General features: G+C 38.5%; 1 protein-coding gene across 1 annotated transcript; it reads right to left on the bottom strand.

Annotated features, from left to right (window-relative positions):
- Positions 1-3035: 3035 nt before the first annotated feature.
- Positions 3036-40484, bottom strand: mRpS5 (mitochondrial ribosomal protein S5). The gene is made up of 10 exons (XM_067138872.2): positions 40277-40484; positions 40068-40187; positions 25863-25988; positions 21476-21703; positions 21345-21379; positions 21062-21257; positions 11090-11289; positions 10159-10308; positions 3392-3508; positions 3036-3264 (listed from the first exon to the last, which is right to left on the bottom strand). The coding sequence occupies exons 1-10, from the start codon at positions 40332-40334 to the stop codon at positions 3151-3153; spliced, it is 1344 nt and encodes a 447-aa protein (XP_066994973.2). The 5' UTR covers positions 40335-40484; the 3' UTR covers positions 3036-3150.
- Positions 40485-63068: the final 22584 nt, after the last annotated feature.

Raw genomic sequence — 63068 nt, 5'->3', positions numbered from 1 at the left:
ATTAAAATCAGAGAAGAGCTAAATTTAGAACCGTTAGTACAGAACATGCAAGACTGAGATGATTTGGACATGTAAAAAGAATGGGAAAGGAACGGGTAGCAAGAAGGGAATTGGAAAGAGTAGTTAAGAGCAAGAGACCTGTTGGAAGACCAAGAAGAAGGTGGATGGATCAGATCTGGAAGGACATTAGAGAAGCTGGATTGGATGTGGCAGAAGTAATGGAGCAGGAAAAGTGGAAGGACAGAAAGGAGTGGAGGAGGCTTGTTAACCACACCCACGCGACTGGAGTAGGACATTTGTTAAATATCATTTTATACTGAAAATGAGATTTTGACAACAGGAACAGAACTTCATGCTTCATGATGATGATGATGATGATGATGATGATGATGAGATTTGTAGAGCATGAAGTTCTGTTCCTGTTGTCAAAATCTCATTTTCAGTATAAAATGTTATTTAACAAAAATGAAATTCCCAGAATAAATCCCTAATTTTACTTCACCAATTGCAAATGTTAAAAATGTCAAGGTTTAAAGGTCTATTCACACATATCCGTGACGTGTCAGTGCCGTGACGTATCAGTTCCGTGACATACGTGACGTCTCAATGATGGCTATCCACACCTATCAGTATTGTTTCAGTTTCAGTTCAGTGATTGCCGAGATGTCAAAGTTTATGGATGTGGAATTGGTGGCTATTGATATATTTCTAGGCGAAGAGGAACAGAGTCAGTTTTAAAAAAGGAAGTGGGTACATGAGGCATGGCAGAATAGAGAAAGTGATGGCAAATTCGCTACCCTGTATAACAAGGGTTTCCAAATGGCGGCCCGCGAAGCCATTTTTGCGGCCCGCGAGAGCACTGTAAGAAATAATGTGAAAAAAGTCACTAACATTTTTATTAGCTCGTATTAATTTTTATACACCTTATAGACCCGAGTCAGAACTAATTATTATTTAATACTAGTTCCTCTTTTCAAGTATTCACTTGTTCTCAACAGATTATTTTAGATTTTAAAACACTTAAAATCCAAATTTCAAGTAATAATGCTGTTATTTTTGCGTCCCACTGACTTACTTTTGATGGTTTTCGGAGACACCGAGGTGTCAAAATTTTGTCCCACAGGAGTTCTTTTACGTGCTGGTAAATCCACCGACACGAGGCTGTCATATCTGAGCACCTTCAAATACTACCGGACTGAGTCAGGATCGAACCTGCCAAGCTGGTGTCAGAAGGCAAGCCTCAACCGTCTCAGCCACTCAGCCCGGCTCCAAATTTCACTCTTTTATGCAATTTGAAAATAATGTTTTAAGCAATGAAAATGATCAAACCCTCATTTCAATTGAACTATGCATATTATTTCATAATGGTGCTTCTGTACTATTTGCAGAATTTTACGAAAATTGGCCTATTCAACTGCGGCCCGCGAACATGACTAAGGTTTCTAAAATGGCCCTCGAGCTCTTATAAATTGGAAACCCCTGCTGTATAAGGAACTAATTGATGATCAAACTAGATATTTTGAATATTTCAGAATGTCTGAAATTTTTTTTAACATATTGCTGAGTAAACTGGAAGTTCATTTAAAATGACAAGACACCCGCTAGAGAAAGGCGATAATACCGAGAGAACGGTTAGCAGTTTGTCTGAGGTAAGTGAATAATACAGTACAAATACAATGAAATAAATATTTACTTAACCACACACATTGAACTTACGTCGCTCATTTTATATTCACTAGCGCGTACAAACTTCACAGCAGAACACGTCCATGAAACAGCAAAAATATCGTTGACGACAATACTCAATATCACGGAATGGATACTGCACTGATACTGACGCAGAAAATACGGCACTGCGCCGGACAAGTGTGGACACGACAGTCAGATTCAAAGGAACTATATGAATCATCACTGACACCGAGGCAATTTCATGGAACTGACACGTCACGGCAATGTGTGAATAGTTATTACATGTAACTTATCTCATGATTAGACCCGTATTGAAATTTGCTATAAATGCTTACAATATAGTGATTATTTTATTTTATTTTACAATATAGTGATTATTTTATTTTATTATTTATTTATTATTATTTATTTTGTATTGAATAGGTGGATTAAAATAATCACTATATTGTAAGCATTTAATGTGTGAATAGACCTTTAGGCTTTTTCAATCATGATATTACCAGTGTTCTTAACATTTGCAATCAATAAAAATTAAATGATTCCTTCTGGGAACTTAATTTTTGATATAGAAGTGGAGGCACATACTTCCTTTAGTTTACTTTCACTGCATTGTCCTACATAGGAGGCTTGTAGTAGTGTCTCAATGGTGACTAGCCACCAGCTTCTTGGAAAGGTGTAGCAATCCAACTGATGAGCCCACTGCTACACTGGAATGAAATACTGGCAATTTCACGATTGGAAAGGCCTGAGAGCTTGAATGTTTTTAACTTTTGAAATCAATGAAGTAAAATTAGGGATTCCTTCAAGAAACTTCATTTTTTATATAAAAGCCACAGGCAAGCATTTCCCCTTGTGCATCATTACCGCATTGCCTTATGCAGACGGTTTGCTACACTGGCGCAAAATGCATAATGTTTTATGCAACTTTAAAATAGATCTATCCAGTTATTTTTCAAACAATTAATTATAATGGTACTGTTGATTTTATGGCAAAATGATTACTCACTTAATTTAAGATGTTAATTGATCACTGGAGGGCACAATTAGTTCAGTGGCTCAGCTGCTGGCTTCCCACCTGGAAGGCTGAGGTTCGAATCCTAGTTGATTCTAGGTCAAAATTTTCATCTCAAGAACTATGTGGCATCAGGAAGGGTATCCGGTCATAAACCCCCAGCTAAAATCAAAATATGCCTAGGTGGCTCCAGCAACCCCAGAAATAACTTGGATAATCAGAAGAAAGTTATGTTAATCGATCATTTCTCCAAGTTTCACTGAAAATGCTCAGGTCCATCAAACTGTTCTTTTAGTCTTGCTTGTTGTAAGTTAGTATGAAGGATGAAAACTCATTTTGAAACACATTTTCTTTGTTTATTAACAAATATAAATACATAATAAATCATTATTATAACCTAAAGCTATGAATAAACTTTACAAGAAAGGAGGTCATAAGAACTTAAGTTGTTATTGTTCTGCTGTATCCTCTGCCTTCTTGGGTTTCATCAGACTACACTCAGGGTATGTATCTGTAAGGAAGCTTCTTATCTCCCCATACTCTGCAAGCAGTTGGATTCTCACCTAAAATCAAATAGGAAAATTGTGTAAGCACAAGCCTCATAGGACTTATTAATTGATAATACTAAAACAGAACTGCCATCATATCAAACATTAAAAACATGTCCTTCATCTCTCAGGAAGATTATACCTTATCATGATTCCTCCTATTCTCCATTTTTTTCATGGTTATTTCCCAGGATGGAAGTTTGGTGTAAAATGGGGGAAATTTCTTTTTCTTCAGGACGATTTTATCACCCAAAGCATACTGAAAAAAAATAATTTGTTCACTGTAGATGATTTATCGAATCTTTTAATAAATTTGCAACTGATTTCAATGCTATACACATAATATAATGATTTCAGACATGATCTTCTGATTTATGCTATGAGAAATGTGACATAGTACTTTCTTCAATGTTGACATTTGCTATGTTGTAACATGTAACAACAATTACGTTGCTTTATTGCTCTCTTATTAGATCACAAATAACTGCACTGAAGCACCCTTCCTGATCAACTAACTCTCCAGATAGGAACGGTAGGTGTTTTGAGTCCTTCATGAAATATGTATGTGGTGTGATTGTCTTTAATTCCACCACAAATTGAGCTTTTGTGTAAGAAATGACAAACCCTAGCTTCTCAAATTCAAATCTTTTATCATATGATGTAAGCCAGTGAAACCCCTGTTAAATAAATATATTTAAACTCTTGTATATTTCCTCGTGTTTTCTTTACAGAAGAAATTTTGAGCGAAAATTATTTTTATTGTTGTTACCAGCAGTATCACCCCCTCACCCCACACTGCTGGTAACAACAATAAAAATAATTTTCGCTCAAAATTTCTTCTGTAAAGAAAACACGAGGAAATATACAAGAATTTAAATATATTTATTTAACAGGGGTTTCACTGGCTTACATCATATGATAAAAGATTTGAATTTGAGAAGCTAGGGTTTGTCATTTCTTACACAAAAGCTCAATTTGTGGTGGAATTAAAGACAATCACACCACATACATATTTCCTGTTCCATGGAAAGAAGTTTCTCACTTTCTTAATCCTCTTGTTTCCCTCTTTACTGCTTTTTAAGCACTTATGGCCAAGGGCACAAACCCTGTTTAGCGTAATCAGCACTTAAGATTCTTCTTAAACCTTGTTTAAATGAAACTGTGGAGTATCATTCCTGATTAATATTTTAATCGCTGATTAATGTCAGTTAAAGTTAAACAGCCAAGTTCGAGCGGTTACCAAACATAAACAATGATTAGCAGTGAAGATAAAATGGCTGCCAGATTTGGAGATGATTTTGAAGATGAACTGTTATATCTGGAATATATGGAGCAGAATGGGAATGAGCATGATGGTATAATAGTGGAGAGAGGTGCTTCTTTTGAAGAACTTAGTGATAGGAAATTTGTGGAAAGGTTTCGCTTATCTAAACAAATTGTTTCATTTCTTCTGGAAACAATGCAAAATAAGCTACAGTTTCCAATGCAGAGAAATAATCCTGTTTCTGCTATCAACAGATTGGTCACTGCATTGAGATAGTATGCCAATGGTTCCTTTAACATAATTGTAGGTGATACTACTAATATGCACAGAACAGCAGCAGCTCAGATTATACACGACGTGAGTAATATTATAGCTTCCTTTAATCAACGCTATACTGTACTTACTTCCCAACATCACAAGCAGAAAAGAGGGAGGTAATGGAAAGCTTTTTAATATTGCTACATTCCCTGGTGTAATTGGAACCAATGACTGAACCCACATTTGAATCAGATCTTCAGGTGGAGAAAATGCAGAGATATTTTGGAATAGGAAAGTAATTTACTCATGAGAGATATTGTAGCTAGGTGGCCTGATTCTATCCATGACAGTACAATCTTTGCACCGGGCGAGTTGGCCGTGCGCGTAGAGGCGCGCGGCTGTGAGCTTGCATCCGGGAGATAGTAGGTTCGAATCCCACTATCGGCAGCCCTGAAGATGGTTTTCCGTGGTTTCCCATTTTCAGACCAGGCAAATGCTGGGGCTGTACCTTAATTAAGGCCACAGCCGCTTCCTTCCAACTCCTAGGCCTTTCCTATCCCTTCGTCGCCATAAGACCTATCTGTGTCGGTGCGACGTAAAGCCCGTAGCAAAAAAAAAAAAAAAACAATCTTTGCAATGTACTGTGTTGCAATGCACTCTGAAGTGAGACACTTCCTCGCCTCGCCATAGGAAAGTTTGATAAGCCACGAAGTTTTAAGGGCATTAGGCACTTTCCGTGCAAGTACAAGGCATCTAAAAATGCAAACAGTACAGTAATCCAAAGGATAAAGTATTCGCACAGGGGAGCCAGCATAATTTGTTGTCGTCTTTGAATCGTGTTTTATTTTCTTTCGTTGCGTTAGGTTATGGTTGCCAGTGTTTTATCTAAGTGCATTATTTGAATAATGTAAATGCACCTTGTTGGATACATTTTGGAAATAGTGTTCTCAATGGCATTTGAAAGGTTTAAATTCAGAATCAAGTTGATTGCATGCATTAGTGGGTCTCTGAATACTTTGTGGCACGGCAAGGGTTGACATTTTTAAATTACGATAGAAGTTCCATGGCGGGAAATCATATATGGATAGTCACTGTACTGTGTTGTAATGCAGAAGGAGCGAGAGAATTTCTCCCCTCATCATACAAAAGTTTGATAAGTCATGATTTCAGGGCAAATGGTACTTTCTGTGCAAGTACAAGGCATTTAAAATGCGTATAGTACAGTAATCCAATGAATAAAGCAATTGCACAGGGGAGTCATTATAGATTTCTCCTCCTTTGAATCAAGTTTTCTTTCTTTTTTCTTTACGCGAGGTTATGTTTGCCAGTGAGTTGTCCAAGTGCATTATTTCAATACTGTAAATGCACCTTGTTGGATACATTTTGTAAATAGTATTTTTCATGGCATTTGAAAGATTTAAACTGTGAATCAGGGTTGATTGCATGCAGTAACGCGTCTTAGAACATTTTGTGATGTAGCAAGGGTTGGCATTTCCGAATTACGAGTTGGCAGTTAATTCGAAATCACGTAATTCGAAGTCCAATTTTTGCATCCCAATGACTTTGAATTAACGAGATTTTACTGTAGTTATTTATTGAGAGATAGTGGGTATCCGTGCAACCCATTTCTCTTAACACCTCTGCTGAACCTGCAAACCAGAGAAGAGCATGTGTACAACAGGACACATATTAGGACCAGAAATACCGTAGAAGGATAGTATGGTGTATGGAAGCAGAGGTTTTGTGCTCTTTCTGTTGGTTTGAGGTGTGAAGTCCATAAAACTCTAAATATAATAGCTGCTATAGCAATATTGAACAATACTGCAATTTCAACAAGACAAAAAAAACCTCCAGATGATTTAATTATTCAGCACATTATCAAAGAGCTCCAGCTCCTGATATCGAAGATGGTAAACAATTAAATTCAGTTCATCAAATGTTCAGAAATGATGACAATGCTGGCAGAGCTGTTCGCCAGGCATTAATTAACAGTCATTTCAAGTGAGTGAAATTTATTAACTTTTAGGAAAACAACACACTTTAACAAAATTAGTATTCTATAGACTGATCACACTCCTCATCGTCCTAACTTACTGACACAAATGAACTAACTTTTATAGGAAATAAAAATATGCTAATAATAACACTCCCTGCTTTACAAAACCCACTTAGTTTGGTATATCTTCCTTCTTGTTCATAGTTTGCCAGTATTTTAGTTTTTCTTTCATAATGTTTAGTTTTAACTCTCTTATTTCTATTTCTTTTTTCATATTCCTTCCTCATTACTTCTAACTGATATTCCAACACTGACGTCTTCCTTCACAGAAATCTGTAATTTTGTCTCTGGGTGTTGACAGTCTACGCCGACAACATATATAGCTCTATCTGATAATACAGTATCAGCTGATGTTGAAGGTTGTACTGCTGTATGTGAAGACGGTAGAAATCCTGGTTGTGTCATTGAATTTATGGGAGGTTTGCGTAAGGGATTCAGTGCTCCAACTTGACCTTGACTTTGAGTACAAGCTTCTGCTGTGTCAGCAGATGGTGCTACTACAGCTGGCAGTGTTCCTGCTCCATTTGTTTCAGTTTCGGTGCATCTTTCTTCCAATTCCACATCAAACGGAAGGACTACAACTGAAAAAATAGGAAAACTTGTAATTAATATGATTAGTTGGAGGTTAATTGTTAAATGCCTGATAAAAACTGCATTAGTGTACTCTGTGTCCATAGACTTACCTTCATTCACATGTCCTTGGTATAAAGCATCTGAGTCATGAGCGTACATAAGTGGTGCGATAGTCGGTTGTATTAGGGCCATAACCTTTTCAGGCCAGGCTAAGTTGCTCAGACGGTTGAGGCACTGGCCTTCTGACCCCAACCTGGCAGGTTCGATCCTGGCTCAGTCCGGTGGTATTTGAAGGTGCTCAAATACGTCAGCCTCGTGTCGGTAGATTTAATGGCACGTAAAAGAACTCCTGAGGGACCAAATTCTGGCACCTCGGAGTCTCCGAAAACCGTAAAAGAGTAGTTAGTGGGACGTAAAGCAAATGGCATTATTATTATGTTGAGTGATCATTGTGAAGAAAACTGAGATGCCACGTACTCATGAGAGACAGCGTTATCAGTACTTTACAGAGTTTGAAATGGGCCTCATTATTTAGCCGGCATGTTGAATCACGCAACATCCAGATTTGTGGGGCATTCGGATGTGACAGGAGCCCGGTGTTGGACTGCATGGGACATGAGCAGGCATACTCGTCATCAAGGTTCCGGTCGATCACGTCTGATCACCAAGCACATCGTAACCATTTCACATCTGCGCCTGCCATCCAAGAACAAGTAATGGACTCCCTGCAACATTCTGTGTTATGCCGCACGATTGGTCGGAGACCAGCAGCAGCCAGACTAGAGAATTACTGTCCCATGTGTTTAAGTGGATGGAGGTGCCTCGAACACCAAGGAAGTATTTTGAAAAGATCATTCTGGAAAGAAGACCAATTGGACATCCTAGAAAACGGTGATTAGGCCACATAAGAGAAGACCTAAAGAAGAGAGGAGAAACATGGGATACCCTAGAGAGAAAAGAGATATACCCAAGACCATAATAAGTGGAGGCGTTTTTCTTAAACATCCTACACAGCTCGCTGGAAGGAATTCATGATGGTGATGATGAGGTGTAGAGTGCCATTACTATAAAATGGTTGACCAGTACTTACTTTCAGTCATCTGATGATGAGTTTATAACACCACAACACAAATGACTGCATTTGGAGTAGTGCTGTGACAGGGAAACATGGACTGCTCATGAATGGCGTTACACTGTGTTCAGCGATGAATTGCGGTTCTGCACTACCTCGGTTGACTATCGTCTGCAAGTGTGGCAGCAACCTGGGGTCAGGTCGCACTTTTCCAATGTTTTGGAGAGGCACAGCTGTGTTATCTTGGCGTCATAGTGGGGGGAGCCATCGAGTATGACTTCAGGTCACGGCTGCGTCCTCATGTGTTACCTCTCTCATGACAGTATCGTAGTGCCATTTTTCAACAGGACAATACTCGTCCACATACAGTACATGTCTCTATGAAATGCTGGCATGATGTTGAGGTACTCCTGTGGCCAGCAAGATCCCCAGATCTGTGTCCTACAGAACAATTATTGGACCTGCTCAAATGTCAACTCAATCCCACTGCCAGTATCCAGGATGTCAAGGACAAGTTACAACAGCTGTGGGCCAGCTTGCCTCAGGAGAGGATACAACGGCTTTATGACACCCGGATGGTTGAGCCTTTATGTTTCAGACTGTTAATACCAGCACCACATCTCATTGCTTATCATAATGTGTGATAAAACAAATTACTCTGAAGTAGTTACATATCAAAAACCATTTGATAGCTCGTTTGACATACGGAAAAATCACTGAGCATAGATTTTCTTTTACTGAACACTGCTGGAAATGACTTGTTGGAAGACACCAGGATGCAGATTTATCAATACTGCAATTTCATCAAAAAGACTTAGCCACATGAAACACAACAATATTGATTCTTTCTGTGGTTCTACTGGCCAATAATAGTCACTACTGGGAGTGAATCTCTCTAGGAAATGTTTTCAATGCATGTCAATTTATGTCACACTCATGCATTGATCACTGTGCACTGCTTTTATCTACTTATGCATAAGCCTGCATCCAGCACCTTTTTATGGAAAGAAAAGAAGAAAAAAAAACACTTAACAACATGCTGTTCAACCTTGTTTGCATTCTGATGCCTGGAAAAGAAAAACCACTGCCAATAGTGGTGTTCAGCTTATGTGCAGTGTGTCACGATGTGTATTGTCCCACCTGAAGGTTGACTACAATGTTTGGTGTACTAGCTTCTTTCCCACAGAAGAAAACAGGGCTGGATCACTGACTCATTTCTACAATCATTCAAGTTCAGTTTACCGGGCGAGTTGGTCATGTGGTTAGGGGCGCGCAGCTGTAAGCTTGCATCTGGGAGATAATGGGTTCGAGTCCCACTGTCGGCAGCCCTGAAGATGGTTTTCCATTTTTTCCCATTTTCACACCAGGCAAATGCTGGGGCTGAACCTTAAGTACGGACATAGCTGCTTCCTTTCCACTCCCAAGCCTTTCCTATACCATCGTCGCCATAAGACCTATCTGTGTCGGTGCGACGTAAAACAAATTGTAAAAAAATTCATGTTCAGTTTTTAAAATGACTGACCTCCATTTTAATCAGATGATCAAAGGCAACAGGCATCACATTCGTGTATTATGATAATTCAGTATATTAAGGAATTTTGTAGTTTCATTATATTATAAATTGGATGATAAAGGAATAAAATCGAATACTAGAGTGAAAATAATGAACGTGGACAGAATGCTTACCTGTGTTAAGTCAAGAGTTTCATTGGGCAAGATTTCCTCATTCTTGCGACAGACAGTGGGTGATGCTACTACCTGAGGATAGTATTCATTCTCCTTTTTAAATTCCACCAAATGTAGTCTCTTTTCCTCTGCAAGGGTTTCATGCGTTTTCTGAAAACAAGTACATAAATATGATTAGACTAGAATACATTAATTTATTTATATTGAAAACATTTCTTAGCAGACAAAGTAGAGGTCCCCATACTATGAAAAAAGTAAAATTAAGCAATTTCCTCAACTGTGCCAAACGTTGATGGGCTAAAGGGCCCGGAAAGGTTTCAAATTGTGAGTCTTGAACAGCTCTATCAAACAAACAAACAAACAAACAAACAAACAAACAAACAAACAAACAAACAAACAAACAAAACAAAAAAACAAAACAAAAAAACAAAAAAAATCAAAAATCACTTCCAGCCTAAATGCAGTTTATTAAAACAGTCTAAAATTGTTTGCTTCTTTACTCAAATTATTTCTGTAATGTGTTCCTTGGTTCAATACCCTCAGGCACTTTTCGATTTTTGTAAAAATGTCCACACCGAATGTCATTATAGGTTCTTAAGTGAAACTCTGCATTGACTCACATTAGCACTGGTAGTCGAGCTCAAGTGAAACAATGCACTGAATCACATTAGTGCTCGTAGTGGTAGAAGAAGGTAAACTGCTAATCTAATTGACTGGATAACGATGATTAAGAAAAGGATTGTAATTTTTAGGAATATTATTTATTATTTATTTACCTAAAATTCGTAGCTCATATCCCTTGGATGTTTTCAACATTAAGTTGCTTGCCTGAGGGGCTAGAAGACTTTTGTCCCACTTACGTTTGTTATTCGGGATAAAATTTAAATAAGTGGAATAACCAACTTCAAGCTTATTTGTGTGTTCCTTTTACCTGTTGGAGTAGTCCAATGAAGAAGGCTTTCACTATATGTTGAAGGTTTGTAGAGCCTTCAACCTTTGCATGCAAGTCCTTTATTCCCACAACTTCACAGATTGTCTTGATTGCTCTATGGCAAACTAAGCCATAACCTTCTGGCTTCTTGCTTACAAACACTTTAGTCTTCCCAAATTGGGAGAAGAAGTCATGATGTACTGAAACCCACAAGTAATAATATTAGAATCAATGTATTTAAATAAAGTCAAGTTATTCTGCAAATGATGAACAATATATACATTCTAAGGAATATTCTGTTTATGGCTTATTAAACTGAAATAAAACAGTAATTTTATCATTCACCAATAAGAAGACTATGTGTAACTGTGGGTGGCATCCTGCTACACAAAATTTTCATGGAGTAGGCTCAGAATGCTTTAAGCAAGCTTCGGACCTATGGCAGTAACAGAGTCCCACTCCCATTTGAAAGGCGAGGGACTTCTTGGAAACCACTTGGCGAACAAAATGGAATTCGATGGGGAGCTATTAATATTAATGGAGCTTATGGAAAGTGGAAAGTAAAACTAACTGAGTCAGCAAAGAGGAAGCGTCTGGGTGTGTTAGGAGTTAATGATATTCGGGTAAGGGGAGATAATGAGGACGAGAGGAGATTATAAAGTGTACTTGAGGTGTGTTAAAAAGGAAAGTGAAAAGTGTGGGGTACGACTGTTTGTCAGGAATACTATTGCACGCAACATAGTTCTTGTTAGGCATATAAATAAGCAAATGATGTGTACAGGTTTGGTAGTTGAAAGAATTAGGACAAACTGTCTCATTATACTAACCATGTGAGGGTGCAGATGAGGATGAAGTTCACAAGTTTTATGAAGCAATAAGTGACATCATAGTCAGGGTCAACAGTAAGAAGAGGATAGTATTAATGGGCCATCACAACTCAAGAGTTGGAAATCAAACTGAAGGATATGTAAAGGTGATTGGTAAATGTGGGGAAGATATGGAAGCTTGAATTCAGCAAATCTGTTAGGTATGTGCAAATATTCCGGGGATATTTTGATGATATACATCACTGTCTGATCTGTAGTGAACTAAGCCTAAGAAAGAGAAAGTCAAATACATCTGCAGACGTATAAGGATAGAAAATCTCCAGGACAAGGAAATTAGACAAAAGTACACGGGTATGATTAGTGAGAAGTTTCCAACAATAGACAGTAAGCAGGTTCAGGATATAGAAAGAGAATGGGTGGCATACAGGGATGCTAGTTGCTTTACGTCACATCGACACAGATAGGTCTTATGGCGACGATGGGACAAGGAAGGGCTAGGAGTGGGACGGAAGCGGAAGTGGCCTTAATTAAGGTACAGTCCCAGCATTTGCCTGGTGTGAAAATGGGAAACCACGGAAAACCATTTTCAGGGCTGCCGACAGTGGGGTTCGAACCTACTATCTCCAGAATGCTGGATACTGGCCGCACTTAAGCGACTGCAGCTATCGAGCTCAGTACAGGGATGCTGTAGTAGAAACAGCAAGGGAATGGTATAGGAATAACTGTATGTAAGCAAACATCTAGGTGGAATAATAAAGTGAGAGCAGCTTGTAAATGTAAAAAGAAAGCATATCAGAAATAGCCCCAAACAAGGAGTGATGCAGACAGGGAATTGTACACAGAGGAAAGAAATAGGGCAAAACAAATAGTTGTTGAATCTAAGAAGAAGTCGTGGGAAGATTTTGGTAATAACTTGGAAAGTCTAGATCAAGCAGCAGAGAAACCTTTCTGGGCAGTAATAAAGAATCTTAGGAAGGGAGGGAAAAGGAAATGAATAGTGTTTTGGGTATTTCAGATTAACTCATAATAGATCCCAGGGAATCACTGGAGAGGTGGAAGAAATATTTTGAAAATCTTATCAACGTAAAAGGAAATCTTCCTGGTGACGTTGCAAACAACCAATCTCATGGAGAAGAGGACAACGATGTTGGTAAAATTACGCTTGAGGAAGTGGAAAGAAGGTAAATAAACTCCATTTTCATAAAGCAGCTGGAATAGATCAAATTAGACCTGAAATGGTGAAGTATAGACGGAAGGCAGGGATGAAATGACTTCATAGAATAATAAGATTAGTATGGAGTGTTAATAAGGTACCTTCAGATTGGACAAAAGCAGTAATTGCACCCATCTATAAGCAAGGAAACAGGAAAGACTGCAACAACTATTGAGGTATCTCACACTGATCAGTATACCAGGCAAGGTGTTCACTGCCATCTTGGAATGGAAGGTGTGATCAGTGGTTGAGAGTAAGTTTGTATGCAAACTGTGCGGATTTCAGTCTACAGAGGGGCTGTCAAGATCAGATTTTCAGTATGCTCCAGGTAATTGAAAAGTGTTATGAGAGGAATAGACAGTTATGGTTATGTTTTATGGAACTAGAGAAGGCATATGACAGAGTACCAGGGAAAAGATGTTTGCCGTATTGGGGGACTATGGGATTATTAAAAGATTATTAAAATCAATCAAAGGTATTTATGTTGGCAATTGGGCTGCAGCAAGAGCTGATAATAGAATGAGTTCTTGGTTCAGTAATTTTTCACCTTTGTTGTTTATAGTTTACATGGATCATCTGCTGAAAGGTATTAAGTGGCAGGGAGGAACTGTTAAGTGAAAATGTAGTAAGCAATCTGGCCTATGCTGATGACTTGGTCTTAATGGCAGATTGTGCTGAAAGTCTGCAGTCTAATATCGTGGAATTTGAAAATATGTGCAGTGAGTATGGTATGAAAATTAGTCTTTCCAAGACTAAACAGATGTCAGTAGGTAAGAAATCCAAGAAAATTAAATGTCAGATTGGGGATACAAAGTTGGGACAGGAAGATAATTTCTAGTACTTAGGATACTTGTTCCCACAGGATGCTAGTATAGTGAGAGAGATCGAATTAAGGTGCAGTAAAGCTAATGCAGTGAGCTTGCAGTTGCAATCAACAGTATTCTGTAATAGGGAAGTCAGCTCCCGGACAAAACTACTGTATTTGTATGTCAGACTCCCTTGCGTATTAATACACCCACCCCTGGCATTTCAAGACAAAGAAAATGAAAAAAATAAATCTTGCCTACAAGAACCCCCAACGTAATTTGTCAGAGAAGAACAATGATTCCGTTTCGAAGCGGGTACAAACCCTACTGCAGCTCTGATTACGTTACAAATTTGTGAATAATTTCGTCTGTACGACCCACTGCAAGATGTGTGGTTAAGGTTATTTTTAATATGTATAACTTTTGCTTTCTCAACGACTCATTTGTTTCTATATTCGTCCCTGTTCTTATCTCCTCGTAAGATGTGTATTGTTTAATGTAACACCTTATGTAAAAAATTGGGTTAAATGAAGAAGTTAGATCATGTTCAAGATCATGCTTTCACGTCTCTGCACAATATTTAAAATGCAATTTACCGTTGGTCTTTATAGCTATTGTTGAGAGTGAAGGAGAATTTCCTGTTGTGTATGTTTATCAGGAACTCAAGGGAGACTTCACTAGTTAGTCGGAACATAGAAAAAATGATGAACTCTTCTCAGAAGAACTCTTAAGGTTTCACCTTACTTTTTCCTGCCTGCTGGCTCTTCAGAAATGTGTGCGTGTGCGTTTTGTATTCAGGAATCATTCAAGGCGAATATTTTCGCACTGCAAGATGTGTGGTTAAGGTTATTTTTAATATATATGACTTTTGTTTTCTCAACGATTCATTTGTTTCTATATTCGTCCCTGTTTTTATCTCCTCATAAGATGTGTATTGTTTAATGTAACGCCTTGTGTAATATAAATGTCTACATGCTAGCCTATTTCCCACATTTTGGCTGAAGATGATGCCAAACAGCGTTGAAACTAGTTCCAAGTGTAAATATATGTTGTAAATAAACTATAACATTTATTGTATTGAAAAGGTGGACCCTTTTAAGTTTCCTATCTTCTACACAATGAATACGTGCGTCGAAGTCATGCGGTAAATCTGTGTTTCGTAATTACGAAATGTTCGCCTCCGTAGCGTAGGCCTACTGCAGGTCTGATGATGTCGCACAAATAGGTGAATAGTTTCATGTACGACCCCCGCATTGCAAGCACGAATCAGTCATGTATATACTGTATGTCTGTGTTTTGTAGTTAAGAATGTCCATCAGCGTAATGGTTAGCACAATTAGCTGCCATTCTTGGGAGCTTGAATTCGATTCCTGGTACCGTATTGCCACAGATTTACGAATGGCAGGAAGATTGAAATGCGGTAAAAATGGTACATGCAACTCCTCTCCACTGGGGGCCTGTCTAAAAAGAGCTGCACCACATCGGGATGAGGAAACCAGTTTACTTAAGAAATATCCACAGTTGTTGCTATTAATATAGCAGGCGAGGTCATTAACAAAGTGACTGTTTAATATCTCGTAACTTGGGCCAATATAGGTTTTTCTGGAGAGAAGTAGGTTTAAAATGTGATAAACCGGGCGAGTTGGCCGTGCGGTTAGAGGCGCGCAGCTGTGAGCTTGCATCCAGGAGATAGTGGGTTCGAATCCCACTGTCGGCAGCCTTGAAGATGGTTATCCGTGGTTTTCCATTTTCACACCAGGCAAATGCTGGGGCTGTACCTTAATTAAGGCCATGGCTGCTTCCTTCCAACTCCTAGGCCTTTCCTATTCCATCGTCGCCATAAGGCCTATCTGTGTCAGTGCGACGTAAAGCCCTTAGCAAAAAAAAAAAAAAGGGATAAAAGCATTCCAATCATATTGTTTCACTCGCTAACATACCTCACAAATAATAATAATAATAATAATAATAATAATAATAATAATAATAATAATAATAATAATAATAATAATAACAACAACAACAACAACGACTTTTGGAGATGCCAAACGAAACATACTACACGTTAATAAAAATGGACTGACGGAGAGATTCCTGATGGACAAGGGCAATTATTGTACCTATCTTTAAAAAAAGTAATAAGGCATTTTGTGAGAACTACACAGGAATAGCATTACTGAGTCATTGGATGAAGATTTATGAAAAAATTATGATTTATGAAAGATTTACAAAAAATCAAGAACAAGATAAATTCACAATTAAGAGAAGAACAACAAGGATTTAGACCTGAAAGGTCAACTACTGATGCCATATTTACAGCTAGACAAGTAGTAGAAAAGAAATGGAAATTTGGGAAAGACATTCATAGATAAACAAAAAGCTTATGACATGGTTAGAAGAGAAGAGATATGGCAATGGCTAAATAGAATGGGATTGTCAACAGAAATGCACTTCAGAATTAGAAACATGACAAATGTCTGAACTGTGTTGTAATAGATGGTAAAAATTCAGAATGGTTTAGAACAGACAGAGGAGTTCGACAAGGAAGTGTACTTTCACCAGTGCTCTTTAATATAGTGATGGACAACAATATGAGGAAAGTTCGCCAAGGGTCAAAGCAGCAAATGATATGAAAGTCATAGTATATGCAAACGATGTAATGATATGGGAAGAAAATGAAAAAAAAAAAAAATTGGAAGAACAACTAAATACCTGGCAGAGGGCAATTGAAGAAGCAGGCATGGAAATAAGTTTAACGAAAAGTGAGGTAATGAAAATCAGTAGAGAAAACAATAAAAATGGAGAATGTTAGGTGTAATGGAAGAATTCTTAAAGAAGTAGATGCTTTTAAATACCTAGGAAATAAACTAACTGGGAAGAGAAACATCAAGGAAGAAATTTTGGAGAGGACAGGACATTGTTCAAAAATTTCATTACTGTGAATCAGACAGAATCAGAAATTGGAATGTACCTACCAAAGCAAAAATAATTATATATAAATCGTATTATTTACCAATATTGACCTATGAAGCAGAATGTTGGACTTGGACAAAAAAAGATCTGAGTAGATTACAAGCGACAGACATGTGCTTTCTGTGAGGGATCTTGGGTAAAACAAGGAGGGACAAGATAAGAAATGAAACCATACGAAACATGCTACAGATCAACCCTCTAAAAGAAACTATGGAGAGAAATAGGCTGTAATGGTTATCCACATCAAAAGAATGGGACAAGAAAGATTACCAAGAAGAGCACTGGAATGGACAGAATCTGGAAGAAGACAAATTTGAAGACCACGAATAAGACGGAGGGATCAGGTAGAAGATGACGTAAATCGGAGAGGACGACAGTGACAGACTGTGATGAATGATAAAATGTGGGGAAAAAAGAGAAGGTTAGAAGAGGCTCTGATAACGACCTGCATAAACAGAAACGTATCACAAAGAATAAGAAGAAGAATAAAAAATGGACACAACGATCGTACGAAATTAAACATTATGACGATCAAATGCATTACCGTCACACTTGTAGATAGCCATAAATGCGGTAAATTTTCCTGTTACTTATTTTTAATCTTCCCGTCATGGAACTTCTGGCACTATGCGAGCACTTGATAGCAAACCTAATCTAAACAATGCGGTCTCTCTTATCTCATTTACAGCTGTTAAGGTAAATCCTGATGTGATAAATGTGGAGAACAAGATTGAAATACACTTAAAAATGAGGGTTTGGCTTCAACAGCCGCAGTTATCCAAAGAACGCTTCCAGTCATCATGTATTACATTCGGATATACAACTCGTAACATACGCTAATTATCAGCAGGTGGTTTTGCATGCTTTCTACAACACAGCTTTATTCGGAAGGAGTGGCTTCTGCTATTCACATACACCAACTGGGAATATCAGAGACCATCTCCAGAAACCATTTGGGTATAGATTCTCACTGTTTGGACTGTATATTCGGGAATTAAACTATTTTTAATTCAGAAGTTTCATAAAAGACGGGACCTCGAATGCTCTCGATGCATGGCTGACGAGATGCCAGTGAAGATGACGTCATTTGGAATGACGACATGCCGGTAGCAGGGAAGTTGGCAGCACAAGACGATAATTCAAATTAAAGCGGTGATTAGGTTTACTCAGGTTTACTGTGTGGTAGGCCTACTGCTCAACTGACAGAGACAAATGACTGGCCGTTACGTTCTTTTGTATCAATATTGCATAATATAATACAGTACCCTTATCCCTTTTCTCTACGGGGTTGAGTATGAAATGACACAAATCTTCACAGCGAGTTTTTACGACCGTATGCCCTTCCTTGCGTCAACCTAATCAGAGGAATTAATAAGATGAAATGAATGACGTGATATGAGTAACTAAAACTGACTACCGGTATGTTTACTTTATATGTAGAACTAAAAGTCATGTTCACCATTTATTGTCTTTTTCCATTTAGAAATACTGCCTTCCAATGAAAATAACCAGTATAACTCAAATACATTCATAAGTTTGCTAAAGAACAGTGTAGAATGTTTACATGTATAATTTATAGCTCATTATAGCCCAGAAGCCATGTGTTCACTGCACAAAATTTGAGGTTATCATATATTGGACCTTCCTTACTTTTTTGGCTATAAAAGCGGGGGAAAAAAGGGGTCTAATATGCAAGTAAATACGGTCTGTTTTCAGACCAACTTTGCTTTACGCAAGTGAAAATTGGATGGACTATGAATACAGCAGAACCTCGATAATTTGAAATTGGTTAATTCAAAATCTTGCTTAATTCGAAGCAGCTCTCGTTCCCAGAAACATGAGGTACAGTTTTGCATGTTATATAAACTGTTTAATTCGAAATACGGATAATTCGTAATTCAAAGAACAATGTCGGTCCCGTTACTGAAATTCACACTTTTAATTCGAAACTGCCTTTATACTCGGAAAAAAAAAAAAAAGTATTTTACACAGTAATTTAAATTCAAAATTTCTCCACACCATGAAAGAACACGTCTTAAGGAACGTGTAGGGATAACTTTCAACACTTTCACCCACTCCGGCATGTCTACAGTATGCTCCATATCTGCTAAGTTTGAGTGGAATCGTAATTATTTTGTATTCAGTGTTTTAAGGAATGCCACAATATCACGGAGCAGACTGTGTGCAGAGAGGGGGAGAGGTAGAATCCGTGTGCAATGGCGATGCCGATCGTTGGCGAAAAAGCGTGGCTTATATGACCAATTCGTACGCACCAAACAATAATGTCAATGCCGATGAAACTGCATTGTTTGTTAGTTTTATTTGTTTAAATGCCGAGGCCAAACGGACTTATGGTTTTAAAGGAGAGAGTTGCCATGCCAGCCGGGAAATATACTGTGTTGGTATGCAGTGCACACGGAAGCGAGAGTCTTCCTTCCCCTGTCATAAGAAAGTTCGAAAAGCCACGATGTTTTAAGGGCGTCGGGCACTTTCCGTGCAAGTACAACGCATCTAAAATGCATACAGTACAGTAATCCAATAAATAAAGCACTTGCACTGGGGAGCCAGTATAGATTTCTCCTCGTTTTTGAATCATGTTTTCTTTTGATTTCATTGCCTGAGTTTATGTTTACCAGTGAGTTATCCAAGTGCATTATTTGAATACTGTAAATGAACCTTGTTGGATACATTATGGAAAGTTTTTTTTCCATGGCATTTGAGAGGTTTAAACTGTGAATCAAGGTTAATTGCACTCAGTAACGGGTCTTAGAATATACTGTGACGCCGCAAGGGTTGGCATTTCCAAGTTAAGTGTTGGCGGTTAATTCGAAGTCAGATTTTTGCGTCCCAACGACTTCGAATTAACGAGGTTTTACTCTATATTATTCATAAGCAAGAAGTAACAGACAAGAAAGTAATGAGTATGATTGAAGGTACAAATAGATGAGAACTAAGAAAGGCAGGTACTCATAATGAGGAAATAAAGGCTAAGTTAGGAACGAACTCGATGGATCAAGCTATGCGCATAAATAGGCTTTGGTAGTGGGGTCATGTGAGGCAAATGGAGGAGGATAGGTTACCTAGAAGAATAATGGACTCTGTTATGGAGGTTCGGAGGAGCAGAGGGAGACGAAGACAATGATGGTTAGACTCAGATTCTAACAATTTAAAGATAAGAGGTATAGAACTAAACAAGGCCATAGTACTAGTTACAAATAGAGGATCGTGGTGGCAATTAGTAAATTCACAGAGGTTTGCAGACTGAATGCTCAAAGGCTTAACAGTGTATAATAGCTGGCCCAATACCTCACAAGAGCCCCTTGGCAAGGTTACAGTGAAGCCTCCAGCAGAGAAGGAGTCCTTCAATATGATGAATTTGATCAGAAACAGCAACCTAGACATCCTTGGGGTTAGTAAAGATGACAACTAAGAAGCTTTTGTACTTACGGTGAGCAATTCCAAACAGCATCTGACTCAGAGTAGGTGGCTGAGCGACCTAGACACCCTTGGGGTTAATAAAGATGACAACTAAGAAGCTTTTGTACTCACACTGAGCAATTCCAAACAGCATCTGACTCAGATTAGGTGGCTGACTATGAGTGAGCGGAGGATCACGGGCTCCACAGCACCTATCAATGCCTAAAGTATATTACTATAGAGAAAGAAATATGGAGTGTGACGTGCCATGCAATATGCTCAGGAGCCAGTGCCTTGAAGTTTCCAGACTTTGGAAGTGTATCAGTATGAGTGGGGAGTATCAATGAAACTCAGCTTGAAATTAGAAGCAGTCTTGATACAATGGATACTCTAGTGTTAGGCTTCATATCTGAGCACTTCAAATACAACTTTCACCATAGTCTCAGAAGGCACGAGCTACTATTAGATTCACTCAGCCCGGATAACAATCAGACTATACTTCATACTTACATGGTAACTGACATTTGACTGGCACAACATTACATATAACAAAACCTATGCATGTGTGGTGTATGGTGTACATGAAGCAAGACAGGTCAAATTGGAAGCAGAGGGGTGCAAAATATCATGTTAAAATATTTGATTTGCAACCTGCATCCAATTTTTTTAAAAATAATAATATATCCTAATAGGAAGTTGAAATAGACGAGAGAAGATGAAATTAATCCAAAACACTTACTAGTATGGTTATTATAGAGGTTGAAATACACCAACTTCTGTCCAGCTCTGTTTTTTGCAGCTTTAATTGCAGCTTTACCATCCACAGCTTTACCAAGAGCAAATCCAGCCAAGCCCCTTTTATTTCCAGTGACTGCAAAGCAACTCAATCTTCGCTTACGTCCGAAATTACCTTTCATATTAATTACAGTCTTAAACTGGAATGAGAAAGATTTTAATGTATTGTATCCTTTATTTATATTTTCCTTCCATTTCAGTGACTCTAACTATTACAGATTACTTACTTCTAATATCTTTGTGTCGAAGCCATCAAAGGTATCTGTTGGAAAAGAAACAAATATAAAATTCATTAACACAGTAATAACCAAGTAAAACAATTATTTACTAAATTTATGAACAGTAACAGAACATTTACCTTCACCAACTGGATCGGGAGGTCCAATACTCCGTCCAGGTAACTTTGCTCCTGACCAACCTCGCTCAATAGGATTCAGACGCAATGGACGAAAGTTTCCCATCTCATCACGAATTTTAATGAGTTTCTTCATGTGTTCTGGATCTTCAGGAAGTTTCTGTTGCTGAATTAATTCTCGTCCTCGAAGTACAGGTGCACTCAGACCTGGCCACACAATATTGGCTCGACCTATAAAAATGAATAGAAATTCTTAGTAAAATACATGAAAAGGTGAAAGTACACAAAAGCTCTTAAGAAAGAGCTAAATGAAAGTAGGGGGAAAAAAATAAACTATGTACTTTATTTGAGCAGAAGAAACTGGAAATGAATAACTGATCTGCTCACTAGTTATTGTAACTAAAGGGACCTCCCTCTTTTGCTAGATGTCAGAAATCACATGAAAGTGCTAAACACATACTTACTGAATGTGAAGCCTTAGCCATGCTCTACGGAGTCACACTCTGTGTTGGTTTAAATGACTGTCAAAAAATTATAATGATAGTCTTGAATACTTCCATTTTTTCACTCACTGAACATGCAGGACTTAAAAAGTTGCTGTGCACAGAGACATAAAAGGCTTCCAAGTAAATTTATGATGCTGAATGTTGCAGAATGAATTTTACTGTATCAATATTTTTCTTTGGCACTTCCCTGCCAAGATGCAAGATCCACCATAAGTCTACACTGGGCCTTCCACATCATCATCTGGTCAATGGCATCAGCACATATCCTCATGTCCATCCAATGTTTTCTTGGCCTTCCTCCTGGTCTCCATCCATCAAGGTTAAATGCAAGAGCTTGCTGCGCTATGGATGTTGGATCAGCTCTGGCCATGTGCCCAAACCAGTGAAGCTGAAGCCTTGTCTCTCGCATCTTGTTCTGTATTGGGGCGACTTTGAAAGAGGCCCAGATGGCTTCATTCCTGATATGATCAAGCCGCGTGGCTCTCAGTGACCAACTTAGCATCTTCATTTCCATTATATGAAGCATATCTGCTTGTTTCTTGTATTTGAAGGCCAACGCTCTGCCACACAGAGCACTACTGGGCAGATAATCCTGCGGTATACCTTTGACTTCAGATGCAGAGATAACTGCCTATGACAAAAAATGCCTGTAACCTGCTACCATTTGAGCCAGGCAGCATTTACTCAAGCTCAAACATCCTGGAGCATGCCTCCATCTGCTGACAGGTGAGAACCAAGATATATGAACTTGCAGGACTTTGTAAGAGAAATTTTATTAGAAAGAATTCTGACATCTGTCTGGATGCCACATTTCACTAGTTGACAAGTTGTTCAAGTCTGTTCTGGGAGTCACTAGCCAGCATATCATCATCAGCATTAAGCAGAGAGACCATGGCCGAGAGTTCTGTATATTTGCAGTAACGGAGTCCATGTAGAGAATGAACATCAACAGTGTCAAAGATGAACATTGAACCCTGATGGGCGCCCACTCGAATACTCAACGGCTAAGAGATACTTCATATTAAAAAATGTATCATTTGATCCGTATTGAGATTCACTAATTATGAAGAATTTAAGGGCCTTTGAGAGTCCACCTACTAAATACACTTATTTATTTGTTTATTAAGTCACATTAACATACGGGACATGTTTCGTCCTTAAGTATAGGACACCTTCAGCTGTAGCCTGGCTAGAGATGAAAATAAACAAATATAAGAAGAAAGAAAAACATGCAATAGCTACAATAAAATCATATTCATCCACTAAAAAACAGGTCAGATTTAAAATAGGCCTATTTTCAATTTAAGGAAGTTATTCCTAAATCTTGTAGTTGAAGAGAGCAAAAACGTTTTGCACAGCACTTATTGCATTAAAAATTCTTCATGCCCATATCCAGGTGAAATTTTAACTATATGGGAGAAAGGGGACCTCTCGAAGGCAAGGCTTGAGAAAACGGTCAGAAAAAAGATGTCAAATGTGGCGAGATCTGTGAGTATCTAAGCAAATTCAAGACGCACACATGTAAAAACAACTAACAGCAAGGACGGCTGATGAGGATGAGAGGGGACCTTTTTCTATACAACGCTAGATCTGGCCGCATTTGACATCTTTTTGCTGACCATTTTTTTTTTTCAAGCCTTGCCTCTGAGAGGTCCCCTCTCTCCCATATAGTTAAAACTTTGCCTGAATTTTAGCATGAAGAATTTTTAATGCAACAGTGCTATACAACGAGTTTTTAGTCTCTTCAACTACAAGATTTTGGAAGAACTTTGTTAAACGGAAAATAAACCTACTTTAAATCTGACCTGTATTTTAGTGGACGAATATTATTTTATTTCAGCTAATGCATTTTTTCTTATATTTGTTGATTTTAATCTCTAGCCAGGCTGCGGTTGAAGATGTCCTATACTTAAGGACGAAACACGTCCCGTATGTTAAAGTGACTTAATAAACAAATAAATAAGTGTATTTTGTATTCAGTAGGTGGACTCTCAAAGGCCCTTAAATTCTTCATAATAAGTGCTACTGGCTGCACAGTGAACAGAACTGGTAGTGTTGTTATAAAGAATTTGTACTCAGCAAACATAAGCCTCAGGAACACTATGGGAACAAAGCAAGTACCAGATCAGTTTGTATGGGATCCATTCAAATGCCTTTTTTCAAATCGAGAAATGCCATGTGGAGTGTTGTTCTTTCCTACAAATGCTTCTCTTTCAGCAGATGAACAGCCTGGATCGAGTCATTTGTCCATGATGGTTTGGTGAGATGGTTAACAATGATAGGAATTTGGGTATCAATCACATGCTCAAGGATTTTCATGGTGTAGCAAATGAGATGGACAAGGTGGTAATTGGTATAAAAAGTGACATCACCTTTGCCTTTCCAGATGGCTACTGTAATGCTGGTCTGCCAGGTGGAAGGGATCTCATTTTCCTCAAGGCACTCATTAAAGAACCCTGCAAAGAATACTTCTCCTTGATGTCCCAATTCTTCCAAATATCTGCCAGGATGTCATCCAGTACAGTTGCTTTGCCATTTTTCATGGTGGAGATAACAACCATAACCTCATCTGCTGTAGTGGGAGGTTCTGCATCTTCTACATCTGCAGTTGGAAATGGTGGATGCTGGAACTCCTCATTGTAGACTACATTGAAGTAACTGTCCCAGCAATTTAGAATGTCTAGATATTTTCACAGAAGATGTCCGTGTTCATCTTTAATGCATTATGTGGGCAACATCTTGTGTACTCCGATGATGAAGACTTTGCTAACTTGTATATATAATTAGCACCCTTAGGTCTGTCGAGATGTTCCTGTACATGTTCAGACTTACCTGCTGCAACAGCCTGTTTGGCAGCAGATTTAAGATGAAAGTTAATTAGATTGGTATCAGTCCTGGAATGGAGCCAGATTTTGAATGCTGTCTTCTTGAGTTTTTTGGCATGCCGGATGTTTTCATTCCACCACCAAATCTGATTGTCCACAAAATACCTTCCTGGTTTTGTCACACCCAAAATTGTCATAGCACTTGTCTAAATTGGTGCTGTAACTTGATCCCATGTAGTGTTGCTCGTAGGGAGTGAACCAAAGTTATCCAAAAATTGTTTTTCCATGCCAGGTAGTTTCCACCATTTGATGCACTCCGTGATTGTGATGGGTTTGGCAGATGAATGGAGCCGCCAAAGGTGAACATCAAGGATTAGGAGCTTATGTTGAAGAGCAATATTATCTGAAGGGAAAACTTGAGTCCTTCACCAGACGCATGTCTTTTCTTTGCACCATCCAGTAGTCGATTTGTCTCTCATGGCCTCCACTGCTGTACGTGATCAATTTGTACTCTTGAATTCCAACTTTATCTTCATATTATGATCTTTCCTACCTTTTGAAAGCTCCTCTCAAGCTTATTTGTTAAATAAGATCATTCCACGCTGTCTATCCACTGACAGCTCAGAACATACTGCTTAGTCAAGCGCCTCATCTCCTTACTCCCAAGTCTTCCCAGCATCATTTTTGTAACACTACTCTTTTGTCGGAAACCACCTGGAACAAGTTGTGTTACTTTTCTTTCCTTTTCAATATTTTCCAGAATCTTACAGAATATGATAAGAAGTGACTTTGAAGTTTGTTATAGAAATACATATAAAATCTTCCATCCCTAAATCATTAGTAGTTTTACTTCCAGATACATTAAGTTTACAAGAAACAATTCATTAAATTATATTTTGAAGAGGATTTTTCAGAGAGATTGATTTACTGATTTCGATATGAGATTGGCTGTCATTAAGTTGAGAACAAAAAAACAAAACACATTTGTCGTTCATTATATAGTGAGCAACAACAGCAAAACTTTAGGTGCAAATCAAAGATCAGGGTGCATTTACTTACCTACACCAATTATTTGACCTCTATTAAGGTCTTTGGCAATCTTCTTTCCCACGCCCCTTCCTCGACCCCTCTTCTTTCCTGCATTACTCACACTGGTCACTCCTTTCCACAACTCTGAAGCTGGCACTAAAACAGCAGAATATTATTAGAATAAGAAAATTACAATTTTAGAAGATATAAATAATACTGTACTTTTATCATACAGTCTTCAAGCCTCTACAGACAACTAGCTCTACAATCTCTTACATTACAAAACAAACATAATACATAAATTCTAATCATTCTCTTGCATTTCATGACCGAACCCATTAGTCTCTAAGACAACCTATCCTCCTCCTCTATTTGCTTCACATAAGCACAGCTGATTCACTGTTTAATCTTTTTCTATTCATTGCCAACAATCATACTAATACTCTGTATATATATTTATATATGTGCTAGCTGAAGACAACCCACTCCGCTGGGTTTTTGTACATCCATGTGGTTTCCACTGTATAATATAGAAGACATGCATTAAAATACCACTCTTTTCCTGTTTCTTCTTTAATTTTATCATTTTTCTCAGAGTGCATAAATATCTTGCATTTTCAGTAATTTCATAAAAATACATTCTTATATATTACATTAGATGTCTTGTTGTCTGGCACATGCACAAACAGATTTTCTGCTGGTCCAACACGGGAGAAAGAAATGTAGAGCTGACCATGTGCAAAATCGGAATATTTCAAATTACTCCGCAATTGTGGAACGTTTGACCCTGAGCCTCATTGATAGTCATACTATAAGCTAATCTCACTGTGAACTGTAATCGTTTTAAACAAAATGACAAATCGTTTGAGATCAATGGAATTCTTGGTACGAAAACAGATTTTCCTTTCTCTTTGCCAGTTAGGATTACTGCTTATGTTGGAACATCCCTAAGCAAATGCATACAATATAGTACCATCATTGATTGCATCTTTGTCATGTTCATGATGCGTTTTACATCAATATGGCTCCTCTCTTGTGTTTTTATTTCATCACTGCACACTGATGCAATTTATTCATATTGTGTATAAAACCAAGGAGTACACATCACAACCTTCTAGAGTACATTCTCACTCCGATCGTTCCTGTACATTCTCACTCATTTTAATACAACCAATGACGAAATCATCCACTTTCAAGCCCCACATCTCCCACACCAGCACCACAACAGACACGCAACCACTATAGTCTAGGATGGGAGAATCAAGGCTAATGCCACACACAAACACCAGTGGTCTGCAGTGGGTAGTTGTGGCTGCAAAGTTAAATAGTCGGTCGCTTTCAACTCCCAACATCTTCCACACCACAACAGCTACAGACTCGCTACCCCTATAGTGCATGACGGGAATCTCCAGGCTACTACCAGACACAAAAACCAGTGGACTGCAATGGATGCTTGTGGCTTCAAGGTGAAATATACAAACACACACGTTTGTTTATAGTCAGACGCTTTCAAACCCTCACATCTCCCACATCACCACAGCTACCAACATATACGGCGGGAGACTTGAGGTTACTACCACACAGAAGCATCAGTGGTATGCGGTGGGTAGTTGTGGCTGCAAGGTTATATATACGAACCCACACGTCTATTTATATACATATACTGTAGTTGGCCACTTTCAAACCCCACATCTGCTACACCACCACAGCTACTGACACACAACCAATATAGTGTATGATGAGAGACTCAAGGCTACTACTAACACACAAACACCAGTGGAGGTGAGTTGCAAGAACCACCATTTTAACCAAATCAAATTCCTCCTGACATTTGGCAGAACTGGGAATCAAACCCAGGCCACCGAGGATGGCAGATAATAGTGATAACAATTTATGCTATGGAGGTGGACTGAAACTGTACTTAAGAATTTCTCTTGATATATTTTATAGCAATTTGTAAACTGAAAATATTTCTAAGTGAAAGGTTTGGACTTGGAACATCCCTAAGCAAATGCATACAACATAGTACCATCCTTGATTGCATCTTTGTAATGTTCATGATGCGTTTTACATCAATATGGCTCCTCTCTTGTGTTTTTATTTCATCACTGCACACTGATGCAATTTATTCATATTGTACTGGCGTAGCCTTCTTCTGAAGTTCCTGATTGAGCCTAGCATGATTTCTGTTTTGTCATTTGGCTTTTGTGTAATTGTAGTGTGTGAAGTGCAGTTGTTGCTGTTTTTAATGCTGAAACGGAAGTGTTAACTTAATAAAGACTTCAAAGAACATTCTGTATTTGGTAACTGTGAGTGGTAGAGATTCGCAAGCAAGCAACAAGCACTGAAAAGAATTTTGGATATTACTGATGAGCTCAAATCTTACTTCCTGTCCTAGTCCTACAGTTCTGAAAAATTTCTTTGAAGATGCTACTACACAAGTATAAATGTCCGGCTCCGTAACTAAATGGTTAGTGTGCTGGCTTTTGTTCTAAGTTTAAGGGGTCCCTCCACCTATTCACAACTAGTCAGAGAATGTAACTTTCATTGGTTAATTCCAGTAGTTTGGAGTTTGGGTGTGTGTGCCATCTTCAGCATTAAGATTCACCCTTTGTAGAGCCTTGTCCACACAGATGCACATTACTCCTGGCCCACTCAAGATAAGGGCAAGGTATGTGTGCTTACCAACAAGGCACAAGTCTTGAAGGAGAACCATGCGCCCGACATCACAGCGAGTACAACTAACATTCTCCGGCTACAAGAATCAACATGCTAACTGATGTAGAGGCTAGTGACAGAGGTTGATCATAGATAAATTATTATTTAACTCTTTATTATTGTTACCAGCAGTGAACAAATACAATGACTTCAATGTGGACGAAGTTGCGGGTACTCCTAGTAAATAAAGATATACACAGTTATTCAGCAAAGCTTTCCACTTCAAATATCTTCTGACCAGGCAAGTTGGCCGTGCTCGTAGAGGCGCGCGGCTGTGAGCTTGCATCCGGGAGATAGTAGGTTTGAATCTCACTATCGGCAGCCCTGAAGATGGTTTTCCGTGGTTTCCAATTTTCACACCAGGCAAATGCTGGGGCTGTACCTTAATTAAGGCCACGGCCGCTTCCTTCCAACTCCTAGGCCTTTCCTATCCCATTGTCGCCATAAGACCTATCTGTGTCGGTGCGACGTAAAGCCCTTAGCAAAAAAATATATATATATCTTCTGATCCATTAAAGATGTAGGCATTCTGTTTCCAGGTTCTTTAATTGTATTAAGGAGCTCATAAAACAATGTCCAATTCATCTACACAACGTATGTGGTTACCAAGAAACCAGTAGCAACTTTGTTTTTTTTAAAGGGTCTATACTAATTTCACCCAACAAGAATTGAATAACAAGTTCAGTGATGTGCTTATTTTTGCAAATCTGATGAGTACTTTTGGGAATATTAAAGGGTTTCATGTGTAGGCATTAGACAGAAAGTGATGTGCTACTCACCGCTGATGGTGATTCGTCTGTCAGGCGGGAACTCTTAAGCCTTGAGCAGACCCCTTTGTGTTATTCGACAGGGGTAGGCAATGTGCTGGTAGCCTCTCCCTTCCTACTATGATAAATCATATTATTCATTTCATTTCATTAACTCCCCTGATGAGGCTGATATCAGGAAGGGCATCTGACCATGAAAACTCACTACGAAGATTCATCTCACTTCATACCCCGTAGAGAAATGAGAGAAGGATTGGGCATACATATGAGGACACTGGCAAGTAAGCCAAGATTGTCGAAGTTTAAATGATGCCACATAAACAAAGAGCAGAATTATCAAAAATAATGTAAGAATAAGTTTCTGCAGTAAGTAATAATATTTATAGGAAGTTGCTGTCTGGTCTACTAATTATGCCAACTGTAAAGTTCAGAAAACTTCCTTGCAAAAACTCTTGCAAAACCTGATTTTGAATGTCACTGGACCTTACATAATGAACAAATTAGGGATCAAAAATTATTTACTGAAGTCCTGGATTTACAACTTGCCCCTCTTCCTGGATGAAAAGCAGAGAGAAGTTTGTTGTGTTCATCGTATGATAATGTTGATGTAAGAATACTGAAGAATGTACCTACATTGTTTTCATTTCCCTTCATTTTCTACACTCTTCCCAAGTGCACCACTGTAGCATAAAAAATATAACACGATATGTTCCAAACTTGTGGGCATTGACGAAGGGTAGGCATGTGTTTCGTGAATGTATGTAGACTCTCAAACCGGTAACTGTATGAATAACTGTGTCATATGCCATAAAAATCTACCAATGTAGTTATGGATGACTATCATGTTGTATTTAGAGATTCTGAACTAAGGTCTAGGAAACCACCCACTCTTAATATCAGATAACCACCCCATTTTTTTCATTTTCTGGTCTTACCTATCTCACCCCTGCCTTCAGCAGAGAGCATCCACTTATTCTGTCTTCCGCTGATAAAGGCTGCAACCAAAACTTTTGAACCCACGATGTTCTTCTTTTGTGTGTATTGTAATCACATGTTTTAACTGGTATGTCACCGCTCTCCATCCGTTTCCTATACGTATATATATTTTGCTCCTATTAGCTTTCTTACCTGAACATATACAGTACCAGTATAAAAATATATATAGTTATCAATGTATATCTGTCCAGCTTCATGGTTGGATAGGAGCATGCTGGCCTTTGGTCTGCAGAGTTCCAGGTCCAATTCCTAGCTGTGCTTTTGAATTTTGGCATGAATCATCAATTTCTAAGGTTCTAGGACCAAGTGTTTCTGCTTTATATGCAAGTCTCATACAATACGTTCCCTCACTACAAATACATGGAGTACCTAAAATGGCAACCACCGCCTAACATCCACAAAGGGTCTGCCTAGTAAGAGCTGAATCTGGGTTAGAATAATCACACGAATATTATGTGTATCTTGTACTGTGAAATGAAAATTGCAATCATCTGTAGACAATAATTGGGTATTCAGTGTAATGTCAAACCATGAAAAAGTTCTTTATGAGAGGCATGCAATTGAAAAAAAATGTTCTGAAACTAAAAGGCTATTAGAAATAGGCCTACATATCTGCAGATCTACAAAAGACACATGGTTAAGCACAGTGAAAGAGTAACAGAACAGAAACAAACAAGACAACAAAAATGTAATTGTTATGCTTGATGTTTGATGGATCATAAAAACAGAAAGAAGTATACAAGAAATCTATGCAGTTTCAGCTGGCAACCTGATTGTAGAGAAAGTTGAGTAATTAGCTTGGAGTACAATTCTGATTTTGAATCAATCAAGGCTGTGATAAAATCAATAACACTATTCTTTCCAGACAGGGGTCATTTTCCTGTACATAAACTTAATAGCATGAACCAGTTTGGTAGTTTGTGTTAATTATGTAGTTGTTATGACAGACTGTAAAAATTTTCCATGTTGCAACTTGCACAATTCAGGAATTATGATATGAATATCACACTGCAAGGTGAAACTAATGACATAGAAAATTAATATCATAGATCAGAAATAGCAATGTGAAGCAAGTAGACAGTTTTTTTTTTTTTGTTTTTGTTTTTACAATCTGTTTTATTTCACACCAACACAGATAGGTCTTATGATGACGATGGGATAGGAAAGGCAGTAGGAAGGAAGCAGCCATGGCCTTAATTAAGTACAGCCCCAGCATTTGCCTGGTGTGAAAATAGGAAACCACAGAAAACCATCTTCAGGGCTGCTGATAGTGGGGCTCGAACACACTTGGGGCTACAACCCACTATCTCCTAGATGCAAGCTCACAGCTGTGCACCCTAACCGCACGGCGAACTCACCCAGTAAGTAGATAGTTAGTCCAGGACGTCAGTGTGAACGATACATTATCCCAGAAAGGCAGGATAGTAAGGAAACAAGAGCCAAATACAGCTTAGTTGAGAGGTTCTCGAATATTTTTCATAGTGTATTCCTCACTCGTGACTGAAGGTTTACAGAACCACCAGAATTAAATTTCTCTGACTTAAACGACATGTTAAAAACACAGGAGTACGCCTGCCTGTATTAAGGCAGTTTCTGATTGTTTAAAAAGTACTTCTTTTAAACACACCTTATAAACAATGACAAGATCATGAAGGGAAATACAATTTATAAACACATCACAATAGATTTACAGTAAGAGTTTGTTTCTGTATCAAGTATTATACAATGATAATAAAATAACACATCCTTTCCTGTTTATATGAACGTTTACAAAACACTAGGTGATAGCCCCAGTACGAAATAAAATAACTTAACGTAATAACTAAGAATTAATACTGGTAACTTAGATTTAATCTTCATTCTTAAGTTTGGAGATTATTAATCAACAAACTCTTCAGTGGGGTGGGGGTGCCTGCATGGTTTGACACAATTTTCTGGTAGGTGGCTGTGCAGGTGAAACATTTAAGTGGAGCTCCAAAATTAGCTTAGAAGAAGACTTAGACGTCCATCAATCATCACTGATCATACACTAGAAACATACTCTAATTGATATCTTACCAGAGACTTATACACCCTCTCCTTTACATCCTTACTACAACCACTACATAGGCCTACCCTAATAATCATATGAAGAGATCTGTAAAATTTACTTACAACCTCATTAATGTGATTACCCCTATGAAGATCTTTCCTTATATTAAAATGTAAGTATATACAGTGATCCCCTTGAGTCAATTCGAAATCAAATCAAAATCTCTTTATTTGCAAATGAGGTGTCTACCTCGGTGGCAAATGGTACACTAAAATACATTATTGTCAAGCACTAAATATTAAATTAACAAGAAGAAAATTTTCCTATAATACAATATTATACAATTTACGCTAACAATTTTTTCTATTAAACACACAGTTAATCCTTAATAAATTTATATTGTTTACAAAATTCTACTTATAATATCTCCTGTACTACTTACAAATATAGTCAACTGATATACAGTATGTGGAATTACTTCAAATGATAATATACAACTGGTATAAGATTAAAATTTACATTGCATTTATTTACTTATTATTTTATTTTTTTACCCATTCTGGAACCTAAGTAGCATAACGACCTGCTGCGTCTTAACCAGAGCCCCTTTTGCCACCACTTTTCAGAGTTCCTGAAGGGCCTTCACAGCTACCGTAGCGGTCCTAGAGCCCTTGAAGTCCCCACTGTACTTCACCCCTACAGGCAGTCCCTTACTTTGGCTGTCCAAACTCCTTAGACCAGGGGATGGAATTAATTTATTCACACACATTTTTTATTTACATTAACCTGCACTGGTCGAATGCCCTCTAACATTTCATTTATTTTCTCTGTTCCTGTTTATTCTCTTCTTGAATATCTGTACAGATTTTGGAAAAGGATCAAACACTACCCCTGGTAAACTGTTCCACTCCTTCACACCCTTCCCAATGAATGAAAATTTACCCCAATCGCTTCTGCTAAAATTCCTTCTAATTTTATATTTGTGGTCAGTCCTGCCGATATAATTATTTTCCAACTGAAGCCTCTCACGGATATCTCCCCATGCTTCTTCTCCTGTATAGGCTCTATATAATCCTATAAGTCTAGTTTTCTCCCTTCTCTTACTGAAAGTTGCCCACCCAAGTTCCTTTAACATTTTTGATACACTACTCTTTCTCCTGAAATCCCCTGTTACAAATCTTGCTGCTTTCCTCTGCACACTATCTATTTCTTTTATTAGGTACTCTTGGTGAGGATCCCAAACACTGTTTGCATATTCCAATAATGGACGAACCATACTTAAGTAACTTTTCTCGTTTAATTCTTTGTTGCATCCTTTAAGTAGCCTCATTATGACATGTAACGATCTGTATGCTTTCCCAACAATGTCATCCATATGACCCTTCCAGTGCAAATTACTTTCAAATCTCACACCCAAGTATTTGCACACCTAAGTATTCCACCCTTATCAACACAGAAATTAAAAGTGAGAGGACTTTCCCTCTTAGTGAAACTTACAACTTGACTTTTCATCCTATTTATCATCATACCATGATCTGCTGTCTATTTCACTCTTTTGTCGAGGTCTTTTTGCAATCACTCACAAAATAAAATACGTTTTTACAATTCGCTTTACATCGCACCAACACATATAGGTCTTATGACGATCATGGGGTAGGAAAGGACCAGGAGTGGGAAGGAAGCGACCATGGCCTTATTTAAGCTACAGTCCCAGCACTTGCCTGATGTGTAAATGGGAAACTACGGAAAACCACCTTCAGGGCTGGGTTTGAACTCACTAATCTTTCGAAGACAAGCATAGCTACGTGGCCCAAACAGCACAGCCACTAGCTCAGTCTGTAACTTAATTTATTACTCTATGTACAGTATAACATCAAATGCAAAAAACTTAACCTGTGATACCAGTTCTCTACTCACAACACTTATATCCCCCTCTTCATCGTTACAAGATCAGATAATCCTTCACATACTGTACTCTCTGAGTATCATTTTCTAGAAATTTAGCCAACCATTCAAGCACTCTTTGTTAGTCCAATAGCCCTCATTTTTATCAGCAGTCTCCCATGATCTACCCTATCTAAAGCCTTGCATTGGTCAATAGCAGTACAGTCCAACTAGCCTCCTCAATCTAATGTCTGCTAACTTATATCTTCCTCGACTCCTATAAGTTGAGCCTCATTGGAAAAACCTTTTCAAAACCCAAACTCTCTTCTATTAATCCAGTTTGTCATTTTGCAAACATGTCCAAATATTATTGGAAAGAATGCTTTCCCAGAGCTTACATGCAAGACATGCCAAGCTGACTGGCCTGTAACTATCTGCTTTATGTTTATCACCCTTTCCTTTATACACAGGAGCTACTATAGCAACTCCCCATTCATTTGGTAGTCCCTTCATGCAAACAGTAACCAAATGAATATTCTGAATATGACATTATATCCCAATCCAACCCAATCCAACTTTTGTATTGTTTTGTAAAAGTCTTTATCATCGTAAGTAAATTTCAATACTTTGTCAGTATTAGTCAGTCACCTCCTCTAACTGGACATTACCCTTACATTCAACTATCTTTACATACTGCTGAATGAATACTTCTGCCTTAAATTGTCACTTTGGTCATAATGATCTCTGGAACGTCCTTCCTGGAACTTGTTTCTGCCTTGAGTAGCTATACACACACTTCCATTTATCATTCATATGACTAGCAATTACGTTTGTCATCATGATATCCTTAGGTGATTTTTTTTTTTTTTTTTTTTGCTAAATTCAATTTCAATTTCCTAGCAAGTTCCTTCAATCTCTTCTTACCTCCACAATACCATTTTCCACTGATCATAATTTAAAAACTCCTCCATGCCCCTCTTATCAACCATTGGTACTGCCCAATAGCCCTGCTTCTTCAACCTTCCCCAGTATCACATTTATTTTTGACTGTGACAAAAACAGCTCCCGAGTATTGGCGGGTAAACCATAGACTTAACTGACATGAGGAAATGCGTGTCAGGCACTGACCATCCAGTGCTTAACAAAGTATCAACGTGAAGATCCATGGTAGGCCTAGCAAGCCATTGGTAGCGTCTTCGAATTGCTTTCAACAATCAAACGAGCTTCGGTTGGAGATAAAAAAAATAATACCGAAATTGACAAAGTCTTGAAGCAGATCTGGCAGGTATGATGGCCAACATGGCTCCGATGAAAGATAGATATGTCCGAAGAACAATGTAAGAATTGGAACTATGAATATTTTGACCCTGACTGGAAAAACTGAAGAACTTATTGATATGATGAAGAGGAAAAATCTATCCATATTGGGAATGAGTGAAACAAAATGGAGAAAGGCAGGTAGCAAGATTCTCAGAGATGGCTACAAATTAGTGTGGAGTGGACGTGAGGAAGAGGCCAGAAATGGTGTAGCTTTCCTGATAACAAAAGACATGGACGCCATTACTGAAGTACCCTATAAGAATGATAGGATCATTAAATTATCTATGCAGCTGGAGGCCACAAATTACACGGTAGTGCAGGTATATGCACCACAGGTTGGATGTAGTGCTCAAGAGAAGGAACAATTCTGTAAAGATCTAGAAGATATAACTGATGAAGAAAATGTCATCATCACTGGGAACTTAAATGCACAAGTTGGGACAGACAGACTTGGTTATGAAGAAATCATTGGACCACATGGGTTTGGGAACAGAAATGCAGAAGGCAAACAACTGCTTGATTTGTGCAGAAGAAATGGATTGATCATAAAAAATTCCTTCTTCCAAAAACAAGACAGCCACAAGATAACAAGATATCGCTGGGATGGAAAACATTAGTCTCTCATCAACTATATCATCACTAACAAAGGAGGAGGGAAATATGTAACTGATGTCAAAGTTATCCTCAGTGAGAGTATGAACAGTGATCATAGGTTATTGATTGCAGACCTAAATCATGTGGCTAACACAACCACAAAGAAAAGAAAATTAAAATGTAGAGTGAAGACTTGGAAATTAGAAGAAGCCAAGCTGAAGGAAGAATATAAAATAAGGATACAGAGACACTTACCAAAAGGGGAAATGAATACAGTAGAAAATTTTTAAGGATACTTTGGTGGGTGAAGCTAAAGATCTGTGTGGAGTAACAGGAACGACCATGAAAGAAAAAGAGACACCTTGGTGGAATGACAGAGTCAGATTGGCTACAAATTGGGCAAAAAAGATGCTAGACAAAGAAAAGCAAAGGTGGCCAAGAAATAACTAAACTACAGGAACTCTATAGGGCAAAAAAATCTTAGCTGTAAGAAGAGAAAGAGAAAAAATGGAATGAGTTTGTGGAAAAGTTGGAAGAGGACAGCAGAGGAAACAAGAAACTTCTTTACAGAGTAGTTAAAAACAAGCAAAATAACCTAGAAGACATATCAAGGTAAGAGAGCAGGACAGTGGATCAGTAGTACGAGAGGAAGATGGAATCAGAAAAGAATTCAAGAACTTCTTTGACAAGCTCCTGAATGGAGAGGCATCAAATGTAATTCAAAACAGAGAAGAATATGGAAAAAGTGAAGAGCCCAGTAAAAGTATGGAGCTACCAATCACATGGCTGGAGATAGAGAAGAGCCTTAAAAATATGCAGAAAGGGAAAGCTGTAGGGATAGATGAGTTAAGTGTGGACATGTTAAGAGCAGGAGGAACCCCAGCAATCCAGTGGCTATATAGACTCCTAAATGTAGTATGGCAGAAAAATACCATCCCAGAAGGAACAATATGGCTTTAGGCCTGGATGATCAACAACAGATCTTATATTTGTTGTCAGGATGCTGATGAAAAAACATTGGGAAAAAGAGAAGCCTTTATATCTACTGTTCCTTGACATCGAAAAGGCCTATGACAGCATACCAAGGGAGCTTATTTGGGAGTGCCTGAGAAAGCACGAAGTTCGAGACAGTCTAATTTCAAAAGTTAAGGTGCTTTATAAGAAAACCAGAAGCTGTGTACAAGTCGGTTCTGAACTGTCAGACTGGTTTGAGACAAAAAGGGGAGTACAACAAGGTAGTGCTTTGTCGCCCCTATTATTTATCATTGTAATGGATACCATATTAAAGGCGCTAAAAGAAAAGGGGCAACAAGACATAAAAGCATTTGCATTTGCAGATGATGTAGCAATTTGGGGTAACTCAGGAGTTACAAGGCTAAAATGGTGGTGTTGAAGGTACAGAAGGGTGACAATCAGCCAGAAATCATGCTAAATGGCACTAAGCTGGACAGTGTCACAGAATTTAAGTACTTGGGTACTATAATGTCCAAGGATAACTTAGCGAAATATGAAGTGAACAGTCGAACCAGCAAAGCAATACATTTTTACCTCCAAGTAAGACAGCTACTATGGGATAAACAAGTACCACTCAAAACCAAGATGACACTGTATAAATCATACTACACCCCTATCCTCACATACAGCCTGGAAACCGCAACATTAACAAGAAAGGACTACTCAAAACTCCAAGCAGCACAAATGAAGTTCCTATGCACAATGATCAAGACCAGGAGGGATAAAATCAGGAATGAAAAAGTCAGAGAAGATGTAGGACTAGAAGACTCCTTACTCCAGAAGATCCAAAAGGCAAAACTGAAGTGGTTTGGTCATGTGAAAAGAATGAGTGCCAACAGGTCTGCAAGAAAGAAGTATGAAAGAGAAATCAGGGCAAAGACACCAGTGGGCAGACCTAGAGAAAAATGGACAGACATAGTGAAGAAGGATTTAGAGGAGAGAGGTCAGGATTGGGAGCGGATTGTGAATGAAGAATGGTTCAACGTAAGAACAAAATGGAAGGGGCTCGTATACCACACCTGGGAAACTAGCGTTGGTCAACGATGATGATGATGATGACAAAAACAGCTCCGTGAACACTTCAGTTTCTCTATAGAACAGCTTTCCCTGTTATTGCAGTACTAATTTTTAGGTAGTCCCTACAGCATGGATGAAAACCTATTCTCGCATAGATGTATTGTTGAAAAACATATCAAGAACTTGATGGCATGGTCAGCGAAATGAAGATTTCCTTTAAGTAAATATTATCACTTTAAGCATTTCTTTAAACGAATGTTATTTTTCTCCCTCAAATTTTCCCTTCAAAGCTGCTTGTGTACCTCTCAGAGTTTAAAAACCGTTAGTATAACTAATACAATAGAAGATTAATTTCTGGATCAAACAGTCTCATTAGCAAGCAGAATTCATACCTACAGACTCTGGAGCGCACAAACTAAAAGCTGGCTGGTTTCTAGATAAAGACTACTTGTTGTTCGTAAGATAACAGTGATGAAAACTGCTAACCAGGATTAATAACATGAAACACCAACAGAAGCTTAAACCTACTGATTTATTTGATGATGATGATGCTTCTTGTTTAAAGGGGCCTACATCTTGGTCATCAGCCCCTAATAGTACGAAATGAGACAAAGTGTAAGGACAATTTAAAAGTCCAAAATCATCCACTGACCAGAATTCAAAGCATGATGACGAAGAATGAATGGATGGATATGAATTTAAAACAATTAGTGGATCCGACCCGCAATGTCCCACATTCCCAGAAACTAGAGTTAAACAATAGTAGTACTGATCAAGGGACTGCTTATAAAGCCCAATACTGAATCGATGATGCTTTTAGTCTAAAGGGGTCCATAATCCAGGTCATCGGCCCCTCGTAATGGTACTGATCGGTAGGAAAGTAGAACAATGGTATTTGTCATGTTGCAGTACTAATCAAAAGTAGCATAGACTTGCGGTATTCCACACATATGGTACTACTCACAAAGTAATATAATGAGGACATGTAACACAGACCTATGGGGTTTCTCACATTGCAGTGCCATTTATACAGGCAACTCAAACCTATGGTGTTCCCCACATAGGTGTACTAATCACAGGGACACGTACAATCCGATGGTGTTCCTCACATAGCGGGTACTAATTATAGGCAAGGCAGACCCATGGTGTCGCTCATATAGTGGTACTAATCACAGATACCGTACTGTAAAACTCACCCTGATTCACACACTAACGCTACTAATCACAAACCTATTGTGTACCTAACAAAGTGGTAATATGCGCAAGTAAAGGTGATCCATGGTGTTCCCCGCGTGGTGGTACTATTTACAAGTAGTCTCATGGTTCTAATTTGATCATCCCTTGGTCGCCCCTTACGACAGGCAGGGGATACCGTGGGTGTATTCTTCGCCTGCGTCCCTCGGCCACAGGAGGATGTGTGTTTGGTCCGCGAGAGCTATTTTATTCGCTCAAGTCCGCCAGCAAGCTGGTCAGGACCCCCCTATCCGCCACCTGGGACGCACCACGTAGGAGTATCACCTCGACCCCTGCTACGCCAGCGTAGTAGGTTCGTGGACTGATTTATTTTGTAACATGCTAGGCCATCTTGAATTGGTTTGCTAATGACTACCATAATTATCCCTTTCACACTAAATATACTATGATAATGTTAACTTATATTTATGGTTGTGCCCAAAAATATACATAATTTTAGATAAACAGCTTTGTTAAGTACTTGAAAATACAGACACAGTAGGTCTATAGATAATTCAGTGCATTTCACTACATTCAGAACTTTAACAAAGAAGCTGTGTAATTATATTTGGACAAATTTAGATACATAAATGACTCTGAAAAGGTAAATTTATAAGTATCAGACCTCAAAATCATGAACACATACAATATTTTACTCACATTTATTGAAGAAACTGGTGTTCCTTGTGATTTGAAGGTTAGGTAAATCTTTCACATTACTTCCTATAACGGAATGAATCACACTTAATGTGGGCAGATATCTCGTACAATGTCCAATTTCTGGAAAAAAAATTCATTCATTTTCTCAAACGGTAAGTTCTCAAAACGCATTTCTTTACAAGGATCTAAATAATAAAAACACAGTTTACCATTTGAATGAACAGCAGCTTTCCCTGTTAGATTCAAGATAGCTTTTAATCTAAGCATGGTTTACAGATCTAAATAACAAAGAAAATCAGTACAATAATGATAAATGCGAATTAGTTACAGATAAACGTTATATATCACGGATCCATAACCTAAATCACAGCTGTATGGCAAAGTTCAGCCATGATCCAGGCCCTCATGCTCGAGAAGCGCCATGTTTATTTACAACCTATATACCAACCACCGCCGTCTCGATCCTCCTATACTGCCTGCTCTATGCGAGCCTTTTTGCGACTACGCTGCGACAAAATTTCTCCGCTAGATGGCAGACATAGACGCACAATGGTCTAAACTTATTCTAATGACGACAGCCTACAAAACACTATGCAGTATGGTGATATGTTCACTGAAGCTCGTAAAATACATCAGTAATATTAAATATCGGCAATATTACCTGCACGAAGTCGCAGTTGGCCTCTTCATGCACAATTTAAAGATTTTCCTGGACGAAGGCTTGGAGTGGTACCGTACTTTTTGTGTTCTTGCCAACGCAATATCAAATAATAGAGGTCTTACGAACTTGGTTAGGATAATATCACTAACATCTTGCTGATGTTCTTTGAACTCACACTGTAACAAAACACGTTCTGAAAGATTTTTAATATTTGTTTTACGTCGCACCGATACAGATGGGTCTTATGGCGATGATGGGATAGTAAATGCCTAGGAATGGGAAGGAAGCGGCCGTGGTCTTAATTAAGGTACAGCCCAGAATTTGCCTGGTGTGAAAATGGGAAACCACGGAAAACCAACTTCAGGGCTGCAAACCGTGGGGTTCGAACCCACTATCTCCCGGATGCAAGCTCATAGCTGCGCGCTCCTAACCGCACGGCCAACTCGCCCGGTATTCTGAAAGGGAAGACGTCGCAAGTCCTCGTATTACGCTCATGCGCTTGAAGGACTTCGACAATAGGGCACATCAGTTTAAACGAACTCCTGGAGATGCTTCACCAGAGCAACAAAACTAGGTTTTGGGTATCGAACTCCTCCTCTGTCCTGATGTATAATCAGTTCCATTTAGAGGTGTCGAAGCTCTAGGCAGTGAGATGTTGCTGACACAAATGCCACACTCCATCCTCTCTTCAACAACACGAACCTAGTACCCGCAAGCTAGGATTTGATTTCCTGTTTCTAGTTTGATTGGAATATTATCGTCTGGATATCTGAGGTTGTCCAAAATTTCTAAACATGAGGAGTTTAGTGATTGTCCGTCACAATTTTTATCGCAAGGAATCCACTGTCCACCACGGCTTTAATCACCTTCTAGACAAAAAATCCGCAGCCTCTTTCCAGTCATTCGACCGGGCCAGGAAGGAATGAATGAAGCCCCCCATCTAGCAGGGAGGATAGGAATTGTGCCGGTTGGCGTAGCCTGTCGCATCCCTCCGGGGCAATGATTAATGAATGACAGTTGAAAGGAAATTATATTCAAGAGTGTTTCTAGAATTAAATATCACAGGGAAAATCGGAGTATTCGGAGAAAAACCTGTCCCGCCTCCGCTTTGTACAGCACAAATCTCACATGGAATGACCGGTATTTGAAACACAGAACGCAGCGGTGAGAGGCCGGCGTCTACCGCCTGAGCCGCGGAGGCTCCATCAAATTCTGAAATAAGGTGTAAAGGCACAGATGCGAGAGTAATCTGAGGATATCCAATTACTTCCTTCATTAGGTCTTTGCCTAGATAAAGCCGACAGCCGCTTTTCTCTCAATTCTCTCCTAGACTGTATTTCATGGAGTCGTATATTTTCTGGCTGCGAACAACCTTGCTGAGATTGGCAACATGGTATACAACAGTTGAATATTTCGGGGAAAGAATCTGAAGTTTCAGTTCTACGAAAAATATACCTTGCACGAACGGAAAGAAACAAGTACCAACACCTTAAAATCACTTTTGAAATATATAAACATAACATGATTAATTCATTTCACAGTTCTATTCAAAATATATCTTGTACGAACGAAAGTGACCAGACACGTTTACTCATTATACAAAATAACTCAGGTTTTCACACACATTCATGCACCAATAATACAGTGCTACACCCACACTGACAGCGAAGATTGTGCGTCTACTGCTGCACTCTTACGGCGATTTGGAGAACTGTTGGTAGTCGCGCCTTCCTGTGTTAAACTAATGGTATAGAGCAGGCAGTATAAGAGGATCGAGACGGCGGTGATACCAACAGAACCCATTGCCTCAAAAGTCCCTTCATAACAAGTTAATACAACACCTCCTAGATATATAAGGCCTCACAACTGTTCTGGGAATATACTGTGACGTCGAAATCGGGAGGCAAGCTTGAACCTTTTCAGTAATAATACAGCAATGAGTGTGGCCATGTAACGCTGAAATTAGAAGAGTTTTAATTCGTTTAATGGTGCCAATTGTTAATACCGTTGTACGTAATGGTACTGATGTGTTGGGTACTCAACTTTAAGGAGAATTCCGGCAGTGATAACGAAGTGCATGCATTAAGTTTACGAAAGACGAGGTTATGCGGCAGATATGTTTACGTGCAATTCCAAGACAAGACTACAGATTTACTAATAACTCAATGGTGAGTAACTATTATTATTACATTCTCACACAATCATAATGAGTATAGGCCTTTGACGTATTTAACTATACGCAACAGCTGGTGATATGTCGGCATATTTACTCTTTAATGATATAAGGTTATGTTAGATCACAATCATGGGATACATTATTTCAACGGTATTATTATTATTATTATTATTATTATTATTATTATTATTATTATTATTATTATTATTATTATTATTATTATTATTATACGAATTAAAACATACCACCTACAGGAGCTGCTGGTGTAGGCCGATTCACTCTGTAAATGCACGAATTTCGCTCACGGTGATACATTATTTTACAGGTATGCCACAGACATTTCAAAGTCGGTGATATTTTATGGGAAGTAACTGGTACTGATCCTGCCAGAATGTGACTATAAATATGATGGGCAGTTGGAAAAGAATTTTTTTTTTTTGCTAGGGGCTTTACGTCGCACCGACACAGATAGGTCTTATGGCGACGATGAGATAGGAGAGGCCTAGGAGTTGGAAGGAAGCGGCCGTGGCCTTAATTAAGGTACAGCCCCAGCATTTGCCTGGTGTGAAAATGGGAAACCACGGAAAACCATTTTCAGGGCTGCCGATAGTGGGATTCGAACCTACTATCTCCCGGATGCAAGCTCACAGCCGCGCGCCTCTACGCGCACGGCCAACTCGCCCGGTGGGAAAAGATATAAGCCACTGCTGTCTCTGACAATCATGGTCTTGGAAGAGGAGTAGTTAAAAGAACCAGGCAAAAATGTAGAATAGAAAGGAGCAATAAACAGAGCCATTGAAGACAGTACATATCTCATACACAGAATTTCAACACAGCTGAATACAATAAACACGTTGTTACCTGATGGTTGTTGTACTGTGATGAAGGGAACGTAAATAATTTTTCTGTACGTCGATACATCAAGGCAACCATACTGCATGGCATATGTAATCATCTTATAAGACATGGCCTTTATTCTAAACGGGTTTTATTAAAGTAAAAATATGTCTAATGTATATGTGGGCAAAATTACTAATATTAATGCGGTATATTCTTTAGTTACAAAACAGCATAGCTGCATCACAAGGAATGAGTGTAACAATGTGTAGAAAGATTCAATAAATAAGTTAATTCTAGTCCTAGTTGGTGAATTGGACACCGAGGATGATGTCCCCACAGTTAATTTAATAGCCATAGTTAAAACATTTCTTAGTTCATAAAGGAGTATGTGCATGATTTTCTTGTTATTTGTTCAACCTTCTGTCTGATATCTCCTCATGTTTACAAATTTATGGCCGACCCCGTGGTGAGGGGATATAATGCCTGCCTCTTACCCGGAGGCCCCGGTTCGATTCCAGGCCAAATCAGGGATTTTTACCTAGATCTGAGGGCTGGTTTGAGGTCCACTCAGCCTGCGTGTTTACATTTGCGAGCTATCTGACGGTGAGATAGCGGCCCAGGTCTAGAAAGCCAAGAATAACGGCTGAAAGGATTCGTCATGCGGAACCCAAGACACCTCGTAATCTGCAGGCCTTCGGGCTGAGCAGGATCAAGGCCAAGCCCTTCAGGGCTGTTGCGCCGTGCGATTTTTACAAATTTATGAGACAGTAGCAATTTAATGTTGCCACAATATGTCAATACTTTTAAAAGAGTAGGCTCCAGTCCGAATGGTAGTCCAATATTAGGTTAGAAACTTACATACTTTCTGGAATACATAAAGGTTTCGAACAGAATTACAAATTAGTAACATCGATGGTAGGTGAAATTCTCATTAAACCATACATGAACTTCAAGAGAGGAAACATTGTAGGCTCATGTGCAAATACTGCCAGTGATGCTACATCAGCTTAGATGTTAGGCCTATGCTAATATTATACGTGCTAGTTTTCTTTTAAGATCACGTAATACCTATTTAAATTGAAATATGTTTGTAACATTCTGTTGTGATGTTAGCAATTCGGCCTAAGTGAGTTAACATTGCAAAATGCTGTCGTGTTTTACAACTGTCTGCTGTTTATCTTTAATGGCAGAGTCACTAAAATACGGTAATAAAGACAGTATAATTCAATATCCTTCAAATTTGAAACGCTATTTGTTAGTAAATAAATTATTCCATTGGCAAAAAATATTAAATTCATGTCTGTGTTTAACTATGTTCCGCGTTTCTCTGCATTGCCATCGCCTCCGTAGCGTGACGTCACTACGCTGTTGTTAGGCCTTATTATCTAGAAGGTGTTGGTTAATACCATTCTCTCAATCGCTTTCACAAGGCTTGCTGTTTGATTTGCGTCCAGTTTATGGATGGTGGAAATCTTAATTGAAGAGGCCTTAATGAACATAACTGAGATGACTTCGCTTGCTTAATATAGCATTAGAAGAAGGAATAAAGAGTATTGACTCCGAAGATATCAGCTAAAGTAGCGTGACCAGAATTCACACACAGAAGGCAGGTTGCACCTGTCAAGGTTCTTAAACACAGGTGTACCTGTAAGGGTAGGCACCGTGCCAGTCAGGGAGTATTCCCTGGTGCAAGTACTACTATAGGTGGGACGGTACAAGGTTGCACATGACAGTTGTAAGTCATGTTGGTACCATTACAAAAATGAAATGAAGAACGTCACCCGTCAATCAGAACGACCAATCTACTACTATTTATGTCAGATAGAGTTACGCATTTTATTCATGTTAATTCGTATTTAATTCCGTATAGTGCTTATAATCTTTTATTTGCTTACACAAATATGAGCGTTTAAAAAATGTTATAAGGTTTAAGGGAGCCACAAAATAAATACGAAATATTTTCAGTTGATTGTTGTTGGCAGTATGTGTAGCAAGACCAATTACTATCTGCGCACTTTTTAGTGATAGATTTACACCAACGAGCTAGAATAACATAGAGGGGCTGTATACCTGACATCAGCGCTCCCTGCTTGAAGCAAGTTGATAAGGGGCAGCCATGTTAACGGTTGTCAAAACAAAGCGAATTGGCGCGAGAGCATATGTTGAGGTGACAGGGAGATCGTGCTTGCCAATTTAATTCCCTAAGTTTTAAGAAGTGAAAAGATAGATTCTCGCTTTCAAGAATGCCAGCCGTAAGCTCAGCGTATGGTTGTACTAATCGGAGTAATAAAACCAAGGATATATCGTACTTTAGGTAAGTATTACTGAATTATAGCCGAGATTCCTTTTTGTAATTTCTGTTTGTAATTAAATCCATTTTATTGTTTACTTAGCGAAAGTACGGATAGCTACGGTAATTATTTGTCGAACTTTGTTTCAGATTTCGTTTAAAGAACAAGGAATTAACTGAACAATGCGTTGTGAGGGCGAAAAGAGATAAATGGCATCCCACTCAATTCAGTTGCTTATGCTCTGTACATTTCCAGCCCTATTTAATTTTCATTCACATTTACAAATAAAGGAAATGGAACGCCCATCACCAAGAAAACGTAACCACAAAAAATCACTTATTTCGTTCAAACGTACACCAAGTATGATAAATACAGCATTTTACTGCTATTTTTGAAATGCATATAGCCTTTATTGTAGATGTCTGTTGCCTTGGTTTTTAAAACTATGCCACACTTCATAATGGACAACTTTCAAGCTAGTAATCCCAGTATGATATGGTAATGGGTGCGTGAGCAGCTGCCACCCCTGCAAGCCCGGATTCGATTCCCAGCTCCGCCACGAAATTTGAAAAGGGGCACGAGGGCTGTAACGGGATTCTATCAGCCTGGGGAGGTCAACTGAGTAGAAGTGGGTTCGACTCCCACCTCAGCCATCCTCGAAGTGATTTTCCGTGGTTTCCCACTTCTCCTCCAGGCAAATGCCGGGATGGTACCTAACTTAAGGCCACGGCCGCTTCCTTCTCCCCCCCACAAGACCCCTGTTCAGAATAGCAGGTGCAGCCCTCCCTCACAGTTGTATCCCCCGACCCAATGTCTCACGCTCCAGAACACTGTCCTTGAGGTGGTAGAGGTGGGATCCGTCCCTGAGTCCGTGGGAAAAACCAACCCGGGAGGGTAAACAGATTAAGAAAGGAACACAGTACTCATGAGGATGCAATAATTTTAAAAATTTAACAGAATGAGGTTGTAACCTATTATAGGTCCCTATGATTTTAAGGTTTCCTGTCATAAATATTTATGTCCATCGCTTTTATTCTAATTTACGCTTAACCACAACAGCCAAGCAGGGTAATGCTCTTGTTCCGATTTCGAGGCCTATTCGTATGTCACTGTGCGATGATTTCGAACTACCCTACAATCAACTGATTGTGATGTTGGCCTCGTGCCGCAATATGATGAAGTGGAAGTATTCGCTTTCATGCTACAAGCTTTCGGCAACGGACTTTAATTCTCCCCCAGCGTTTCTAAAATGCGCATTTTCTACACTTTTCGTCATTTAAAGGCCATGCCCCCTTGCTTGTGTGACAACAGGAAACATGGCGGACGTTCGTTCTATTAGGTTCACCCAGGCAGCGCTTCCGCCTCTCTATGTTATTCTAGCTCGTTGATTTACACCCTAGTGCTGAAGTGGTCGACTTCGGTTATCTTCGAGATTTGTATTGGCAACCTTTGAAACACAAACTAAGAAACGCTTATCATCGCTGTGCGACATCTGGCGTACACTTTAAGTACTCGTACTGTTGTTGTTTACACAGCAAAGCCAAACTATAGAATTCATGCTAGGAACACGCTTCGCAACGGGAAATGTTATATAGTATTATATATTGTGTGTGTGACACAGTTGTTTGCTTAAAATAATTAAGGTTTATAAAATTCATATCGATCGATCATATTATCGATTCAATTCAGATTCCATTTCCATTCAGTTGGCAGTATTAACGGAACCCTTCTTACTTCTCCAACGAGTACAAAAATCTATCACTAAAAAGTGCGCATACTATACAATTACATCAGACCGTAATCCAGAAGAAACATGGCGGGCATCGGTGTGCGATTTGAGAGGTTGAGGGGAAGGTTATGCATGTATATTTCGAGTCACCTAAAGTAAATATCACAAGTCAAACGTCATGAAATCCAACTCACTAACTCAAAATATGAATAATTAAACACCAAAAGTAGCGTTATCGCGTATTGTAAGTCTAAATGTGATTTCAGGGGGAAAAATAATTGCATCAACGTCACGTTGAAACAGGCACAGAGTATAAAAATATTTCACATATGAATCTCAGGTCAGCAAATAAGATATATAGATGTCAACAAAGAACATTATTTACCTTACATGAAATACTAGGTAACACTACCATTAACCACAGCCCATTATGTAAAACACGCAAACAAATTTCTCCAATAAAATTTCAACCCCCCAGAATCCACTTGTATTGTTGAGTAGGTACAAGCGATATTTGTATGATACACATGACCATCTAAAACACTTGTCAACTTAAAACTCGCCAGAATTGATGGCATAATTGTATTTTATATAAAAAACGTAATCCTCACGTTCACTCACGGGAAATGGGGTTAGGTTTAATTTACGCATGTTCATTGTAAAACGTTGAAAATTAATTACATCATTCTTGCACCACCGTTTAAGATTAATTTAGTCTCTAAATCATAAATCTTGGTCATGATTTTCCGGATCTTTCTGGGACTGATTTAATTTTCTCTGTAGTAAGGTGCGTTGGCTGATAGGGAAAAAGCTAGGATAGGCATCATTAGTTTTAACTTCGGAAGTTTGCGCGGCACTCGAATGAGATCACCACCTTCTATGGGTAAATAATATCTTCCCTGACAATACATTTGATTTCAAAAATGATTAATGTACACAACATTATTAGTCCTATGATACGGATCGAAGTTTTCCTTATGAATGCTCTTAACCCAATTTTGCCGTAATACTAGGTCTTCTGGAAACGGGAACACTGAAGTTCTTACTTACATCCAGGCACACAGCACATTAAACTATAAACATATTGCATACGAAAATAAAAATGAAGAAAATACTTTCAGAGAAGAACACGAGAATCAACATTAACCTAATCTCCAAGTGATATTGTTAGAATAAATCAGCTCTTTAAGAACAAACGACTTATTACGGCACTGAAAGAGTATCTATAACCTTCTTAAGACTAAAAATAAATATAATGTACGATTAATAATATTCAAATTTCCGTAAATATTTGGTAACAACACGGCATACACAAATCAAAACAAACGCATGCTAGCACTCCAGCTGACGCCATTATGGACAGTTTCGATAGGTCGGTTAAAGTCTGAGATATTGTAGTTGGTCTTGTGTGTAGTATGGTGGTGCCATATATAACTAGCTTGACTACCATATTGAAGTGTCGCCGTTTTGTCTGTCGCCGCTAGCACGTGGTCAGGTGTGATTCACGCGTTTATGAAAGTTTTGTTTTCATTGAGAGATAATTGTGAAATGTCATTTTAACGAATGCAGTGCGATGTCTCGGAAACGGCAACATAGTCAAAGCGTGAAGGGAAGTGATAATTCTTTGCGCCGCGGAGTGTCCCTTAATAGCCAGGCATTAGAAGTAGTGCAGAGAACTCGCGAGTTTTACGAGAGGGAGAGGAATTTCGTACGCTTGTATAGCCGTCTCTCTGTTCCTGCAGATCATGTTGCGGAACGCATATGTCAAACATTTGGGCTTTCAAAGCGTACTGTTATTCAGAGAGGTGTTCGCCTCCAAGAACAAAAGTAAAAAGGGACTGGGGTACTTAGCAGTAGCGGAAACGGGGTTGATAGTAGGGACTTGTTTCACAGCACTACGAGAAAGAAACGAATTAAGCTATCTCCTCTAACGGGAATTGTTTCCCGGCTGATGCAATACGAAGACTCGAGTACGATTATTACAGCTCAGTCCCTTCTGTCACTGTTATGGAAGATGCACCTTACCACTCCGTAATAACGGACAAGACCCCTACTTCGAGCGCCCGTAAAGAACTGTTAGTGGAACGGCTGCAGTAAAGAAATATCCCAGCGCATACGTGTATGACTAAATTAGTCGACGTGGTAGCGAAGGAACAAGGGCACGAGGTCATTATCTTACTGTCGTACCACAGTCACTTCAACCTCATTGTGTTGGTACGGTTTGGGGTGAAGTAAAACATTACGTACGCACTAATAACAAGTCCTTCACAATCACTAAAGTTGAAGGACTGGTTCGGGAGAGTATTGCGCGAATGGATGCGGCTTTGTGGATGAAGAAAGTTAGCCTTGTCACAACATTCATTAACTTGGCAATGGCAATACAATCATGGCATCATCAGTGACTGTCAGGAATTGATGCTATCTTACATGATCCTTGGCCTAGACGACGATGACAATGACAACCAATGCGACGGTAGTGATGGCAGTGATCTGGAGGGTATCGAGCCTCTACCTTTGTGAGTCAGGTATGAAATTAAGGTTTCTGAATTTTCCTAAATTTTATAGATTTTACTTGAAAACTTTTGTGTTAGCACCGGTGTATATTATTCTAACATTTATTGGTGTATTTAAAGTGAGATTCTTGTCGGCAGATTTCTTCCGTATTTTCTAACATCGCGATAATAAAAACTGCGTACTATATTTATCTCGTATAATTTTGTGTGATGAATAATCGGTGAGTTGAAAGTTCGATTTTTGTCGGCGGATTTCATTTGTATTGTGTATCATCCCGCTGAGATTATAAACATTTCTCCCAATTTTTTAAAATCTCACGTCTCGTGCAGTCAGCTGTTGTTGCGGCGGCAACATCGCTTCGTGCGCCATTGCAGTGTGACCAACATTGTGCTCAGCTGTCAAGTGCAACCTTACGCCGGCCCACCTATAGTGGCGCTTCGCTGTGGCAGCTAACTATTCACGGGAGACTTGAGGGAAAGGCTTTTAATACAGTACTACACAGGCCTACGTTTATTCCATTCGAGATCCTGCTGAATTCAAATTCCTAAAACATTTATTTCTGACTTGTTTTCTATTTGGCGGTCATTTAAAGTTATATTTGGAGTTGCAAGTTTACTGTTCTAAATGGTGTGGAAACTAAGAGACACTGTTTTTCCATCATTTATAATTAGACGATTGTTTTGAGACCTTTCAAATAATTGTTCAGCAACAGCTGGGTCAAACACGATTTAGAAACAGAAATTCACAGCATGTATTTACGAAGGCAGATCAGAAAATAAGTTGCACTTCCCAGTTATGGCCATTTATTACACCACCTATACAACAGCAACACGACTATAACGACGTACACTGTAACGTCATTTTTCCACATAGTTTCCAAGAGACTCCAAACATTTCTGCGAACGTACAACCAACTTGTCCATGCTGGATGCATAGAAATTTCCTCCAGCGTTCTGCAACCACTCGGATACAGCGGCCTTCACCTCCTCATCGGTCTGGAAACGTCGACCACCGAGCTCCGTTTTGAGCTTACCGAACAGATGAAAGTCACATGGCGCTAGGTCGGGACTGTAGGGTGGATGGTACCAGACTTCCCACTTGAAACGCTGCAGCAGTTCTCTCGTTTGGCGGGCCTTGTGAGGTGTTGCGTTATCGTGCAACACAATCACACCGGCGCTCAATTTCCCCCGGCGCTTCTCTTTAATCGCTTTACGCAACCGGTGCAACGTTTGACAATACGACGCCGCGTTGATCGTCGTTCATTTCGGCAGGAATTTCACGTGCAGCAAACCCTCTATGTCAAATAACACAGTCGCCATAACCTTACCGGCTGACGGTTGAACCTTGGCCTCCTTTCCTTGTGGTGATTAGGGGTGCAGCCATTCCATTGATGTTCGCTTCGTTTCGGGGGTGAAGTGGTAGACCCATGTTTCGTCGCCTGTGACGATTCGCCACAGAAACCCGTTGTCGTCTGCGGCATAGCGTTGCAAAAAAGCCAGGGAGTATTGGAAACGTTGTCCTTTGTGCTCATCGGTGAGAAGACGTGGGACCCATCTTTGACACAGCTTACGATTCAAGGTCCTCGTGAAGAATGGCGAACACACTGCCATACGACATGTTCAGCTGCGTCGCGATTTCTGTCAGTTTAATGCGCCGGTTCTGTCTAATGATCGCATTCACACTGTTGACCTTTGCACGGGTCCTGGACGTTGCGGGACTGCCTTCGTGATGGTTGTCCGTGATATCCGTGCGTCCGGCTTCGAATTGCTGACACCACTTTACGATACCTTACCGGGAAATTGCCCGCTCCCCATACACAGCACTAATTTCACGATGAATGTCCGTGCAATTCTTCTTTTTGGCCCATGGGAATCGGATTGTCGCACGCACCTCATATTTGGAGTGAACGTCCTCTTGACGCGCCATTGAATTTGGCCGCTATTCATACAATACTAGACGAGACAGAACAGCGACCTGCTTTACAGAAGTGTGGGCAGTGTCTGCCCCTTTCTCCGCTGTGCCCACGTTTGCGACACACAGCGCGCTTCTGCGGCGCGTTAGTGCAACTAACCTTTTGATCCACCTACGTATCTTATTACTAAATATTTGAGTACCGTTACCTAGATTGTATTGTCCCCTTCAAATTTGGCTATCTTTAGATTATTTACGACAAGTCAACATTAAATGTTTTAATTGTTCACCGGGAGTTGTATTCATCATTTCGAAAGCTGTGGGTGAGCACCAAACTGGTTTTTTCTGTCGTTTAGAAGGACGATGTATTGATCCGTGTTCGACTGAGTGCAGGGTAGATCACGTGACAAGTCAGTGTTCCCAGTGAGCCACGCGCCGACAACCTGGGCTGCGAGCAGGTGAACTTCGAGAAACAGTCACGGCCAATTATAAGAGACTCCGTGAACCAATGATCGTCTCTAAAACGTACACACCTCCCGAGCGAAGACTATAAAATGTCATGTTCGCAGTAAATCGCTCTCTGCTACTCTGCTCTGATTTGTTCTACTCTGCTGCTGCTCTGGTTAACGCTACTTTTCATCGGAACCACGTGGGAAGAAAATTCTTCCGTGCAAGCAGACATCCGCTCTGCTAAAATTAGCGCAATTTTATTATCAAATCTTATGGAGTGAATCTCAACATTAGTGAACCAAGTTAAGTTTATTTCTCCACGAGAACATTAAGTACTCCAGCGTGTGTGTGTACACATTTTAATATCTGTTGTATCAGTTACAGCCTACATTTCTGGAGCGTGACAGAATTCACCCCAGTGAATCGCTGTGTACATCAAGATGGATTCTTCCTCTACAGTGTGCATCTTTATTTATTTATTTATTTATTTATTTATTTATTTATTTATTTATTATTAATGCCTTGTTTTCAGTGGCGAAGTTAGGACTCGAGGCCCTCTCTTCCACTTAACCACATACTAATCAAAATCAAAAATAAAATTATGAGATATTTAAAATAGTTAAAACCAAACAAAAAATTAATAGAATTGAGAACAAATTTAAATACATTACTAAGTTAATAATAAAACTAATTAATAGTAAGAACTCTTAATAATGACTAATCCTCAGGCGCGCACACATTCATACTTCAGCCATTCAGTTAGCTGTCCTCAGCAGGTAGTCTCGGCAGGTGACCTTAAACCTTTGTAAAGAGCTAGTTTCTCTGACCTGAGCTGGCAGGGAATTCCATAATCTTGCGCCGGTCACTACAAACGATCTATTAATTTTATTTGTGCGGTCACTGGAATAGAAAGAGTGGATCTGGGACGTGTATTTACGTTGTGAAACGATGATAAAAAGGTGAATTTAGAAGAAATATACAGTGGCTGACTTTCCGCTAGTACTCTAAACACCATCGTTAAAATGTGTAGCTGCCGACGTTTATCAGGCTTCAGCCATGAGAGAGCCTTATAGTATGGGGTAATATGAACATCGTACCCGATATTATAAATAAATCGCAGGCAGGAATTCAGTGCTCGTTGAAGTTTAAGTGTTTCTTCTTTTGTCATATCTACTAGAACAACGTCACAATAATCAAGAATAGGGAGAACCAGTGTCTGTATTAGTTTGGTCTTAAGATCAAATGGAAATACATCCCTTTGCCGTTTAAGAGGGTGAAGCGCTCCAAAAATCTCTTTACAGGTGATTTTCGTGTGATCAGACCAATCAAGTGTTTCATTCATAATTACGCCGAGATTTTTAACTGTTTTATTGTAGGGAATAATGTTACCATTCAGTAGGATAGGCGGGATTGCAATATTGTTTGAGCAGTTCAGTAATTTTCTTGTTCCAATTATGATTGCCTGAGATTTTGTGGAGTGTAGTATAAGAGAATTTCGTTGTGCATATATACTGAGTCGTCGGACGTCATTGTTAATATCTTGTATTGTTTCATCTAAGTCTGAAGTCTTGCAGTGTCGATAAATCTGAAGATCGTCAGCATAGAAGTGGTGTGTGTTATTTCCTGTCACAGATGATATGTCATTGATATAAATACAGAAAAGTAAGGGCCCTAGAATACTGCCCTGTGGGGCACCACTAGGTTTCATTTTCCATTTAGAGACCTTGTCGTTTACTGTTACACGCTGTTGACGGTTACTCAAATAAGAACTAAAAAACATAAGCGTAGCCAGATCAAAATTCAGTAGTTCCATTTTCTTTATCTTAATTTCATCGTGGGACGTCTACTGCTGTGTCTCCATGACCTTCTAAACATGTGAGGCGCATCTGGTCGGAGAAGGTGTCTGACCTGGAAAATGCCGGAATGACGGACTTCAACCTGGAATCGAACCTCAACTAAACTTGAGTACCATTTAACTGTTTATTTTCTTTCTCATTTTTGTAAAGCTAGAGGATCTTTCTTCTCTAAATCGTAGCTCTATTCTTGTAGTAGATTGAGTTATTTTATTTTACATTTCTTAAGGTGTCATGGTAGTCGAGTTACATGTGTATGACTGAAATTTAAAACCTATTACATTAGCTGTGTAGTCTGTCTTTGAATGAGTTCTCATACGTAGGATTTAGACAGATTTAAAAATCACTGACCACGCGATAATGCTCATTTGTTTACCTGTGATACTGGAAATAATCTGGATTGGAGTTACGTGTAAAACTTGTGATATATGGTCGAATTTAATGTAATTTTCAGATCACTTGCATTCTTTAGGATCGAGTCATCTAATTTCACGACATTTCAGGAGGACTGATAGAACTAATAATCACTTAAATAATAATAAAATTAAGTAAAGATCCGGTTAAGAAGGGAATTAAACGGTCGTGAGCTATAAATTATTTTAGATTCCTTATATGTGAGCTTTAATATGCTCAGTTCATGATGCGCCTGGAATACGGCAATCCTCCGGGATATTAATTGTATAATTTATTAATTGGAGAATTTATTAGCGAATGACTTGTTGCTTGTGTCTTTGGGAGCACAATGTGATTTATTATAAGTGGAGCACATGTTGAATATATTTCATGAATAGGGAGTAATAATAATGTGATTAAGGTTCACGAACGCTACATATGCGACTTGTAACCCATGTGAAGGTGATGATTATGGAATTTTATTAGAATCTTCAAATTAGTTTTCGAAATTTAGATGAATCTCCGTTGCTGTTTAATGAGTATTTCATTCAAGTGATACCACGAATTTAGATCACTAACCACTATTAGAGTAAGAATATTTCCAGACACGAATTCATCCTCCGGATATTATTGACGCGACCATGCTAAAATTAACTAACTTATAAAGGCAGGATTCCTTGTAAATAATGTATATAAAATTTACGTGTTACCTTGTGTGAATGTGTTGTGTGCGTGTGTTGTAATTATGAATATTTTCCATGTTTTCATTGTTTAATGTAATTTAATTTGGTCGTGTATTTATTGCAACGGCACGGATTGTGTTCAATGTTGTTTGCCACCATGTTGACTTATTTAGCACACCTTAAGGAACAATTTGATGAGATTAGTGTCGGGTAAGACTAGGCTAGGATTTCATTTGCATTATTTAAAGATTTAGATGAAAGAACGTCGAGTTCATTTTAGCAAAGGCAAGCGATTTGTAAATTAATCTTCAACTAACTGGCACGTGGATATGAGAAAACTTTCAATGCGTGTATATTAAAATTACAAAATATTTTCAAACTGACTTGAAACTTAAATGCCATGCAAGCATAATTTTAAAGTTCACAAACGGCATAATCAGCTTGAATTTAGGTGAGAACGAGTAATGATGATAATATTTAATTGGAAATCTACTTAATTAGGAAAATGTGTATTACAATTACCATGAGAATTACTTAGTGAGATACACTAATTTGTAAACACGATCGTGTGATGATAAAAGTAAAATGCTGCGCAGATGATGTCAGAGATTCATAATAATAATTAATTAATTACAAATTTTGGAATTAATTTTTATTTTCAATCAGAATTTCTACTGGTGTTATTAATGAACGTTATACACGTTAGTTATTGAAATTCTTCAGAATTCAACATTGGCCACGTGTTGACATTACTATAAATCAATGGAACCTTAAGTTAACTTTATTATGGAATAATAAGCGAGATAGCTGCCTACTAATTTTGTGTAAATCCTTATTGAAGTCTTCGGACACTTTCATTTAAATATTTTAATTTTGAAGACAGTGGAGGCCTAATCGTTTGTTAATTTTCATTCCAGAACAGTAAGACTGGAGGACGAGGATTACATTTTGGTTATTAATTGCTACAGGAGGACCCGACGTTATGAAAACCTATTGTAATAAAACTCCAGCAAGGATAATTCTGTGTTTTTGGATGCTTATGTCAATAAATATAAGAGTGTTGTTTTAAAAAAAAATTCTTGCTTGGTCGTCACCTCTTTCCCTTAAATGCCTCTAAAACGGAAAGCCAGGAACGAACGGTCCACCCCGGGATCTCTCGCTCACTGGCTGAGCTTAGCTCGGCAATAATGGGGACAGTATTCCACCAGTTATTTTACAGGGATCTTTAAGAAATGCTTCTTGAAAGTATTTGCATTTTTTCAGGGTTCCCAATCAGTTCATTATCGCACGACAATGTGATATTTGTATGTATTTTTACAGTGTTTTCTGTTTCTCTCTTTATTACATCCCACATAGCCCTGCTCTTATTACATTATCTGGCAATGAATTTATCATTGTGCATTTTCTTTGCTAGTCTAGTATGCTTATGTATTTACAGAGGAATTATCACGCAACAAACGGAGAGAAAACCTATAAACATTGATCGCAAACCCAATATCTTCAGAGTTATGGTCCGCTACCACTGCCGTTAATGATCACCATGTCTTCAATCTACTCTTAACAACATATGCTCGATGTAACCGCCATCCATTGCAATGCAGTCTTCCACCCTACGTCGCATGGAGTCACAAATTCGTTTGAACAACCCTGACTGTTGCCGGATTGCATCACAGGCATTGAGCAGCTTTCTCGCAGTGTATCCACATCATTTATTGGAACCGTCTACACCATGGGCTTTACATGCGCCCAAAGGCAAAAATCCAAAGGGTTATGGTCAGGCTAAGGCATTGGCCCTCCGCGATCAATTCATCGCTCATGGGAGACCCATGTTAGGTGTCTTCTCACCCTACAATGAAAATGGACCGATGCCCTATCATAAAAAGACCGTGACATAACACGCTAGTAGGTTTACGACCAATATTTAGGTAAGAACGTATCTCCGTCTTCTATTGCATACGAACCCCAGTAAATGATTGGAACAATGTGATCATTGATAGTAGTGGTAGCAAACCATAACTCAGAAGATACTGGGCTTGGGACCAATGTATATATGACCTTTTCCCCTTCGTTTGTTGCGTGCTGCCACCTCTGTAAATACTGGAACCATTTTTTTTTTCATTCTACAACAGTTTCTAATCCCTGTTGTTATCCAGCCACAAGTTTTGTTATTTTATGCTTAATGTTTTAAGAAGAAATGCTATTTTAAAATAGTGTTTAAATATGCTGACAAACATCAATTTATCAGATATTAGACCATAATATTCACGTTTATTACAAATTGTTCAAATATTCAATACTTGATTCATTGAATGATCTACAGTGTACTTTTTGAAATTTCATTATTGAATGCAGTGGTGGGTAGTGACTTTCGTCACCGGGGGTTCAACATACTTTTTTGTACACTTGTATCATACTTAAAAAACACGAGGATATATGTTAGCACTGATGGCAATGTTGGTAACTTAATTTCAATATGAGCTAGGCAATTAGTGTTTTCATTGTTTTCAATGGTCCGCTTTGCCTCAATGATTTTGAAGTTAAGTTTCGCTCCAGTGAGTATTTTACCCAAGAGAAAGCTGATGTATAGATCTTTAGTAAGTATTAATTCATTTGGGAGAAACTTTTTGGCAGTGATTTCTGTTAGCACTGAGCACTAGCGCTATGTGTAGACGTGTCCTCATCTGCACTAGGTAAATTATTGTAAGGTAACAGATGGCAGGCATATGCTAGCTTTCTAACCCCGACAACATGACTTGCGAGAGTAGCATATTGCGCTTGCGTGTAGCACAGATATCCGTTTCTGTGATACCCTGGTCTCGTCTTCGTGCTGGTCGACACCCACCCCACCACACCCCTTGCCAAGGTACAGGGAGAAAATGTTTGGCAGTTACTTCTGGTAGCACTGAGCACTAGCACGTGTCCTCATCTGCACTAGGTAAATTATTGTAAGGGGAACAGATGGCAGGCATATACTAGGTTTCTAACCCCGACAACATGACTTGCAAGAGAGTAGCATATTGCGCTTGCGTGTAGCACAGATATCCGTTTCTGTGATATCCTGGTTTCGTCTTCATGCTGGTCGACACCCCCCCCTCACCACTCGCCTTGCCAAGGTACGGACGGAGAACTCTCCTTGCAAGGAGTGTCCTGTCAGGGACTTTGCGCAGCTCGAATGTATTGAAAGTCAGTACGAGTATATTACGTATAGGTGGGCTAAGCAAAAGCTTCGAGATTGAAAAAAGAGCTGAGAAAATTAAGTAGTTAATTACAATTTGATATAAACTTGGAGGTTCACGGCTCCATTGCGCTATATCAGAAACATCAACGCTCAATATTTGTGCATGATGGACGCTAAAACCTGGACGATACATATTTATTGCGCGATAGGATTTATTTATATTTATACAAATTTTATCAGGGATTGTTTTACTAATTTTTTTACTCTCGTATAGCTTTTTACTGTGGGAATAAGGTAATATGAATTTACAAATTGTATTAGTTATTCTCTTTTGTCATATTTCAAGAAATCCACATTTACATCCCCAGAAATAAGTACATCATAACTAATTTTACTGATATATTGTGCCATTCCACTATCCCAGAAATGGAAATCAATCGAGTCGCAATGAACGTGATTACTGACAACGAAATTAAACATAATGAATGACACTATAAAATGTCATGAAAGTTCCGAGAACGCAATGCCGAAATATATAGGATGGTAATGCCAGTGAAGGACAAAGTAAGAGGTCGAATTGTTAAAGAATGAACACTGTACGAATGACTCAAATGAAGAAGCAAGCTTAGAAAGCAGACTTATTGCGACTGATAAGCAAACTGAATCTTTTAAAATATCAAGAAAGAAGATAATTTAAGAAAAAGATGTTATTGTCGTCGATAGAATAACAAAATAACGCAAAACAGAGAATAATATAAATATTAAACGTATTATATATATTTAACATACGTGACAAGACTTGGTTATCAGCCATAATATAGACGGAAAGGAAATGGCTTTGACCAAAGAAACAAACAGTTCATATGACGCAATATCATCATTGTGCCATTCATAAAGCAATTCTAAACGACACATAAATTGAGATATTTGCAGACATCATGGAGGTCTGATAGAAATTAGAATTACGCAAAGCAATCTTAAACGGAAACTAATTGTTATAGTATGTTAGAAGGCTTTGATATCATTCATATGCTACAGCTGATTTCATCAATGTACTTTATCTTTGTAATTGAGCAATTCAAGACCCATATGGCTCTCTAAGAAGACATGAGACGGGCTACCTGGATAAACCTGAGCTGGCCAACATCGCAGATGATACCTATATATAGATGACCAGCCATGCAAGATGAACATCACCCACGATTGCGGAGGATGAACGAGCAATGATTTCATTCTGGAAGCGAAGGAAAAAGAGATAAGTTTCTATAAATAAAATGTACATAGATGGTAGATATTGACATGAATTGATGAGCTGTAGTCAAAGCTTGAAATATTTTACCTTTATTGTCTTCAAAATAACCAAAATTGTGTTAGATTTTCGCGATTGATTGATTTATTATATCGATATAAAAGAATAGGATGGTAATGCCAGTGAAGGACAAAGTAACATAATTAACCCAAGTTAGGAAGTGCGATATAGTAATGTGATAATAGTATTTCAGTGAAAGCAAAGAATCCAAACATATTATGCAATATCATATTTGAAATTCATATGAAGAGAATATGTTAAGATTTTAATAGCATACCAAGTGATATGTTAATGTGTATTTATGTGTTATGTTATCATAATGAGTTAGAATCGCACTAGATATGGATAAGACAGCAGACAGAAGAAATGTTGACAATATTTAAGAAGATAGTGATCCAATGATATGAATATACGAAGATAAGGTTGTTTGTGCGTCAATAAAGGTAAATACGTGAAATATGTGGAATAATAAGAAGAGATATTATATGAAATGAGTAATGAAGGGGATGTAATGTTGTTATGTGAAAGAAATGAAAGATGAATTGATGGAATATATGTTGCTACGATGAAATAATACATGGAAATGGAATATTTGAAGACAGAGATGAGATGATTGACGCAAATTGGAATCACATATGTTCATGGTTTAATCACATTATACTTCGTCGAAAATCCATATATTATGATAACGATGTCGTGTGTTGATTTTCATTGAATATTATGATAGGATAAAATCATCAAAAACATTCCTATAAGATTGAGTATTCGTTTACTTGGACATTTTTTAAACTTAGAATTTCCACTGGCATACTTAGATTAATATGGATGGTTATTGCTACTTTGTATAGAGGTGTAACTGAATTGATATACCGCACAATGTCTTCGAAAATGATGTTCCCTAGATATATTATTTGATTCGCGCGAGATCACATGTTGATATTTAAGAACATTTAAGGATTTGAATACCTTGTTAAACGCAATGATTAATTTATGTTGTAAACGGAAGTTAATATAAGACAAGAAATTGCATTATATGTAGCTTTAATTGATCAGAAGCAAACTTTTGCTAGTAAATAAGAAATCACTTTTCGGATGCTTATAGTGGGATATTCCAACGATATCTTGAGATAATCCAACCAGAGATCAATGAATCTTATTTTAATAGATTGTCCTAAGAACAACTAAGAATTTTAACAGTAACAGAAACTGATATATATATATATATATATATAGAAATATTACATTTACGTAACCATTGATTTCCCATGCAGATTTTGCAGATTTTACCAGTTTTCTTTTTGATTATTTTATAAAGATGAAACAGTAGCACATTTCAATTGTGATGAAAAGATACATGATAATAATTACAATTAACAAATACTTTAAGCCACCATATCAAATGTTAAATCATTTTTTAAATTTTATTTTTGAGTATTCATGAGGTATAATTTTGGGCTTATGCCGTGTAATTAATGATAAAAACACACTCAACGCGTTTTGAAAGGAACCTTGCCTTTCTTCATCACGAGACACAGAGAAAATGAAACGACGCATAACAGGTTGCTAGGAGAAAGCAACAAGGAACTTGAAATGTTGCCCTAAGATGTAAACGGGACGCCATTTTAGCCCCAGATAGAGACAACGAATGGCAACAGTAAAGCATTACTCTCTAATGGTTCTGATAATAGGTAGCCATGATTCACTGAGGTTGTAGCCTGTATCGCGGTTGAAATTATCTGGGTGTTTACGTATTTCAACCGCCTCCCTGATAATTCTTGGGCGATATTGCTTTATACGGGCAAGAACATCCACTTCTTGGAACAAAACATCATGACCAGGTTTTAAGGCATGATCAGCAACAGCTGATTTATCAGGTTAACACCTGGTCATGATATTTTGTTCCATGAAGTGGATGTTCTTGCCCGTATAAAGCAATATTGCCCAAGAATTATCAGGGAGGCGGTTGAAATACGTAAACACCCAGATAATTTCAACCGCGATACAGGCTACAGCCTCAGTGAATCATGGCTACCTATTATCAGAACCATTAGAGAGTAATGCTTTACTGTTGCCATTCGTTGTCTCTATCTGGGGCTAAAATGGCGTCCCGTTTACATCTTAGGGCACTATTTCAAGTTCCTTGTTGCTTTCTCCTAGCAACCTGTTATGCGTCGTTTCATTTTCTCTGTGTCTCCTGATGAAGAAAGGCAAGGTTCCTTTCGAAACGCGTTGAGTGTGTTTTTATCATTAATTACACGGCATAAGCCCAAAAATATACCTCATGAAGAGTTACACGGGCCGTGAAAGTCTAAATGATAATATTTATTTTTGAGGTTTCATTTTCCTTTGCCAGCATTTCTATTTTTGAATAAATAATAGTAGTTAAGATTTACATGAGGTGTTATTTCAAATTTTCTGCTATGGTGTAAGCTAAATTAGAGTTAAGACGTCGAATTATCGAATATTCTTGCAATCCGATGATACGTCGGATGGAGACGTCCATCAATTCAGCTGATAGATGAAATATTACTTGGCGTATCGGTGCATCTTTGAACCGACGTCAAAAATATATTTTTGAACCCTGAGAGACTGGTCGGGACTTCTTTTACGTGACCCATCCTGGACGCGTTAAGGGAATAATAATAATAATAATAATAATAATAATAATAATAATAATAATAATAATAATAATAATAATAGTATTTATGTAATAACTGAAATTGTTCTAATGGTAACGGTACGCACACACTATTATGAGCTTTAATTTTGGAATCTTTACTGAGGTAAACTCAAAATCCCGTTCAGTAATAAGATAATTGTAGATTGTCAAAGTTTCATGATCAATATTATTGCTGATATAGATACAGGTACCTCATGTTTACTATCTGATCTACAGTAATTGTTAGTTGTAACAAATCCTGGAAAGTTAGGTACTCACAGTGATCTCCATAAGGAACTTTCACCCCCTCAACGCAGTAATTTAAACTAATGAACTTTTCCTAGTGAAACTCAC

Source organism: Anabrus simplex, chromosome 1, assembly GCF_040414725.1.
Source record: "Anabrus simplex isolate iqAnaSimp1 chromosome 1, ASM4041472v1, whole genome shotgun sequence".
Lineage (NCBI taxonomy): Eukaryota > Metazoa > Arthropoda > Insecta > Orthoptera > Tettigoniidae > Anabrus > Anabrus simplex.
This window is presented reverse-complemented; position numbering and strand designations above follow the sequence as displayed.

What these genes read in the sequence shown, in the direction of transcription:
- mRpS5 (XM_067138872.2), bottom strand. Translation starts at nt 40,334, where the DNA reads ATGCTTAGATTAAAAGCTATCTTGAATCTAACAGGGAAAGCTGCTGTT. An exon ending in AGGTCAAATAATTGGTGTAG is followed by an intron (nt 21,704 to 25,862) that starts GTAAGTAAATGC and finishes TCATTTTTATAG; the next exon opens with GTCGAGCCAATATTGTGTGG. An exon ending in AAACTCTTGACTTAACACAG is followed by an intron (nt 3,509 to 10,158) that starts GTAAGCATTCTG and finishes ATTTTTTTTCAG; the next exon opens with TATGCTTTGGGTGATAAAAT.